The 63,554-nt window shown below is 31.0% G+C and overlaps 3 protein-coding genes across 4 annotated transcripts; 2 read left to right on the plus strand and 1 right to left on the minus strand.

Moving 5' to 3' along the window:
* The first annotated feature begins 752 nt into the window (after positions 1–752).
* On the plus strand, positions 753–3,292 carry LOC122536575. Its single transcript, XM_043669075.1, has 4 exons — positions 753–1,157; positions 1,424–1,684; positions 2,362–2,577; positions 2,682–3,292. The coding sequence occupies exons 1-4, from the start codon at positions 894–896 to the stop codon at positions 3,120–3,122; spliced, it is 1,182 nt and encodes a 393-aa protein (XP_043525010.1). The 5' UTR covers positions 753–893; the 3' UTR covers positions 3,123–3,292.
* Positions 3,293–3,623: 331 nt separating this feature from the next.
* Positions 3,624–5,584, minus strand: LOC122536807 (ADP-ribose pyrophosphatase, mitochondrial). Of its 2 annotated transcripts, none has more exons than XM_043669533.1 (3): positions 5,540–5,584; positions 4,682–4,887; positions 3,624–4,520 (listed from the first exon to the last, which is right to left on the minus strand). In XM_043669533.1, exons 1-3 carry the CDS (start codon positions 5,578–5,580, stop codon positions 3,886–3,888), a joined length of 882 nt encoding a protein of 293 aa, XP_043525468.1. In that variant the 5' UTR covers positions 5,581–5,584; the 3' UTR covers positions 3,624–3,885. The 2 variants fall into 2 exon arrangements, with proteins under 2 accessions (XP_043525468.1, XP_043525553.1); XM_043669618.1 differs by having other exon boundaries at positions 5,276–5,546.
* A 17,893-nt stretch (positions 5,585–23,477) lies between these two features.
* LOC122536188 (muscle M-line assembly protein unc-89-like) lies at positions 23,478–60,628 on the plus strand. The gene is made up of 41 exons (XM_043668384.1): positions 23,478–23,922; positions 32,862–33,397; positions 34,512–34,533; positions 37,743–37,905; positions 38,018–38,159; positions 41,315–41,450; positions 42,187–42,390; positions 42,922–43,223; positions 44,455–44,672; positions 45,215–45,620; positions 46,044–46,216; positions 46,281–46,451; positions 46,723–46,802; positions 47,046–47,211; positions 47,445–47,663; positions 47,844–48,026; positions 48,764–48,808; positions 49,148–49,165; positions 49,913–49,957; positions 50,028–50,063; positions 50,140–50,187; positions 50,378–50,434; positions 50,561–50,608; positions 50,950–51,018; positions 55,396–55,446; positions 55,566–55,604; positions 55,688–55,741; positions 55,921–55,977; positions 56,072–56,128; positions 56,223–56,279; positions 56,374–56,430; positions 56,523–56,579; positions 56,674–56,730; positions 56,836–56,892; positions 56,981–57,037; positions 57,158–57,214; positions 58,203–58,247; positions 58,637–58,678; positions 58,827–58,985; positions 60,262–60,447; positions 60,581–60,628. The coding sequence occupies exons 2-41, from the start codon at positions 33,085–33,087 to the stop codon at positions 60,626–60,628; spliced, it is 4,401 nt and encodes a 1,466-aa protein (XP_043524319.1). The 5' UTR covers positions 23,478–23,922; positions 32,862–33,084.
* The last annotated feature ends 2,926 nt before the right edge of the window (positions 60,629–63,554 follow it).

Genomic DNA, 63,554 nt, shown 5'->3' on the forward strand with positions numbered 1-63,554 from the left:
CTAAAATATTCATACTATATATAAATTATATGAGTTATGAAATTATTGTATGATAAATAAAATATACAGTAATATAAATAATAATATAAATATTTTTACTTCAAATACATTTTTGTTTCGAACAAAAATATATAATCTTTTATAAACATAACAAACATTATTATATAAAGGATTCAGCAACTGGTGGTACAAGTGATTGAAGTTTATTCTACGTAAGTTGAAATGAAAGAATAAAATGTTCGTTTCTGAGAAAATCAACCTTGAAAATCTGCAAACATTAATTATTCATCAAGTTTCAACTAAACAAATTTCACTATGGATTGTCTTATCTTTTGAAAACCAGTTATATTGCTTAACTTATAATATTCGCAAACATCAACATTATTATTTTGCCTATTGTTTTCATTTCGCTTTTATATATTCATCCAACAGAGCTCTTATTGTTTTATCGTATAGCGAATATAATTACATACAGAATTACTATCTAATACTCTCAGAATTACTTTTTTTTCTTGTTTCATTTTTCTTTTTGTCATTTTCATTTTGTCATTAATTATTTTTTTAAATACACGAAAATGAACATTTACATGTAATTTGACTTTTCTACTTATACTTTATTAATATTTAATTCTAGCAAGAACAAAAGAAAACAGTTATTCGTTTATATTTAAACAAATACTATAATATTGCATGTAAAATTATATATGCATGTATATATAAATTTACGTCTAAAATGCATTTAGAGTAGTGCGCGCGCCCAATCGATTCAGCTGTCAATTTTTTAATAGTGCACTGCTTTCCTTCATGCGGTGCAGGTATATGTAATTGGAAGTGGTTAAAATAAAAAATTTTTTTTAATTTTAATATTTGCTGTATCATAATCAATTAGAAAGATGTGGAAATTAGTAGCTCGCGGTATTCGTGAAACTTTGGAACGCCGTGCATGTCGTACAAACGTTTATTATCAAACGTCTCAAGAACCTAATACAAAAAATGAGGTTAAAACTAGTTTAACATGTAATCATAAGTTCTTACCACCAACTTTCTCTGTTTTTAATAAAGAATTTTTTGGTTCGACAAAAACAAGTGGTACCAAGGACAAAGATCATGATTCCAAATGGAATACAAAATATACTTGGTCAGAAGCCATAGGAGTGGTAAATTGCGCCGTTATGTTTATCTTTCTTATCTGTTATCTTTTCTTATTCATAATATTCAACGCAAATGTTTTTCAAATTACGTATTTAAAATTTTACTTGTTTTCTTTCTTTTCTTCCTTTACTGTGTATTTGTCTTTCACAAAATTGGCTTTCACAGAAATTACATTCAAAATTTTAATTTTATATCAGTTCATATTTATGTTAATAGAAAATAAAATTAATTCCATTTTATTTAATATATAATGTGATAATTTTTTTTATAGACAAGTGCATTGGCTCTTGGATGGGTGGTATGCCAAACATTATGCCTTCGCAGATTTTTTGAGAAAAAGAAAACTGATTCCTTAAAAAATAAACTATTACAAGTTCCACATACTTCTTACTTAATTGATCAAGTACGAAATTTAAGGCCAAAACTTTTACCTATTATTAATTGTATTGGTAATAATAAAATATATGCCCAAGAAAATGATGAAGCAGAATGGAAATCAGAAAAACCATTTGGACCTATTACCATTGAAGAGGTGACAATGTTATTTTGTAGACATTATAATTTATAAAAAAAAGTTTATAATATAAAAATTTATAATATAGTTAATATTTTTTAATTACATCAATAATTAAAAAGATATTATATCATATCTTGTAATCTATCTATAACTATATCTAATTCATTTTATAATTAAACTTTAATTGATTATTTAGTATTAAATATGTTTCATTACATTTCATTGTAGTAATTTTACTACTGATTTCATTATAATTATTTTGAACATTAATAATAAGTGATTTAATAAATAATTTTTTATTTTAAGTATTTAGTTGTAAACCATTGTTTAATAATATGTTATGTAAAGTTATAAAAAAACATAAATGATATAAGAATTTAAAAACTTTTTATTGCATCTCCTCTCCAAAATAAATCTCTTGGTATTGAAGTTTATTGTAAAGATAAATAAATTGTTATAAAATTTATTGGCCATAATTATAATTTTATTTTAATTTTAGTTTTATGCAGATAAATATATTATTAAACATCCAAAAATGAAACATTATATGATCAGTTAAGAACTATTACTCAATTATTATTAATCTGATTGTAAGAATGTCTAAAATTAAAGAAAAATATTTTTTCTATAGAAAGTTTCAAAATAAAGTTAATATATATTAATATTAATACATGATTCTTGTATATTCTCAGGCGTTGAAAGAAGCTACCGAGAAATTTGCCAATACCCATAAATTAGCTGTAGCTGAATTTGAACTTCACTATGGCTTGAAAGCTTTAGAAGAGAAACGTTATAAAGATGCTATAAAACATTTTACTATCGGTGCAAGTCTATCATCTGCTGCTAGTATGTTCAATTTAGGTCTGTGTCATGAATTAGGACTTGGAACATTAGTTGATCACAGACAGGTATGATATGTGATAATAACACACATATTTTATTATGAAAATTTAGGTCCGTATTAGAAATAAAACATTCTACTTTTTCTTAAAGTTTATAATTTTTTTTCTAGGCTGCAAAATATTATAACGATGCAGCAAAACAAGGTCATGCAGATGCTACATATAATTTGGGAGTTTTTTATGCTCAAGGCAGAGGTGACTTTACAGTAGACATTGATAAAGCTCGTAATTATTTTATTAAAGCAGCAAAGTTAGGACAAAGCCAAGCTCAGCATGCATTAGAATTAGAGAAACATTATCAAGTTAAACAAAAAGAAATTGATACAATTCTTCCGGATGAACATAAAGGTATTTTACAGTATATGCGAAATCAGAATATGAATCATATTCTGAAAAAGCTGATTAATTACAATAATGTATCACAATCGGAAACAGAATGCATGGTAAAATGTAAAAATACTGTAGAATTAGTTTTAAATATGTTTGGATTAAGTAAATCAAATCTATTACCTGTCTCTGTGGAATCAAATAATTGTAGTATGTCATGTTAAAGTATAGTAGAATTATTGAAAATGAAAACGTAAAACTGTTGAAGTGAGATATTATGTTTCTTGTATATGAGATATACAATAGAATTTTTTATAATGTTTACGTCAATTATATTATAAATTATTAAGATAAAAAATAAAAATTGAAATTACAAATATGACAGGATCTATTTAGAATATAAAGTATTTTTACAAAAATATTTATTTCATATATTTTCTTCAAAGTTATTTTAAAACATTCATAAAATAAAATTTTATGATTTTACAGTATCATAATACATATAAATTATTTTAATTATATAAACATGTTTTATGTGTACAATCAAAAAAGAGCATTTTTTCATTTGTGTTATATCAATTGTAATTCACATTATTTATATATTTATGAGCAAATATCTTTTTTTAATTTTAAATTAGTATGAAGATATGGATTTTTAAATTGTAATTCAAATTCATCAGAATTTAAAAAATATGTTGTTATCTGTAATGAACATACACATTATATATCATTATACATGCATTGTATTTAGAATACATTATCAATTAATTCAACCTTATGGGATACACAGACATAATTGACATAACAAATATAAGCTTGTGATAATTACCATTATTTTCATTTTGTAATATATAATTTCATTCTTATTGTATAAAGTGATGTGTACAAATTCATGTTTTTCTATATGTATACAAATGTGTTTAATTTTTGAAATGTTCAATAAAAAAATGAAAACACATGTTTTATTCATTTAGATTTTTAGAATCCTCACCAATGTGCATCAAGTTTTACTGTTGTTTTTTTAATAAACTCACTATGATTAGCATATAAATTTAGATTTCTATCAATATCCATCCATTTTACATTGCGTGCATCATCACCAGCTACTAACTTTATATTTCCAACAACACTGTTATTCTGATCATGAAAATTTAAAGCTACAGTTTCCATCCAAGCATTGTCTGTGTTTCGAGGATCGTCTACATATCCTTTGTAAATTTCTTCTCCTCGTTCAAAAAATTTCCTCATAGATTTTTCCAATTTTTCTCTTTCAGTTTTATTTTTTTTCAGAGAATTCATAGCTTCTTCCATGAATTCTCTTTTTAAAGTTGCTGAAATTGTTTCACCTGGATCAACCATTCCACCAGGAATAGCCCATTCTCCAGAATCTTGCCTTTGTATAGCAACAAATTGTAAAATTGGCTTTTTTGTATCTTTATTTACTTCTGCAACACTTGTAATATCTTGTTTCCAACGAGTTACAATTGGATCTGCTGCATGATTTGGTCCCCATCGTCCTAAAAGTCCACGTCCAATGATACCAGTTCGACCAATGGGGTTTAAAGGATAACCATTCTTATTTATAACATAGTCACTTGTGAAACTCTTACGATTCACGTTTCCTGTTGGCAACAAATTAACATATGCTTAAAAATATTATAATGCAATATATGTTAGTTAAACTACGTTATATAATGCCAATGTAATAGTTTCAATGAATCTTAAGTATTCTGAATTTACAAAATTTCATGGAAAATAATATTCTACACACAGTGTTGTTTACCATCAATAGTGTTCCAATTTGGTTTAAATGAAATTTCACCGATCTCTGGATCGGCCCATGGTTTTCTTTTAATATTCGGGGCGGTATATTCAATTGGTTTATATTCTGAATATTCAATGTACCATGCTACTTTATTTTCAGGTACTTCGAAACGTTTTACATTGCTTGATGGATAAAAACCTTGTCTGCATTTGTAATGAATCATTCTAATAAATACCATTTGCATAAGTTAAAGGAATTTTTAAGTCTAATTACAGATAAAGTTAAATATTTAATGAGTTAAATATTTAACTTTACAATACATTCACGGTTACTATGCTTGCTATAACTGCAAAATAAAAAGCTTGTTTTTGTTCAGTATGTCCAGTTTAAAAAAGCACATATATTATTATTGTTTTATGTACTGTAAATGTTTATAAAATTATAATTATAAACTTGAATTTCATGTATTCTGTTATATCCAATGATAAACTACAAATGAATTTGGTATATATTAATAGTGCATAAGTTCATTGCATGATGGAATGTGTAAACAATTAATCGATTACATAAAGACGCATATTCAAAATTATATATCAAATTTATTGTACGCACTTCTAACTATATTTAAAAACAATTTTGATTCACATTTTTAATGTAAATTAATGAGAAATTAAGTATTATTAGAGCGAGTGCTTCGATGTATTGAATAGAATTTATAAATTTTTGTAAGCATTTGACGCTTTAAATGGAACATAAAAAAAGAGTTAAAGATCTAATTAGAAGAGTTGAATCATAAAAATTCACGAATTAATCTTTTTAAATAGTTTTTCTCGCAAATGAAAATTTGATTGCTTTACGGCAATCAGAAACACTAACGCCGCATTGTAGCAAAATAATTGAACTAATAGTGTCTCCATTTTGAATCTGGTGGCGCCATCTGTCGGTAAGGTAGTAGCATTAATTATTTTAAAAAAATTATATTTGTGCATTTTACGCTTCAAATGGGGTATAGAAAAAAAGGATATCACAGAGGAATGGAACTATCATGGAATGTATTTTTTCGTCTCATATTCATAGAATTCTAGGATCTCATTGCTCTTCTCATGGCACATTTTATCGTATCGATTTAAGCAAGTTTTATAAGTTTTAACAACACTACTAATGAAAATCAGAAAATATGGACAGTTGTTACACGTTCTGCTGTGAGAATTATTTATTGAATTTAATATAGCAATACTTTATCAATAAAACTGTATAACGATTTGGAACAGAAATTGACGAAAATTGGTATGAATAACTTATTATATGTTTAATTATTTACATCTGTCTAAAAGTATTAAAAAAAATTGATTGAAATGTATTTTTAATATTGTTATTTTTTATTCTGAGTTAACGTTTCGTGTAAAATGCCCGTGTATTGGATTTAAATTAATTAAAGGTTATAGCGCTAACGGTAAAGTACGGAACACACTTCCTACGATTTTCGAACGTAATCGATATTTTTCACGTAAGCGATTTCTCGTAATCGATTTTTAAGAGATAGAGAGAATGGCGGAAGGAAATTCCACCTCGTCTATAAAGAAGAAAGTCTTGTCGAGAAAAATTATCTAAAACCAAATGTTATCCGGAAATTCTCAGGTAAAAATTTAAATCAATAGTTGTTAGATTTCTGTTTGTGTTGTGAATTTTTAAGATAAAACGTGCATTTTTGGTTTCAACTCAAGGTAAGATTTAATCAAATAATTGTTACATATAATTTTCAACAATTAAAAAAGTAATAGCATATAAATATTTAAATAAAACATACTGTGCTAAAAGTTATTTATAATTTTGTACCAAAATTTAATTTTAATTCTAACCATTACAAATATTGTGACTTTGTAATATGACTATCTTTTTATTATATATATACATAATATGCTTTTACTTCTACTGTAACAGTTTCTATTCATTTGTTGATTCTTTAACTTCATACTGAGTGATTCTTAACAAATCTAATACTAAATTAAAAAATAATTTATTAAAGATGTATGTATATAATGGCTAAAATAATAATTCTACTACGTAATATAATAAAATTTCTCATGTCACAGTTTAAAGTATTGACATTTTTTTTTTCATAAAGCGTATGAATATTTTCGTTCTTTTTAAAGAATATCTCATGAATTTTGTTTACTTAATTTAGGACAGAATTTTTTTTTATTTTTTTTCCTAGTTAATGAACGTGCGATTGCAGCGCTTCAACGGTGAAATATTGAATATACTCCCGACGACAATCGAAATGATCGATATTTCTCACGATCGATTTTTAAGCGGTAAACATGGCGGAAGAAGGAAGTGTTATTCAGAAAAATCATCCAGAAAGAAGTATGTTCCAGGAGTTTTCAGGTAGAAATATAAATCAACAGCTATTAGATTTGTGTTTGTATTATGAATTTTTGAATGAAAACATACATTTTAAATAATAATTTTACTGCGTAATATAATGAAATTGTTCAGTTTCCAAGTAAAGTAAAACGTAAAAGGCCTTGAATCTCGAAATTCCAAGTAAAAACAACAACACCAACACAATGTTTACGTTCATCTTACTTATGGTGCTTGTTCGGACAGGATCACCCCATCTCCTATTTTCTCAATTGAAGGATGAGACGTGTGGCGGAGAGTCATTTGGCTGTCGAATTTCGTGACAACAACATGCATTACATCACATTAGGTTCGTAACATTTTCTAATCTATCAATGGCGTCTCTTTGGCACTCTTTTACTTCCATTTATACTTTATTAATAGTATTATTTAATTAATACACGTGGGTTTGACGATTCATTGAGCATCAAGACAACGAAATCGAATAAGATTTTGAACCTTTTCGTGCTGATTTTTCTTCGATCACCGATTTCACTCTTTCGATTATCAGTACCTTGGTAATTGTATTCTCGTACGCTTTTGTAATAGAATTTGAAGTTGATTATCGTTTCACTTTTATATATTTGCCTTCATTTGATATATTTGTTCTAACTTTTGGTTTCTTTTTGCGCAGGTTATTCCTTGGTTGCAAAGATAGCACAAACGCCACGATCATTAATCAATAATCTGATGAACTTTCACGGAATGTTGGTAACATTTTATTCATTCTAGGTATAATTTTATTCATTCATTTGCTATATAATTATATATATATATATATATATATATATATATATATACAATACAATTATACATTGAAATACAATTCAGAATACGTAATTTTGTAATTATATATTGTGTACAAGGAAAAGACTAAATCAATGGTATATACCTTCAAATGGATATACATATTATTATATTAGATTATTAAATTGAAAGTTTTCTTTACTTTACTATACTTTGCTACAATATATTTTCTTTGAACATGCAATTAAACGATTGAGAGCAAGATTTTACACATGTATGATTTTTTAAATATATTTAGCTGTGAAATTTTGATTTGTGCAAGCATTTTCAAATATTTATAATACACAACGTGATATGTTACCAATGTGCATACTTCACATTAATAATGAACATTCAGAATACAACTTCTATAAATATTTCTGCAAATATTGAAATATATTTTATAATTTCCAACTAATATCTTTAATAAATATTCAAGTTTGTAATTATTTTCTAGAAAAATAGCAGTTTTCTGAATGAACATACTCTTTGCCCTTCCTTTTTTAATCAGCTTTATTATTTATTTCAAAAAATTTTTGTGATCGCGCGCAATCGGTACAATCAGTGTTTATTGCGTAATATTTTGATATTTTTTGAGCAAAATGGCTCTCATTAAATTCGTTTAAATTACAATTCGCAAAGTTAGAGTCAGTGTGTCTGTGGATTGTTATTTGATATACTTGTGGATTGTTTTTTCTTTTTCTTTTTTTATATTCTTTTTTATTCAACATTCTTATTCAACGTTTTCGATATATTAGTGCTCAAGAGGATAAGGCCTCTTCAGGAAATCAAGATCGTAAGTAACTTTATATAATGTACTTTAATTTACTCAATTTTTCAAATTTGACAACAAAGTACAATGTTTGACATTTCGTTACAGACGCTCCTCAGCATCAACTTTTTGATATATTTTAAGATTCTGCTTCGCTTTTAAATAAAAAAAAATTCTAATGTTTTATGTTTTGTTACAGATTCTCTACAATCTCTAATTCCCCTTATCCTCCAAGAATCTTACGATACTTCAAAAGCTAAAAATGTAAGTACTTTAGCACATTGTACTTGAATTAATTCTATTTTCTATAGTTCTCTTTTCATTGAAGTCTAATGTAAAATTACAACTATAAAATAAAAACGTTTTAAATTATTAGAATCCCAATTTTTTATCATTATTAAAATTTGAATTTTCACAAATAACACTGTGTCTTTATGTTTTTTAAGAAATTTTTCACGGCGTTCACTTTCACTATGGGATTCTCAGTAGTCTACTTGATGAGGGTCTTCATGATAATTTTCCCTGCTCCAGTGCAGCATCTATAATAACGTTCTTCGCATCTATCCTGTGAGTCGCATGCATTTATGTTCCTCCGGTCACTCAACCATGTCGTAGGATGAAAGGTCCGAATCGGCACGGGTGATTGGTTGTATACGTAGAATTTTTAATGAGCATAGTGATTTTTTATATCCATGAGTAGTAACATCTTTTTCAGGTTTTTTATGTATTAGATCAGGATAGGGCTTCTTGCACATCGCGATTTTAACAATTAGTTTGAATATATATATACAGTAAATATTTGTAAAATCAAAATATATTCAATATAAATATTTGCAAAAGCAAAATATTCTATAAATATCCATATGAATAGATAAATTATAAATAATTATTATTAAAATGATTTCGTTTGAGCATTTTGTAGTAGAGAAGACGGATATCCTCCGACTTCATTGCTATAAAAGATGCTATGAAAGTTATTATTTATTGATACTGAAGATAGTTTTGTTATAATAATTGATAATTTCCAACTTCTCCCTTTTATAGTAGTATTGAATGATGTAATTTACTAAATTTTATAATTTTCGATACAATATAATTGAAATATATAATATATATAACAAAAAAATATAATATATATAATAAAAAATATATATAATATACAATATATTCAAAACAATTTGAAATATATAATAGATTGAAATTCATTCCGTAGAAAAATATATGAAATTTTATGTGCAAGAAGATACTTCGCGACAGGTAGATTTTTGAATCAAGGCAACAAATTTGAAAATTGCTTTCACATTTTCGAAAATGTGCTTTGATAAAGAAATCGCCTGAAATTGTTTTTACTAATATTTAATTTAGAGTTAATTGTTTAATTTTGATTGTTTTAGTCATTTGTTATGATTGATTTCATATCTTTTTTAATAAATACAATTCTTTGTCTTTATTCTATTGCAATTGCAATAATCTCTAAAAGAGTAGTGTCATTACAATTTGAAATAAAATAATGCAACAGTCCGTTAGATACAAATTATATAAACTAATCATTCTTTTAGTTCAGGATTTTCAGATTTAATCCCTTCCGTGTTCATTGTCAGGATCTCACTCACGTGCCCAGGTGCTACTTGAGTGGGTGAAAGACATTGAGTGCGATGACCATAGTTTGTAATTTTATAAAAAATTTCTCAGCGATTGACAATGTATTAGCGTATCGTGCACGACGTATTTTCCCCATATGTGTGTATAGTTAGGATGTGGAATTGCGTCGTTTGTTATATTATTCATTATAAATATTTACGCACTTATAATAATACCTATTAAATACACTATAATTATATTATTAATTATACTATCAGTTATAATAATGAATCCAAGGTCAATTTGCAGAGTTTCTATATAAATTATATGTATCTTTCCTTAGTTACTAATATCTCACATATAAATATAAACGTATTTTAGTCACATCGTTTTACGCAATGGTTGCTAGTTATTGTCAGTCGATTTCAGGAAATTGGTACGTAAATTAGAGTGTGAAAGTTGAATATTAAACTCGGGTGTCGGAGGCGTCCCGGGACGTCCTCTCTAGTTTAGGTCTGCGCCCGAGTGGTATGTGTGAGAACCGTGGAGTGAGTGTGTTGGTGTGCCTGTTTTGTCATTTTTTAAATATAGGGCGTCTGATTAGGATAGGTAGCTTATTTTCTGGTATGTCTGTGTTTAATTGTAAGTAGGTAGGGCCGGGCAGGTTGGCACAGTCTCTGATCGCGTGTCCCCTTTCGCGTGTCTAATCTGTTTCAGGAAATCTAGTTTGAAAAATCGACAGTAAAATTGGTACAAATGGAGCATGCCACTTGTTTCTGGTTTTACTCTTCAATTTTTCGAATTTAGTATCGCGGTCGCGGTCGCGGATAGGTCGCGAATAGGTGCCGAAACGAACGTTTATGTAGGTATTGCTCGAGCACGCACATGCGAACGGACAACGATCACTATAATCGATGATCGTCCATGTGTATTGGGATCAGCTTCCGCGGTTTATCTTTTCATTTCACCTTTATAAGTTATTTTTTGATTTGCGATTAGAAAGACTCGAGCTAGATGTAAGTTTCAGCGAGCATTGCGCTCGAAGAAAGAAGAGGCTCGACAAACTGTCATGAAGAGGGTCACAACAAATGGCGTCTTATCCTCTGGATCATATAAATGATTCCAAAGCATGGGAGGTCATTCTCGTTACTACTTTGTCACTGTGCTCTTTTAGTATTTGTAGTTGTATTTTTTTTTTCTACTCCATCATCGTTCATCATACTTTTGGGCAAATCGTGTTTTTTTTTTGTTAGTGTTGCGAAATATTGATTACGGGTTGAATTAGAGTTGCGAAATAACTTCGCGCCTGTTTATTAGTGTTGCGAGAAATTGATTACGGTTTAAATTAGAGTTGCGAGTAGAAATGATAACCATGTTTGCTATAGATTTGCAAATTATGATACCGCGATTGTCTTTTGCAATTTAGATTTAAATTTTTATAGTTGTTTAATGCAAGATTTATCTTGCTTTCTATTGTTTTAAATTAAATTGTTGCTTTTGATTAATTTTAGAGTGTCAGAATATTTGAACTAGCTTTCTTTTCGTTCAGCTTTGTACTGTTCATCGTAATTTTCATTGAATTTAATTTTAGAATTAGTGTTGCGATATTATTTCATCGCGATTTCCAGTTACTTTTACTCTTAGTATTACGATGTTCCAATTACTTTTTCTCTTAATGTTGCGATAATGAATGATCGTGTTTCTTGAAGTAGCATTGCGTTTACAAAATTCTTTCCACTGGATTCGTGGAAGTTTGCTTCTGCTCCCGGATCACCTGATGCAGCTACAAGAGCTGTACAGTAATCATTCATCAGCAACCTCCAGCATGGTTGCACTGGACGCGTCGCAATTAGTGTTACGCATTTTTAAACATGAGTGCATAATTTAGCGTTTCGTACATATTTTCGGGAATTTTAAACATGACGAAGCACTCTTCGCGTTTGATTTTGAAAATTTCCTATTTTACAATTAATGCTAGTGAATTAGTGTTGCGAAACAAGATACGGTTTGTTGCTTGGATTGGTAATGTAGATAATTATACAGTAGCTTTTCTGGTTATTGTACTGTTGAACAGAAAATGCTTGTTTTTTAATAGCCCTTTTGGCTATTATATCGCGGTTTTCTTTTCAGTAGTCTAGCCCTTCTGGCTATTCATTTACTTTCTTTTTCTAAATGTCGGGACTGTTTTAGTGGTGTGGAATTTTTGTGTTAAGTTTTTTAAACTACTAATCCAACAAATATGTGTGTTACAGATTTATCAATGGATCTATGTGGACGGATAAAAGATGAAATAACAAGGATTGTGGAATTCATAGGGCATGATGTCTGGATCCTGCCTAATGGTAATTAAACATCTTATTAAATTTATTTCACAAATTACTTTGACATCAACAGAAGAAGTACGTAGAATGCACTAAATACAGAAAATTCTATGAAATATGTAAAACAGAATGCTCGTTACAAGATGACTGAAATAAATTCTGCTTAAATTCTATTTCTCTAATTCTCTAATTTTAGAAAAATATGAATTTGTAGAAGACATTCGCACTCTAACAAATCTTTGATAAAAAGATCGTGGCCGAAAAAATATATTGTGTGCTAGGTCTATTCATATAACTTGTTTGTTAAAGTCTCGTAAGATACAATGTGTACTTATGCATCTCGTCTGTGGATTCTCTATATATGATGGTTTTGACTCTCGAAACTTCAAATTCGATAATATAAAAATATATAATTTTGCATTGAGTAAATTTTTATTTACAACTTTTACAGTGTGCATAAATCGGAGAAATTTTTATTTGTAGATTTTTTTCAGATTTGCAGGTGAATTTTTGCACATTTTGTAATATGGGAAATAGGGAAATTGGAAACTAAAAACGAAAATTTTTGTAAAGAAAAAGGGAGAAAAGGGAGTACGAATTTTTAAATATTTTTTCGACATTTGAAGCCTTGAAAAAACTCGAATAAGATAAAAATTACGCGCTCTAATAATATCTCTATGAATAATATCTCTTGAAAATTCACAGTATATAAAACATACGCATCGAATATCTCGATCTCAATTATTCACTAAATAACCAACTTCTGCACAAGAAGATATTATAAGTATCATCAATTAGTGAGCTAGTTGTTATAAAGTTTAGAATCGCTTTTATTATAAATATAAAAAAACATTACGTGCCATATTATGATTTCCATTTCATGGATATATTACTAAATATATCGATACAAATATATAAGTATACGAGGTATCGACCAAGAGCTGATTAAAGAATCTATATTTTTCTTGATGCGTAATTGTGCTTATTGTATCGAGCATTATTCGACCATACATTGCATTGTATTTAGTATACTTCGCGTATGCTTTACACGTTTTCTAATTATATTTCGATTTGCATACACTTTTCATATATTGAAGAAGTCATTGTGAAAATTTATATTACACACGCGAGACGAATGATTCATAATTACGGAGTGGAGAAGCTCGCGTACATATTTTCATAAGGATGCAGTGACAGTTAACGCCTGGCAATCGAGCAAAAAGGAAAAGAGGTTGATTATGTTAACTGGAGCAAAACAAAGAAAGTAAATTACCGGTAGATTAACAGCATCTGTTTCACGTTGGTTCGATGGTACGATGAAAAACTGGCATTAAAAGGGTGCAAAGGTAGATTCTTTGAGTGATAAGTGGAAGTGAGAAAGCACGACGGGATTGAGCGTGGCGCGAGTGAGAGAGAGTGCGCGAGGCGGACATATATGGTTGCGGGGTCTGAAAAGCTCTCAGGTTACGCCGACGGCGTTAACCGTTTTCACGATGATGTTTGCTCTTCTTGTTCCTCTACCTTCTCTCTCCCTCTTTCTCTTTCTCTCCCACTCCTTTTGTTTGTATTTCTCTTTTCTCCTTCTCTGTTTCTCTTCTCTCCTCTTGCTCTTCATTCTTTTCTTTCTCAAATCGCGCCTTTCGATCCCACTTCTCTGCAGTCTTTCTCTTTCTGACGCGTTCGCTCGCGATCTCGGTCATTCGTATGCACAGAGAAATCGCATTTTCTTCGTCGCGCCACGACCAAAAATACCGATGGTCGTGCAGCCATGGGTGAAAAAGAGAGGGAGCTATACAGAGACGTTACTTACGCGACGAAGACAGGAGGACGAAGCGCGGCGTGTCGTCGCCGCAATGCCGCGCGAGAGAGAAGGGGTGAGGTTTTCGTTATTTCGAGATTATCGGGGATTGCCTGCTTTTTGGAATCGTGCCGATCGCCTCGTCCATTCGCGATATCGAGAAGGCTTCTTGATCTTGCTATACATTACCGATAAGTTAAATCATTGGCGCAAATTATTCGTTTCGACACTCAGAATGTAATCAATAATGAGGATACTCAATATACGACGAATATTACATCATATTACGTCAAATAAGAGTACAATTATTTCTGTTGCTGTAATCTATTGATACATGTTAATTCCGCTATTAGGTTAGAAATTGAAATATAATAACCAGATTACGAATCTCTATGCAATTTTGTATTTCTGCAAGCACGATTAAAATGGAATCTAAGTAGACATGTGTCAAATATATAACAAACACTCCACAATTATTCTTTAAGTACTATTATGAAGTTTGTTACCTTTAAATTTCTTATAAATGCATAAAAATCCGTAGTCTAATAATAATTAATTAATAACATATCAAAGGTAAGAACTCTTGAAGATAAGTTAAATTTCAGTTTAGGAAAAACAATTTTTAATAATATACGGAAATAACTGAAAGTTGATAAATATATTAGAAATTATATTAAAAAGTAGTTTCCAATATATTGTCTTCTTAGCTACACGATAGATTCGTCAAGTTGTGTAGAGGATCGGTAAATAGTACGTGTCTGGGATATTAAATAACCGCGTGGGAGTTTAGTAGTCTAAGAATAGAGGGGCAAGAAATGCAGAATCGTAGAGTTTTGGTCCCTGGGTTTATCATTTTTACATATGTACGTAAGAATAAATTTCGGGAACTTGATTCTTTCGGCTGATATCGATCACGTCGAAAGAGCAAGAGTTTATTAATCAAAATTCGCAGCCGAAACGAATGTGACAAAATCGACAAAAATTTCAAATTTTCTTCGATCATGATTTTTCACTTTCTCCAACTTTCCTTTTTGTATGCCGATTCTTTTTTTTTTATTTTATTCTGTGAATACTCAATAACGTTCTTACGTCAGCGAAAGCTGTTTGCGAGTGATGTTTTCTCCGCAAAATATCTTTCGAACTTTTTCCTTCCGAAATTCCAAAACGCGAACTAACTGCAAAATTTTTTTGAGTATAATTAAGGAAATAGAATTTAACCAGAGATTCCTTTCACATAGTAAATGTTATGAGTATTGCACTTTCGATATATAAAATAAAATATGTAATATAAAGTAAAATAATATATAATAATATAATATAAAATAAAATAATTCATTATAACAATGCATGAAAGTATAAACATTCAGGGTATGATATTTCAGGATGTTCTCTACAAATGTTGACATTTATTTATTTTAATTCGGTATTTTAATTCGGCCCCTTATTCGTCGCGTTATTCGAAGATGCAATTTTCCTCGAAATAGATATCAGCTCATTAAGTAGATGTTTCCCTAGCTATTTTGTATCTAAATATATCATGAAAATTTGTAAATAGTAAGTAGATTCATGTGTCGTAAATTTAAGCGCCATGCCATGATTCATAAGAAGCAGAATGAAAGGAGAATAAAACGAATATAATTTCTTCTCAAAAATGTACAAAGTAGAATTAAATAATATTAAAGTATATGCATGTAATTTTCTTCGTTTGTATCATAAAACGGTTGTATGATCAAGGTTGTTTTGCATATAATTGAGCTAATATTTTTAGTATAGTTTTACAAATTACAAATCAGTAGATATTAATAAATATATAATTATAATAAATTTGGTAATAAACAAATTGTGGATTTTTATGTGTTTAGTATAAATTTAAGTGAATGCAATGAATGCAATGAAAACACTGAATACAATGCATATAATTCATCAAGAATCAATATAATACAAAATTTCATTTACTGCTCTTTTCAATCAATTTACATTATCAATCTTTATTTTTAATATTGAGACTATGGAAGAAAATCCCAAGGATTCTCATTATTTTTTCTTCAAACGCTGTAATTTCATAAAATTTAAAGAAATCGATCTACCTGTAATATTTATTGCTTGGTCCTTAACAGTATTATTTTTGATGGATTAAAACAAATCTCTATTTATTAAAATATAAATTTGCACAAAAATTCTACATTAATTGACAGAATCTAACTTGAAACTATGCTTCTTAACAGAAGAAAATTATCACTCCAAAAGGAATTCGCGATTAAGGGAAGTATCGAAAGGGGATAGTTTGTGATACGTAGTGGTACGCATAATAGGGGCCGGTATCTTGTCCTGTCCTCGCACTCATAACATCTATTTCCAGAACAGACCAACGACTAAGTTTAGATCGGCTGTTCCATATACTCGAGCCATTCGCCCACTCGTGCTCTTAAGAAAATCTGATAAACGAACAAATAAGTGATTCGTGGCTATTCCAGTTTTTATCACATCTTTCTGTCTCTCTTTTCCTTTTCTAGTTAAATCTATTTCTCTTTCTGGTAGGCCAATTGTTGTTTTCAAGACATGTGTATGAGTGGTATCTTACTACACACCATTTCGTCCATTTCCATCGTTGAGCAATACAATGATAACAAACGCATCGTGCCGGCACTGTAAAAACACGCAGAGGAAATAAACGTGGTTCTGCACGCGAATCGTTCGTGATACTGTATTTAGGTCGGTCAAGAGGCCACAGTCTGTATGCTCGAGATAAATAGTCCTCCGGTTCTCTCCTTCCTATATTCTGAAAATTGAGCAAATTTTATTCGATTTAAGAAGATTTTTTTAGAGAATTTCTAGGGAATTTATCTTGAAGTGCAGATTCCGGTTTTTCGTGTTTGTCGTGTTTTTAAAAGGACAAATTTTTATAATGTCTTTAAACATTTTAACTCTAGAACGATGAATGGTTGTACAGGACATATTTATTTATTTGTCCTGTACTTACTTACTATTTGTGCACGTCATTTTATATTTCCTATTACATTCACAAGTCTTAATATTTTATTTGCCTTTTAACATATAATGTTAATATTATTTAAAATGTATAAAATTTGATTGTTATTTAGTTTATCGTTTGTCACGCAGAAAGCGATGTGCATTAAGTAAATAAAATTGTACGCGTAAAAAATTATATACTAACTACAACAAATGTATTAATATAATAAAAAAAATTAATTTAATAGTACTACTGTAAATGGAAATAATAGTCACTGTATTTATTTCCTATTATAAAATTAAATATACATACAATTGCATCTGATATCTTCGAATCTTCACCACAGAGAAATAATTCATTTTGAATTTACTCTGATTTCACGTTATTACATTGTTAAAGAGGATGAAGGAGACGTAAAACTATATTATCTCAAAGAAACAAGACTTTTCAAAAGTAGAGAGTTGCAATTTAATAAAACGAGAGAATCACGGATTACTTTTGTTTTTTTCGTATTCCGAACTAAAAGTAAAGCATCCTAAAAATATTTCGAGCATAAAGCGCGAGAAATTTTAGCGACGTGGTGGATTCGTTTGTAACGAACGCGTGACGTTAAGTGTCTCTTTCTCGCTCGTATGCAAAATCTTTTGGAATGTTGTGTGACTTGTTCACACGGGACAGAAGCGTCATGGGTGTTTTATCTCTTGCGTAACATTAAATAATTTGAAGATGTCAAGTCACGAAAATATATACATGTATTTCTATGTAACATATTTCACGATTAGTTAATAGTTTCCAATTGAACTGTATCTATATTCATTTTGAATATATCATAGATCATCCACCATTCACTATCCCTTAAAATGACAAAAGATCAATTAAACATAGTACAAATATCATAATTTTGTGATTTTTACTTTGCAAAAATTTACCAACTCATAGAACAAGTCTAACTGTTAAAACTACCAAATCATAATTGCATTCTTATTTACTTGTCTATCTACTACACTTATAATTTATACATAATATATAATTTATTGTTCTTATTCTTCTCATTCTTAGGTATCAAAACAAATTGACAATTTTTTAAATTTTCACTTTGATGCGCCATTTAATGTCAGAAAGTTTCGGGCATAGAATATTCACTCTACTTTATTAACTCTCATCCGTCTCTCATATATCATTCTGACATAATTTTCTTATAAAATGAGTAAATGAAAGTATGTAAAAACGATATAAAATTGGATATCTATATTTGAGAGTAAATTATGATATATAATTAACTATATAATTCGTATTTAAATTATAGTCTATTTATTAAAAAAAATTTATTATTTATTTTAATATAACTATTTAACTATTTATCCGCATCAATTTTTTTGCCATCGTGCCAATTTGACTTCGAGGCACAAATTAATTTGGAAAAAATGGCGGACGAATGAGGATTAAAAAAGAAGTGTAGAATTCCGTTAGAAATTTAAAGCGACTGCTCCTGTAAGATCTGCCGGTTATTTTGAGCAACGAATTGCAAAGGGCAGCTCCAAAAATGTAACGATGCTTCAGTAACTTCACGAGGAAAGTACGTCACGGATGCAAAAGCGTACGTATGTCGTCACACGGGCGTTTTCCGCGTGATACGTGACTCCGTGCATACGTCTTAGCAAGAGAACGCGAATGCAATTTCGAAATCCGAGTACCATTACTGTAGAATAAACCACGCGTGGCTTTGGCTCATCCAGTTAAAACGTTCGCTGGCATTTTTCTCCTTTGACTCTCGTGTTCTCGTTTCCGCGAAAACGCGAAATTTACGTAGCGGCGTGGATTTGCTTATTTGCCTGCGAAGAAGCCCGTGTACCTTTTCCCTGTAAATCACCTGGAAACATCCAATTCGGCCGCGTCGACAGCTTCTCGCGAATCGTTTCAGGTCAAATTTTCACGGTCGCTTCGATCAATCTATGCGAAATATTAAACCTTTCTATTGGTTTTAATTTTACAGCAGTTTACGAGCTTCTATATATTCATTCCAACAAATAAAAGAGAATTGTAACGTTTTAGGAAAATGAGTTACGTTAAAAAGAAATGAGGATTATAGTGTTCCCGTATTTTGTTTAAACTTAAAGTATTTTAAAATATAATATTTTAAAGTATTTTAGAATTATTATTTAATATAGTCTCCGAATTTCTATTAAAATTTTGATAAGACAGAAATTTTAATTTTTAATTGATTTTTTTAATTTTTAGACAATTTCTAACTTTAGAATTTGAAATAATTTTTATTCTTCCACAGTCTAGAATAATTTTTTTCTATTTCTTTATATAATTTAGAATAATTTTAACTAAACTTGATTGAAAAATTACAATTAGGCAGAAAATGACTCAGACAGAGAATGAAATAAATTAAATTGAGAAAGTTGACATACCTAACTGTTTTTGATCTATTATTCATGATGGGGACGCAATGAGTTCAATCAAGAATAAAACAAATTCTTCTTGTGACAATAAATCCGAACATGACAGAGGCATAACGCGCATGAACATACATAAATCAAATCAGTAAAATGCTTACTTTGATGTACCAACTTTTGCAACAGCCTAACATAACTGCAACAATTTAAAATCTCAGTGACATGATGCATGACAGAGTATTTACCGAGTACATACATTTAAGAATCGTTTTCATTTGTTCAGTTTACATGGTATCTACATCCACGATCGTGATCGATTTTGAAGGAAGGAAGAGTTTAGCTTGATCATATAATGGTTTGCTGTTTGTCGATCTTAAAGGTGGATTGATCAGTTTTCGAATAAGATCGTGCTCGTGGATATCCGCGACGTGGAACAGTGGAAGCGCGAGTGTTCAGGTCGTTAGGTATAGATTCTAATACGCAAAGATAGATTTAGTGGTGAGGGGCGATCGTGTATATTTAGAAAAGTGCTTGGCTTGCCAGAACCGAGAGAGAGAGAGAGAGAGAGACTCGTATCTCTCGACGCTGCGTGCGAGATTTCTCCTTTGAGCTCTTCCTCTTTGTCTTTCTTGCGATATCTCGTTTGTTACCCGCCGGACAGAACGTATTGTAACGTTTTCCCCGTACGAATAAAAAATCTTTTGTTTCCACTACGCGTGTTCTCGTTTTGTCTTTCTGACGATTCTTTGTCGATTCGACTGTCGAGCCACTTCGTTTTGTAACTCACGAACTTTCTCCAAGACGACGTCAGGTTTCTTTAAATGTATTTTTTGAATGTACTTTTAAATACATGTTTAATCATATCTTTGTGTAATCTTCTCTAGATAATTTGAGTTATTTATGTTTTCACAATGAGTAAAATTTCATTCGTAAATTTCTTTGAAGTAAATTTTTATTTTTATTTTTTTTTTCTAAAATCCTTTAAAGATTTGACTTAAAACTGATTGTGTATAATGTAGCAAAAACTTCGTTAATTCATCAATTTTTCATATTTTTTGAGAATTTAAAATATAGTAAAAAAATTAAGCGTAGACACGAACAATTTTCTTTTCCTACAAACAGTACAATACAGCGAAGAGTTCACGAAGAGTTAATATAATTAATATTAATATTAATATTACTAACAATTGACCTATGAAACTCGTATTAGAGAAATTCAAGGGCAAGAAATAGAAAAAATTTTTTATACTATAGAGAATACAAGCTTGATATATTTTACGAAAAATATATTCAAATATCTGCAGATACATCATTATAAATCTAGAAAATTACGAATTGGTAATTTTTTTGTTAAAGGAGTTAGGTATTGACAAGTTTCAATTCACCATGGTGAGAAAAGAGTAAGAAGAAACATAAATCGTATTAGTCAGACGATAATCAGACGGAAATTCGAGGATATATCGACACTGTGTACTCGATTGAAATTTTGAAAGCTGGCCAAAAATGTCTCATAGAAATTCGAACATTTCGCGAAACGAATTGCTCGATAATTTGCGTGTTAGACATTGTCATCGGTGAAATGATATCAGCGGTATAAAGAAAGAAATGAGAAGAGAAAAAAATAATCGATTAGTCCTCGAGATTACCAATGTGACTCGAAAATTTATTTTCGTCGAGAACAGTGGCCAAGACCCACTTCTTTTTCTCCGAGCGATGTTCTATTTCCTACCGCTGCTAATATCTTTCTACTTTTTGTTCGGGAATCAGATTTAAAGGTCAAATTTTCCTGAAGCGATTTCCAGGGTCGTACGATACGTTTAAATATCTGTCAGCTTTTAATTCGTAGAACTTTACTTAATTTGGTTCTATCTGTAAGTGTACGTACAATGAGTCACAGAAATCAACATACATCTGTTATATTTTAAACATTTAAAACATAGAGAGAGAGAGAGAGAGAGAGAGAGAAGGGTTTTGGATATTTATAGATCTTAATTAATTTGATTAAGTTGAAATTAGTTTTCATAATCTTTTTCTACTTATTTAAATTCCCTGAAAAAAAGTAAGAAATATTATTCTTTCAAAATCTAAGAAATAAATCAGAATCTATAAAATATTCCTTTTTCTTTAAATATTTGAAGTTTGCCAACATACGTAGTTTTTCGTGACTGGTTGTACGTTAAGTATCTGTTTCTAATATCTTTCTACTTTTGTTTGGAAATTAAATCTAACGGACAAATTTTTGTATGACGTGCTTCTTTAATTAGAATTAAAAATTTAGACAAAATCTGAAAAAATTCTTTTTAGTATGTACAAATTTTCCAATTAAGTTATACGTCTCACAAATCTTTCTTGAGCCTAAGATTGAGAAATAAAAATTTAAGGATCGTAGCAGGCGAACATCAATGGGCTTTTAATTGTTAGAACCTTGCCGCTTAATTTAGTCCTGTTTACAAGCGTAGATGTATGCATACGTTAAATATCTCTTTCTTGATTCATCAGTTTCAATGAGATACTTCGATTATATTTAAGGATAAGAATAATCATTAAACTGACACGTGGTCTAATTTCGATTCGAGGACGTGAACGCAAAATTCTTGCGGGCTGATTTCTCAGATGTTCCGTCATGCGACTAATTTGGTTGCAGCAGCAATTAACCTGCTGTAAGGTCGTTTATCTTCTTTTTTTTTTTAATCTCACTCGTGCTCTGTGTATACATTTCTCGCGATCTTTGGCGGTTTGTAAGCCTCGTTTAGATCAGTCGAGTAACCACTTCGCTACATGCTACGAACTTATTATTTATTTAATCCATTAACACATCGATTGCCACGTGAAATTTATACGTTTCCCCTGTGTAACATAGAATATTTAATTTATAATATATAATATGTATAATATTATGTTATAACGTAGCAAAAGTGTAAGGAAATTATTTAAAACTTCTTTGTCAATGATATTCATCTTTTAAATTAATTTAATTTATGTAACTCTATTGTAAAAACGAAAGGAAAGAAAAATACTACATACAGATAGTATAAAATGTGCAATATAACAATAATTGTAAAATAATAAATGACTTCAAAGTAAATCATTATAAAATATTCATAAGAGTAGAAACGCTGATCATCAACATGGCTGTCAACGTGTTAGGGATCAAACGTTAAAAATATCTCAATTGCTTTCAATTTTTGTAGAATTGTAAACTCTAGAAATAGCGACGGGGAAAGATATTAAGCGATTACTTGCGGAAATTGCCACGTTAAAAAAATCTTCTCTCGCGAATAATCAAAATTCTATGAAACTTTGTGTCGGTTTCTTCAGAACAAACATGAAAAACAACAGCCCTTGGGACTATGAAAGTAAGACGAAAAAGCATCGTTCGATGCTGCGAACGGTCCGCTTGTTATTTTCTGACGGTTAGTGTCAACTTTATCGGTTGAATACCTCAATCGCCCACTAATTACAAAGCTTCAAGTTCAATAGCAATCGAAAGTGCCAAGAATAAGGGTGGATGGTGCGTACTTACGAAGGATGAATATCTGGAAGGGGTAACTGGGCGGGAGGACAGTGAATAGGGGGTATGCACCAGTGTCTGATTCGGATGTCTACGGGGTAGCTGGTGGAAGATCGCGCAGGACTCCGCGCTGGTTTTGCGATCAGTGTCAGGAGTCAGCCTCGAAATTCGCCGGCGTAGGCGTGTAAGGGTGGGAGAGATCGGGGCAGATGTGGTTTATCGTGGAAGTCGCGCCGACGCAGAGACGCTGGACCCGAACGTCGAGAGGTGTCACGACGATATTTCGTGCGGTTAGTTGGCGCGCGGGGCCCCGGTGACTAGGACGGGTAAGACAGACGCTCCGTATAAAAGGAGAGACAGGAGACAGGGCCAAAACGAACAGGATAATATTATAAACGGAGCGACGACCACACAGTGACGACGACTGACGACAAAAGACGATCGAATATTAAAGAAAAATTTCTCTCTATATATTTTTGTTCCCTTTCTGATATTTCTCTCTCTCTCTCTCTCTCTCTCTCTCGTTTTTCTACTGTCGTTTTCACACCGACTTCCGAGAATCAAAGTGCGCGATTGACGAGCCGTGAGCTCGACCCACTCGAACAGTTGAACCGTTCATAAGGTGTCTGGAATCGAGGATTTCTATCAGAGAATCATCACAGCGGATCGTTTTTACTTGTCGTACCAATTTGGATATTCCAACGCTCGCTTCAAGTAAGTTTTCCCGTTTGACAGACTGGCTGGATCCTTGATCGAGAGGGTATACGAATGTGCGAAAATGTTGACGAAGTACACAGTGCGCCCTATTGTATCCTTTATTTTATGTCAATTATCTTCTTCGTTCATCCTTCTCTCGGTTCCCTTCTTTCGTTTCCCTTACGAACGGTTTCCCATCTTTATTTATGGTGAATCGCGGGTGCTTTTGGTGCTTCAGTGCTTCAAAGTGGTTACGTTTCGTTCGCGAGCACACGTGCTATACTCGTTCGTATCCCCTTGGAGATCGTTGGATCAGGACGTCGGTGCGTAAATATTCTTTCAGTTGGATATACCTCGTCGATCTTTGTGCGCGTTACGTAGTTATTATTTCGATCGAGATCCGAAGATTTCCGTGCAGATCCAGTGCGACGAAACGTAACGCGCGAGTGATATTAGTCAATGATAATCGTTTCATCAATTTTGGACAATAACGATCTGTTACTTAATCGTGATCTTAAACTGCGATAAATTACGAAAAAATTCGGACGATGAAAGATAGGATCTTCGAAGGGGGTGGCGACTGATACGATGACCTTGACACGCGTTTCGTTTTAAGAAGCACAATGTCATAAGGTGACTAGGCACGGTTGGTTCATGAGGGGATTAATTGGAAATAACGACTCATCGAAAGCAATTTCTACCGTTCGTCGTCGAAACGATGATCTAGCGGCTTAGTGACTAATTGCCACGAGTCTGCTCGCGTCCAACCACCAAGAACTATTCGTAGACTACTATCTAGGTATCTAGGCTCGAAGTCTACTTATTTTTAGAAGGGCGTAACGTGAGGAGGAACAGTTCGTCGTCTCGTTCGATGTTCCAACCATCTAATCACCTATAGTTTTACCGTTTTGTCGGTATTTCATACCTCGCACGTTCGCATACTCATTTATCCGTTTGTCCTGAATCTATCACCTAAGTTTTTATTATCTTTTTCTGTTTTCTTAATCTTAATAGAGTGCTATTATTATCAATAATACATATATACATTTTATTGTACCTATATATATATATGTTGTTTATCATTATCATTATTAATAATAATAATAATAAGCAATATAGAAGTAATAAATGATACGTATAAGTATATATATAAACGTATAAATAGTAGGTGAGAAATCTGGTAAAGTATCTAAAGAGTCCAAGAATTCATTTTACATAAATGTTTAAAGGAGTACGAAAGGAGGTTCGACTTGTCAAAGATTTGTCGTCGATCTTTCCCTCGATGTTCTTGATAATTTCGCGGTATTTATATGGTCGGCCTACCTGAAAATTACACCTGTTGATTGTTAGGCCTCGTTGGAATCAGCTCGGATGACTAATTCATTGTTTTGGTCTTTGCTTGTCATCGCCGAATCCTGTTGATGTATCGTTTGCCTTTTTTTAAATCTTATCGACGCCAGTTGTTAGTTATATTTTTTGACAGTGTATCTCGAATCTGTACCACGGCGCTTGGCGACATTACTTGTTGTACGTTCGTTGTAGGTTGGCACTATAAATACTCTTTATATATACATATATACATAGGTATTATTTTCGTGGCTAGTTTGTGTGGTGATTCTTAAAAGTACACTTATCATAGAAAATTTTTTACCTATAACACTATAATGACGACTATTACGTTCGTAAAATTTGATTGCAATCTGAAAATGAATGTAAAAGCTACAAGTTATTTATTGAAAACGTATATTTAGTATACAGCATGAATGGTGTTTTAAGCTTCTAATAAATATGTTGAATATTGAGATTGATTAATATAAATATAATTGAATATTGTGATTTGCACAAAATATATAATATTTTTAATTTCTACGTATCTATAGTTTTCAGATTTATTTTAAACTTTACCAATATAATCGTGTTTCGTAAAATTGATAATTTTAAAATATATGTATACTTTTGCAAGTCACACGTGTTCGAAAGAAGGAAGGAATCTCGCGACAATTTCAACAATATATGACTTTGTTACTATAGATTTGAGTCAGTCTACGGAAATAGACGTTGCGACAAGAGTGATGCAGGGAAAACAGTAGTATAGACAGAGGAAGAGAGCGACGGAACGCATGCCTCGACTAATAATTTTAACTTCTAGGTCGAATTTAGTGCACTTGGAGCTTACCGTGGTATTAGCCCTCCGATGATCTAATATTCTTTTCGTGCTTGTAATTCGAAACGTGAATCATTTTCTCGTGATGGATTTGTATGACTGAAATTTTCCTACACCCTCGCTTTCAGATTCCATCAGATTTTAAACATCGATCGAGAATATCCAGTGATCTTTTTCAAAACATCGTGTCGAAAACATTTTGAAATATGAATACAAATTGCGTCCGATAGATATTTTTATCATTCAAATAATACAGTGTCTCAGAGATTTAGAACGAGGAATAAAAATTACATGGATAATCTTTCAAAGAAGTTGAACAACAAAGTGTGTTAAATATTTCGAATGACGAATAAAAATGTGTCGCATTTTATTTTAAATGACAAATAAAAGTTACATATTCGAATAATAATAATGAAAAATACAGTGTCAGATATTTAAAAAATGCGAATCAAAATTATACAGAATAAATGTTTCTTTCCTTTCTTTAAAAATAGATATTTTTTTTGTGTCTCGAATGATATATAGTATTTCAAATATTTCACTGAATAAAAATTAGGTAACTCGGAGTCTCTCAGACATTTTGAAACGCGAATAAAAATTTTATTACATCGAAGAGGTATTTTTTTTCTCTTAAGTAACATTATGAATAACACACTCAGACACTTTAAAATCATGATAAAAATTTTTTCTCTCAAATAGCATTGTGAATAACATCGTACCTTAAATAATTTAAAACGCGAATAAGAATTACATCAGAGAAGTATTTCTCCTCTCAAATAAGATCGTGAGTAGTATCATATTTCAGATATTTTGAAACGAGAACAAGAATTACATCAAACGAATATTTTCTTTTCTCTTGAACAGTATTGCAGACATTTTGAATGCTTACCAAATATCACACCGAATAACTTTTTCTTCTCTGACTAACGTATCGCGACATCGTTCGCGAACGATATTTTTGTCGCTGGTTATTGCTAAACGATGTTTCATTCATTCCACGCTTTTTATAACCGGGTTTACACTGTGCCACTTGTTATTAGGTCAGTCTGTCATCGAATATATTACATTGCGAGGAGACAATAAAATTATGCCAAGTGGGCGAAAATATTGAGACATCGCGTGCCACGTTGCTCGGTAAACACCTGTTCCTCCATTAATCGTCGCGGCGATGCTCGACACTGTAATTTTGGAGCGTGTCTCGTAAAAACTCGGCTCCCAGTATTTTTACGGATCGATCGAAAGCAATTACCTTGAAAATAACATCGAACATCGATCAAGGTTGCTCCATTCTGTTTCATTCATAAAAATCCGTCTAACTATTTTTGAAATGGTCAAACCACGACCTTCGATCTAGGTGATTGCCAAACATCCTGTCGAATTGATGAACGACCGTTAACCCCTTAACCCTTTTCGTTTGCCGACGGAAAAAATAGTCCCTAGCGAGAAAGTGTCGAGTTTGCAAAAAAAAAATGGTAAAAATTTAAAAAATTTTGAATTATTAAGAAGTTGAGACAGTAACGTGTTAAAAAATAAAGAGTCACTGTATTTCAAAAAAAAAAAAAGGATAAATGAATACTGTATGAATTATATGTCATTTTTAAGAATAGTAACATATTGTCCTTTGTATTTTTTGTGAGATGATATCGTTATTAATTTAGCATTGTAAGGATTATGATTCACTTCCTGAGGGTTATGTTTGTACAAAGTATAATATTCCTTACACAAGATATTTCAACTAAATGGGATTATCTAAATTTTTTGTTGTCTGAAAAAATTTATCAGGGCAATGTTATATACTTGGATATGTATTTCACAAATCCTTCTTTAAGAAGGAATAAATTTTTCCATAGGAACATTTCTTTTTAAGATTGTACGGCTATTAGTATAATTCTAAATGAAATCCTCAATTTTTTTTTCTACCACGGTTTCTGATTCTCTAAAATGATATGTATAGTTTAAAATATATATAGTTAAAATTGTCAAGGTACGTACCTTTAGTTTCATAAAATTTGGCATGTGAAATACAAGCAGAGATACATAACAATTACTATATTGTCTTATCTTTCATACATTAAATTAGATGAAATTGAAATTGAATTATTTTTGAAGCTAAATATTTTTAGGCACAAATACCTCAATATTTCTATATAGGAAATAAAGAATCGCATTGATTGCTGTATAACAAAATATATAAGGTTATGTTAAGATCTCATTTAGTTGAAATATCCTGTACATTCAAGAATATATATACGTATCTTTTATTTTCTGAAAAATAACGTTTCAATACAAATACATAATTTTGCAGAGTAATAAAATAAAAAGAAGCTGTTCCTTAAAATTCACTGAGCCCTTAAGGAGTTAATTTCGTTGGTTAATTATTACGATTTGATTGAAAAACACAAAGTTTCATATTCTTACGTAGACTCATCAAGTATTTGAGTGGAGACGTTTCGTATTTGTTCAATGAAATCATAGAAATCGGAGTTACGCTTGGATCGTTGTACGACGTCGTGTTCAAACGTCCCTTTCGATCTTCGGTCATTCCCTTCTTCACTTGGCACGCGTAGAACTCTTCTGTCAAAAGTGTATCTCGAACAAAGAGCAAGGAACTTGCCGTTTGGAAAGGTCGACTTGCATCTTAACTTCGCAGAACTGAAATGGGTTGTTAACCTACATCGGTCTTCTTTTTAATCCGAACCTTGATCGTTGAGCAAAATTTTGTTCGAATTACATTCATTCTCCGATTTATACTATGCCTTTTGTACGCGATAGACAGTTCCACCGTTTGTGTGAATTTTTATACGTGGTATCAATTAGAAAATGTATTTTATTGAATTAATATACATATGAATCAGTGACGTACAGTTTCTTATTTAACTACGTAATTACTTACTTAACGCATTAATTACGTATTCTTATCTTTTTTTGGTTTAGATTGATTGTTTTGAATTTCGTACACACCGACAACATAAAATTTAACTTAATTTTTCTGAATCTTCACTATTATTATTATTATTGAAAATATATGAACTACTATTATTATTATTATTTGAAAATATATGAACTAATATTAATCATTGATTATTTGTAATCATTTATTAATTACAGGTCTCATGAATAATCCGCGTAAATCGAGAGACGAGTTTCTATTTTACATTCCTCTATTTGTTTTTTCTTTAATATTGTATTAATAGATAAACTTGCAAGAAGCTATATAAGTATTTTCTTATTTACTTATTCACATCAATCTTTTGTTAATTTATTTATTTGATTAACTTGTGCAAGTTGTATAAGTAGGAGTATTTTACATTTTTGCTTTCTTCAGTTGAATTTTCTTACTAGGATAATCTTAAAAAAATTGATGAGCCGATGGAATTAAACAATGGAATGGGTTGGTACGGTATTAACGAAAGTGAAAATAAAGCACAGGAAAGAGGCAGAATGAGAACGGGAGTTACGAAGTCGAGCAATCTCAGGAATGTTTCGGAGCTCGTTGCCAAGTCTTACTGTGACGTAGTAACATTCGGTGTATTCGTTCTGATTTGTATTTCTTTGCTTGGATTTTATGCGTTGCTCTGTCGTATCTCTTCTCTGACATTTGAATCATACTTAGCTCTTAAGTACTATACTGACCATTTGCAAGACCTTGTTTCGTTTGTCCTTGTTTCTCATTTTGCGTTATTTTAATAAACTTGACGTTATTCAATTACATTTGGACTTCTTTGTTACTAAATACATGAAGCAGGAACAACTTGACAATACACATAATAACGCAATTGATATTATTGGCGGTCAATGAGATCTTTTAAATAATTGTGAAAGTCTTAATGTCAGTCTGTGATACAGATCATCTGCGAGACGACTTCCAATTTTCATTTATTAGTACTGTTTTATTTAAATACTTTTGTTTCCCTTCTTTTGTACTTTTATTTTATGTTTTTAAACACATTATTAATATATAAAGTAATATTTAAGTAATTATTAACTTAATAATTAAAATTGAAATATATAAGTAATTATTAATTCCTAACTGTTAAGAGTATACACATAAATTAACAATAGTTTAAAAATTTTTAATTGAATTTTACTATTAATATTAATCTCTAACATGTAAAATGTGAAATATAAAATAACAGAAAATATCTAAATTAATATTATTAATATTTAATTAATATTATTAATATTTTAATAATTCTACATAAGCTATAATTGTCATCTGTGATCCAGTGATTCCATTTGAGGATTTATTAATATTAGAAGCAAAAACAATTGAATTTGATCTTCATTCGAGATCTTTTATTGTAGTTGTATAAATTTCAATGTCTACTTAAGAGTTAAATGAAAATTTACAGTAGCTGCAATTTCATCCGAGTCTAAATGTCAATCTAGTATATTTTCAAAATTACATATTATTAGTAATCATTTTCCAAGCTTTACCACTATGCAGAAATTCATAAAACAATCAGAATTATATGTTTATATGTTTTGTTACAATACGTATAATATTGTATATGTGACTATTTCAACTGTAATGTTTTTGTTACATTGAAACGTCACATTAACGTCAATTAAATATAAATCAATTAATCAGTATTAATTATTAAATACCTTTTACTAATTAATTATGTAAATATTAAATATTAATTAATTAATTAATATTTTTATCATTAATATTATTAATTAACAAAAATAAAGAATCAATTAAATAAATTTAAATTTAAATTCGATAATTTTCTAAATCATGAATTCTTTTCTTACCGCTCTTGTCGCAATTGAAGTTGAGCAATTTTTCATCGCCACGAAAATCGTGGTTTCTTGGGAGGCGCTTGGATAAGTTGTTCTTTAATACCGGTTGTGCATCGTGAATCAAACGTGTACGTTTTCGCTATTAGATGCCAAACATAATAACCGATTACCAAGATAACTGGTTCACCTATTTTCGAGCCAAGAGTCGCATTAATAATAGAGGTGTTGCGTCATTATTCGGCCTTGGAAAATCCTGAAAACCCGCGTTTGGAGTCCACGGATTCCACGAAACTACCAATTGCCCCGAACCATTTCTTTTCAGTTAGTGTCTCGATTTATCGATTCATAAATTACCGTGATCCGAATCATCGGCATTCGAGTCTCTTTAAAAATTTCGAAAGTCAAAGATGAAAATTTTGGGAAGTAATTTCGAATGTAAAAGTTTTGAGAGAACTTCTAATGGGAGTTAAAGACGGGCAAAGATTATCATCAGATATAACATTCTTCGAATTGCATAAAGATGCTATTTTGAATTTCTTTGCAGCGATATGTCTTTTCTTGAATTTGGATGTAACGCGTGAAATATAATAATTTGGCCCGCATTACCGGTACCTATGAAACTAGAAACTCTTCTAGTTACTCAAGCCGTCCAAGTTGATCTGTTGCTCGATTAATCTTGTACTCGCTAATCTTGTGTACTCGATAATGACCCTTCCAGGAATGAGTTAGTTATTTCTTTTTTCTGTTCTGCAAGAATTCTCTATTTTATTAATCGAAATAGAAGCGTATTTCTTATTATTAAGGATAAAAATACACATTTCGAAATGTTTTATGTAAAAAATGGCAATAGATTAAAAAAATGGAGACCAGTTAGAATTAGGAACAGTTATGTTTATCATTGATTAATAATTTGCTAAAGTACAATGTATCTTTATATATGTATATAAATGTCTCTAGCTCCCGTTGAAATATATTATACTTTTTCAAAATTTACAAATGCACATGATATGGAAAAATACATGAACTATTTAAAGTAGAAATTTTATTACGATAGTCAATATTCTGTGTAAATTTTGTAAATAATTCTGTGTAAACTGTGTAAATTTTATTGAAGGCAAAGTTATTTGTAAATGAATTTCAAAATCTTATTTGAGAAATATATTCTAACGGCTCTTATTTGAGAAATATATATTCTAAATTTTATATACAAGAAATATATATCTTGGCGTAAAAGATCTATCTTGGAAACAACTTGACATCGAAATATTTCACTGCATTAGTAAGAATGTTAAGTTAAGAATTATGTAAAGCAAAGTAATTTACGCTTACAAATCTTGCACTAGAAACTCAGCGTATTAATATAAATATCTTTATATTTTAAATTCAAATAATGGACTGTTTAAAGTAAACAAATATATAATAAGTAAGATGAATAAACTATATACGATAAAAATTATTTAAAATTTTATATTAAGTGCAATACAGTTTTAAATTAATTGCAATATTTACAAAACACATTATTTATCTTATTTACATTTGAGTTACTCAAAAGCCAAATTGATCAATTTCATTTCATATAAAGTTCTAAATTTTATTAATCAAGCATGCGAATAACATTTATCAGACTTATTTCTGTCATTTTAATTGTTAAATAGAGATTATTTAGTATAGATAATTGCGAATTTGAAGGTAAATTTTCAAAAATGATGTTTATAATTGTTATTTTCTTTTACATTTTAATTTATGGAGTTGATTAACGTGGCTTCGGTGTATCTCATTTAAAAAATATTCACAATTCTGATTTAAACCACTCCAAAAATAGTACAGTAGAGCCTGTTTCATCAGAACTTCTATTCGAACATTCTAATATTTCAATGTTATATTATCGGAATAGAATGTCTGAAAGTAATTAAAAAAGCCATCTGTTATTAACGGATATTCTTTTCTTTTAGTTTTGACTAAAGGAGGCTTTATATTATAATTTACTATGTATTAATATTATATTAATTTCGGAAATTCTAACGAAAACAATTTTTGTAAACGACAGATTTGACGAGTATCGTCATCAGCGAAGGAAGGAGAGCGTCGGTTGGATGGTGCCGCGGGTCGGCGCCGTTTAAACCAATTTCAAGAGCATAGACAAGATTTCCAAGAAAGGAAGGGAAGCAAGAGAAACAAGCGAGCAAGTCCTCGATTCCGAAGGCGAGAGGGTGGCGCGCCACCCGAGAAATTCGCGGTAAAGGGAGGAGGGGCGAAGGCGACCCAACACCATGGGGGTCGCCGACGATTTCGCGCCGAGCTTCACCCAGAAGCCGCAACTCCGGCAAGAGGATGACGGCAATCGGCTGATCTTCGAGTGTCAGTTGATCAGCGCGCCTAAACCGGAAATATCATGGTTTCGTGGCGAGACAGAGCTGAGCCCAGACGCCAGGACCAACTTCAAGATGCAGAGCATCGGGACGAACAAGTTCCTGGTGGTCCTGGAGCTCGACGACGTTATCGAGACCGACGCTGGCCTGTACAAAGTCAAGGCGAGGAACAAAATGGGCGAGGTCGCGGCTTCGATTAACCTGAATTTCAGCCGTGAGTAGCCAGAAAAGCTTTGATGCCACTTATTTTTTCCCCCCATCGTCGGATTGCGTCATATTGCGCAATGGTGTTACGCGTTACTCTAACGTGCACCACCCCGAAAGATTGTTCTTTTAATAGAGACGTTCTTGACCCTTTCGTTTTCGGTCTCGGGCTGTTCGTGTCCTTATAACCGAGATACCGTTCTCCTTTTATTACGTTTCACCTGGATACATTTTGAGTAAAAGGCATTGGAAATGTCTGGTGATTGAAATACTTTGTCGGAGTGAAACAGTATTTGAAAATTTCTTTTATCGGTGATGCGTACAAGTATGTTGAAGATATTTCATTTGATTAATGCCATACGATTATTCATACGATATCTATTAATCTCTTCATATGAGGAATTATTTTTATTCTCTCGTTTCAAATACTTTTGAATAAACTTTTATAGGTTATATCGTGTGAATAATCATATGGCATTAATGAGGTGAAACTCTGAATTACATCAATTGCAGAAAAATAATTTATCTCAATGAACGTATGACCGTTGTCTCGATAGTCTCGAAAGAGTTAAGGAATATTACAAATAATTATTTAAAATAATATTTCGTCCTACCAAACTTGCATTGATCGTTTTAAATATTATTTTTCACGAATTACTCTTTACTAGGGAAGAAACAAATATTTATGTGTTTCAACTATTTGCATTTAATAATATGCAAATAAAATATTAGATAGATAACTTCGGCATTGTTAAAGACGTAATTTTTCAAGTATCATAATACTTACATCAAATGATAATTATCATTATTTCAAATAATTATTTCAAGTCCATCTTGAAAAATATATAGTTGAAATTAATAACTGAGAAATATATGATTGAAATCAACAATTAAAATATATAATTGAATATATTTCAAATAATATTTCAATCAGTATGAAGATAAATAATTTCAATAACATTATTTCAAATAACTAATGCAACGCTTGCGGAAAACATTGGTCCGCAAATACTCTTATTTTTTATTTCAAATACTGTTTTACTCAGCATTACGTGTCTAATTAGCTTTCCTTCATCGTTCCGATTGAACAAACCAAATCGAAATAAAATTTCGTTATTTTCCAGCTGTCGACGAGCCTAGAGAGAAGTAAGTTCGACAATCGATTGCGATTTTGAAAGATAAACTGTCGCTTTTTGTCGCTTCTCCAGGCTCTGTCTCTTTATTTTTTTCTTTCTTTTAATTTCTATTTATTTTGTCTCATGCTTCTTACTTTTTTTTTTTTGTTTTCTCTGTGTTTTATATATTATTTGCTTCGCTTATTACGCTTTTTGTCTTTTTATGGTTTTAGTGGCGGAAGAGTTAGACAAAGAGGGGTGAGTGATTCGCTTGCTTTCTTTTTTGTTTAATGAATACCAGCGAATGCCTAAGAGTGATTATAATTGAATTACAGTCAATCACAGAAGTTTACATGTTCGTTATCAAACTATCAAATTATAATTACCGTTCGTAATACTTGTTTACCTCGAAAATATTCGAATCTTTCAGATTTGTATGTAGACTTTCTTGACTGACATGATTATACATACGTGATTTGGAACTTGAGCTTGCATCAAACAAAAAACTAACCAAGGTTAAGCGGTATAGAGGAAAATAGGGAGCAACCGTAACGAAACGAGCAGTTTACGTCGATAATGTTTAGATCCGCACATCAAATGCGGCTAACTAATAATAATCGTCGCGGAATGCTCGCTATTTTCGGACACGTTCACGTGCGCTCACGCGCGCGTCCGATAAGAGAAACCGACAGTCACCGAGCTGTTCTAGCTAGCCGATCGCTCAGTTTTCTTCTTCTGCCCACGCATATGGGTCTGACTGGCCGACGTGGAAATAGAATCGAGAACCTCACCTTCTCTATTTTCATTCTCTCGGTCTTTTAACCGACGACATTTGTTCACCGGACGTTCGTCTATCTTCGACGCGCGTTCCCTCGAAATCTTTTCATTAAAAAGTATTTATGTATGCACGCGTGGCAGCATCAGATTATTTACGATCCTTGCTACATTGAATTCTTTCATTCACTTGCTTTTTATTGGCTTTGCTAATTACTAGATTGTTTGGATTGTTTGTAGCTGAAGTTGTAAGAAATTTGATTATGATATAATAAATCATAACTATTTATATAATTGTATTATAAATTAATTTATAAATATATATCCATAATATATGAATTTATAATATTAATATATATATATAATATAATAATTTAATGAATAAATTAACTTTTCTTGTTGAAAAATAATAATTACAATGCTAGATCCTTTTCTTTAGTTAGTGCATTTCGTGTTTCATTGAAATGTATTTTGCAAAATTTCATCATAAATAACTCTCTTATAAATTCCATAAACTATAAAATATACTACATAGATATAAATAATATAATGAAAAATATAAATATAGAATACAAAATATTAATTATAAAAATAAATATAAACGGAATATACAATAGAATATAAATGCAAGACACACAATATGAGACATGTTTAATGTCAAAAATGCTACGAACTTTTTGAACAACCTAATATAAATTCAGTTTGTCAATCAAGGAACAAAGAGACAAGATTATGTTCAGATATTTTTCCTTATTACAAACTGCATCATATATTAAACATGCATCAATATTTTACGTTCATTATGATGACTTGTGTCTTAAATGTACATCACCGGTGCTTCATTACAATGAGATTATTCAGCGAAATATATATTTCTATATGATCGTTTTTTTTTTTCGTTGCTCGCGAAATTCCGACGAATTTCGAATTTCGAAAGGGAGGTAGAAATTGGGTCGAAAGTTGCTTCTTTGGAGGCATGACGAGAGGCGCTCGGCGAGATGTTATATTTTCGGATCTGTTCGACAGACATGATTCCCGTGAATTTCTAAAAGTAACGCGAGCCATCGACGCCCATACCTTTCTAAATTCCTCTTCGATTCACGAAACCAATGTTTTCTTTTCTCTCTTTCTTTCTCTTTTCTGATCCACCTCATCACGAAATTTTTCCGTTCCGAATTTCGCAACGGGAACGAATCGTGATCCGCGAAACGAATCAGCTAATTGACTGTAGCGTGGAAGCCGGAGGAAACAGCTGCAGCCTACTTCTTTGCTAAAGTTAGTTTCGACGTTCCTCCCTTCTGCCGCCGTTCTTTCCTATCGCGCGATCTTATTGGTTTTACACTTTGGAACGATCGCTTCGCTATCTCTCTTCTTTTTCTCGTTTTTGTTAAATGCCACGGCAGTAATGGCAAATTCTGCTCGACGGAGCGACGTCGCACCAATGGTGGCCAATTTGAACTAGAGTTGGGCATTGATCGACGAAAATTTTTAATTTGTAACACGTGTAATTAAATTTTTCAAAGGGAATAAAGCCTAAAGCTATGAAGAAGTTTCATTCGATATTTTTTAATTACTTTCAAACGTATAGAACACCTTTGTGTAAATTATTTCTTTTCGTCTAATCTGAATTAACTCAAGTCAACTCAGAGATCAAGAGATTAACTCAACATATTACTTGATAAATTCTAAAACTCGATTTTCTCGAAAGCAAAATCTTAAACGTAAAACTGTTACTTACTTTTCTCAATTTATGTGGAATCACCATTTAGTCGTTTATTTTCTGCATTTTTCTGGTATATCTTGTATATTTAAAGGCAGATGTGAGAGTGTTGAGTATTTCTGATCGTTTTAGAATACGTATGACGCAGTATTTTAGGAGAAAATTTCTCAGTAAATGAAAATGTAGCTTGAATGAAAAGAGGTCGTTGAACTTGCGATTTAGGGAGACTTTTAGTAGTTGAAGCATTTCTAAAACGAGCCATTAGAGGTTTCTCTTCCTGCTGTGTAACAACGAGGCTATAGTATGATACCGCTCATTCGTAGATCTACTGCCTAAACAAAACGAGAGATATTGCTGGCATCGGTTCGACAACATTGCGTTTAGATCCTACGGCACATTTAACGAGCATACATGTGTTCTCTCTGTTTTGTCTGGGTGAATAATTTTCTTACGTGCAACGTTATGCATAACATAACATAACGGCAATAAAGATGTATTTTTGCTTGCAAAAGTATCGTGTTGCAAAGTCTTGTGAATTTTGGCCCGTCTGACCAAATATCGGCCTGTTCTACTGACAACCAACCGGCATTTACCAACATTGTAATATGCTCTTTTTCCGTATAACAAGAATGATGGTTAATAACAAGAAGTGGATAATTTATTTTAAAAGTTTGAAGTGTGATATTTCACAAATGAGAATATAACACTTTTCCGTACGCTTTAAATTTTTCTATCCGCACTTGCAGACAAATCGATGGAATCGCGCCAACTTTTGCGAAGAAGCCCGCTATCAGACAAGAAGACGACGGTAAACGATTACTTTTCGAATGTCGCATCACGGCTGATCCCACGCCAAAAGTAACATGGTTTCACGATGGAAGTATGGTTAAAGATTCACCGAGGCACAAGGTTCGTCCCGATTATCATAATTTTAAAAAATTTTAAATTAATAATCTTTAAGCTAATTGTATTTATACTAATTCTCATTGTATATTTGTAAATTTCGCGAATGAAATTTCAGCTAACCGTCGATAAAGATGGCCACTCGTACTTCGCGACTCTGGAAATCAAAAATGTGACCGTCGAGGATGCTGGTAAATATAAGGTCACCGCGAAGAACGAGCTCGGGGAATCCAACGCCACTATTTCCTTAAATTTCGATAGTAAGTATAATACAAAATTAGCCAAATCGCTATCCACGTGCTCAAACATGAATGGTATGGTTTACATTTGTTTGCGTTTGCTCGATCGTGATAATATTAATTCAACCAATTTTTCACGATCAATATATCAATACTGTTCAACTATGGAGGAAAACACTATTAATTGAAGAATTAAATTGTGAGAAATTGAGATAGTGTTCGTGCCAACAACTAACATGTTAATAATAATAATTGTTAATAATATATCTTCATAGTGCGATTCTTCTTTGAATAATTATTATGTCCGAGGTTGTTAAAACTTTCATTGTGGTAAATTAAAATATATAAGATATAAATTTTATCAGAAAAATATGAAAATTGCTCGTAGGATAAATTGAATCATAGGATGAAATCAAGATGCACGAAAAAGTCTCACTTTATTTTGCTCTTTGTACTTTATATTCTTTATTATTTTTAATCATAGTTGAACAATATTATTGTTACATGATTATTATTTCTACTTTATAAGTAGATTTGTCTGTTGTTTCTCCATCAAATTCATGATTAGCAAAAACTTCAAATTTTACGATACTTAAAAATAAATGTAAACCAGTTTACCATCATTTACCTTTTCACTTTTCTCTGTCTCTACTAATTCGGGGTGTATATCGATGATCCTGAATCTTCGATTCAACGTTTCAGATGTTCTCTCAATATTCTATCCTACGTCTTGTCTATTTCCCCCTTTCGACCTGTTCTCTGTTTTATTCTTTATTTTTTCTTCTCATCCACCTTACTCGTCTTTTTTTTTGTCTTCTCATATTCTGTCTCCATCCGTACGTGTGGCATTTATTTTTTAATGATTTATCTCGGTCGAGCAATGAGCACGTATCGATTATCAGCTCGACGGAGCGACGATATACAGCCCAACTTAATCCAGAAGAGGACGAAAAGAAAAGGGATTGTCGGGAGTTTCGCATAGATCGACAGCATAGATCGCAAATCAAATTCTAATTAATCCGTAACGAAAAGCTGCTTAAATCACGTATTAATTTCGATTGGCATTCCACGTATCCGATAAATAAAGCTCATCGATATAAAAATCCGTTAATTTTGCTGCAGTTCTTTCAATTTTTATTATTCGATTCAATTTCATATCTTAATTTTAATCTTCAATCTTTCTCTTCAAATATCAATTTTAATCTTCAAATATCTCAATCTTGTTTCCGGTTTATATAAAATTATTTAATATTTAATATAAATATCAATGAACAGACTGTGGATTTTTATGCATTTATAAAAAATTTAAGGAAAGCAAATATTTACAATATAATAAAAATATATTATACAATAATTTAATTAAATGTCACGATATGTAAAAATGGAATATTTGTTATAATATCTAGTAGCAAAAATGAATTTCTGCATGAAATTCTATTTTGATTGTATTCATAGAAATATAAAACCGCATAAAGTATATCCACAGTTTAACATAGAAAATAATATATAAATAATAATTTTTTATATGGAGATGACAGAGGAGAGATGTGATAAATCATTCAACTTAAATTTGACTATAAAATTTCCTTGAAAATTATTTATATACTTTTCAAGAAAATTTATTATATTAGTCTAAGTGACAATCAGTATATGTACATATAATTGGGAATATCTCAGTGCATCTTATGTAAGCCAATTTCATACATGATTATGCATTGTACTGTATACCAAGAACTGTGTCAACCTTCACAGAGTAATTATCTTATTTTCAAATGACTTCAGGATATAAAGCATAGCACATCATTCCAATTAATATTGATTTTTTCTCAAAAAATCGGAAATTATTAAATACAAGTACTAAACTCTATCATAATAAACAATTGAAGAATAAATTTTCGATGATTGAAGTACATGTACACACTGTATAGATAAATATTTAAATATTTAGTTTGTCATTTATGTATGTTTAGTCAATTACTATGTAACATAAATATGAAAAAATTGCACTTATTACATTCTCCCCATGTAATCTCCATATTTCTTCAAATTTGACACATCGGAAATACATCCGTAGAAATACTAGCGAATCGAAAACGAATAGAAGATCGCAGCAAGATTAAAAAATAAAATCGATGCATGGGATGCGGATCGCCTCATTCTGACGCTTCGTTAGGTTGCTACAGTCACGTACACATTTTTTCTCTTCATCGGCCGTTTGACGTGTAATACTTGTTGCGCGATAGAAACAATAGTATTTCGATTGTTAGACGTATGCGCATATACTCACGCGTACGCTCAGATGTGTTTTAAGAGATTATCGACTAATTTGACTTTACTAAGACTTGATCATAACCAACGAACAAATGTAGATATACTTTGATCACACGTTACATTAATCTTTACGCTGCTGTTATTACAACGATTTTGAATCTATTCTCTTTCGACAATGACGGAGATCTACACGCCCTCGTGTCTAGAAGAAACGGATATCTGAAAGGGATATCTGAAAAATCGAGAAATCGTGTCTTTTTCGAGAAAATCGCGAACTGGGGAAGAACAAGTCACGCAGCGTAAGGGTTAACTCGCTTAAACAATTATACTACTACCTACTAAAGAGTTTCTGGAGCTTTTCTACGTTGTAACAATGAAACTGTAAATAACCGAGAAAGCGTGATACACCCGTGAGAGAGAAAAAAAAAAAAGAAAAAACGCTAGAACCGTGTTCAAGTCAAACTTTCCAACGGCGTCAAGACAGGCGTCGTTCCATCCATCGTACAGACAAGACAGGACAGGACAAATGAACAACGCAAGAGAAAGGGTAATGTAACACACGCCTTACGAACAAATAAACACGACGACAGTGAGAAAGCAACCTAAGTTAGGAGATGTCGGTTTGCTAGGCGAGTTGAGTCGGTTTTCAACTGTATGTAAGTTTTTCGACGATAGAAAGTCAGTGTAGAAGGATGTAGCGCAACTTCGAATCGATACGTAGCTCTGACCTTGGATCGAAGGGCTTAAACCTTCCGCAACCAGATTAAGCAGTACGGTTGAGTATATATGGTACCGTGCGCTGGTTGCCTGGTCCCTGAACCAGATAAAAGGATGCGAAGGGATTAAGCGACAGCAATGATATTGTAAAAGGAATCCCGACACGTAGATCGTTTGTATGAACATAGGCGACGAGGCACCCGTACCTGACGACGGTATTAAACCGACATTCACCGAACGACCGGTGATAAGGCAATCCGACGACGGTAACACCATCACCTTCGAATGCCGATTAGTCGGCGACCCGAAACCGAGTGTCAAGTGGTAAGATTGCGTGCACGTCCACATTGCGGAAGTACGTAGGGACTATGAGCGTTTCACGTGTAAGAAATGTTGGTAATTATGTAGTATAGCGTAGGACGTTCAAAATAAATGGATGGTATTCGCAATTGCGTATGAAAGTATTTGAACATTTATGAACATGTGTTATACAAAATATTTTGGAATTTTGTTAATAATGTAGTGAGACGTGACTGTTCTAATTATGTTGATATGGTTTGAAACAAATTAGAGACACATATGGAAATTACAGAATGTTTGATACAAGTTGATTGATATCAGAGCACGTTGATACAAGTGTACAAGTCAAAGTGTTTAAACATCGTCGAGTAATTATTAATCGTATTAGTAGGTTTTAATATTTAGTGGGACTATCTTTAACGCGTTTAAAATGATTGTTTATGTTTATTCTATCAATTATTTACTGAATGTGTGTATGTACGTAAAAATTTGTAAATTAACAATAACATATTTCAAGTCATAGCAAACTCGACATACTTTATATTACATATTTATATTACATAATTACCAACATATTAGCTCATTGTCCTCTCTCCACAGCATGCTGTTCACCCTCTCCTTTTCTCTCTCTATCTCTTCCTCTTTTTTTTTGAGAGAGAGAGATATTCGAATGCTACTAGCGATCAAATTTTCGTACTTCCAATCGCGTCACCTTCTGAATGCACTGAGCATACATCATGGTTTGATGGGCACGAATTAGGTATCATGGTAGCGAAGAAGTGAAAGAAGGCGGAAGATACAAAATGTCGCTGGAACTCGATCAGAAGCTCTACCATCTCGCGAGGTTAAAGATCGACAACGTGGCGAAAGGCGATGCCGGTGAATACCGGGCCATCGCGAAGAACAAACACGGCCAGGGAGTGGCGACGATTAACTTAAACTTCGAGGGGGGTGACAAGCTGAAGTACGCATCGATGGTATTTCGAGCCGGATGATCGTCGCGTTGCTAGATTTAGATATTTGTAGGAAGCTCAATCTTTTTTCCTCATTTTTTTTTCTGTGTTATCGCATGTATATAGTTCCTGGCTATGAATACAGTTTCCGAAATTAGAATCGTGTACATGATACAGAAAAGTATAGAAAATATTTAGCAAATAAAACAATTTGAGTTCTACACGTTTCTTCAGTTGAGATCATAAAAATATAAAATTGCACAAAAATCTGCAATTTTATTACATTGAATATTTTTGATAACCAGGAACTACAAGCAAGAAAGCTACAAGTTTTCCATCTGTTCCTTATCTGGACTAATGTAAAGTAGTCACAGATCTGATAGAACGTATACAAAATATTATTATAATAATATCACGTCCTAGCGACGCGACGAGCCATGGAACTCGAGCAAAGAAATCCGCAAAAAACCTAAAGATCTCCGGCGCAGATTCAACTTTCGCGTAACGGTCGAGCCGCGTATCTGACGTGTCGATTTACACAGAATACCGGACGGTAAACCACCACGTTTCCCAAAGAAGCCAACTATTCGACAAGAAGGAGACGTGTTGATAATGGAGTGTGTCTTGGAAGCGCATCCGGTACCGGATATAATGTGGTACCAAGGCCAGAAAGCGATCACCGACAGCAAACGCGTGAAGATGTCACGCAAGGCGACTGGAAAGGACACGTATTTGCTCACGCTCGAGATCTCGAATCCGACGAAGGCCGACGGTGGAAATTATCGATGCAACGCGTTTAACAACTTTGGCGAGAGTAACGCCAACATCTCCCTCAACTTCCAAGGCAAGTCCCTCTCGATGCAGCAAACGTCGCGCCGTGTCCTCGTTCGCTCCTGCTCCTCGCGTATTATTTTGAATTTTTGAGAAATAATTTTGGAAACTCGGATCTTAACCCTTTGCGGTCTTGTGCGATAGGACAATTATTTTATTTCAACGATTCGTTCATTTAGATTGCACATTTTAATTGTATAATTGGATTGTATAATAGTATTATCAAGTTACATTTTATACTGATATATTTTGTATTGTATTACATGTTATGTTTCATACATTTTATACCAATACGTGTTCAACAGTTCGTCAATTTTATATTGAAAAAATAGACATAGATATATTAGTTTGGCTTTGAACAAAAACTTTTGGATGGTATTAGAGCAACAAAATATTCGATATCCCTCTGCATAAATATATTCAACAAAACAGTTGCTATGTTTATTTTTTTTTGAAATTGATCATGATCGTAAAGGATCAGTCTGTTAACCGGGAAGAACGATTTAACTCGCCATTCGGAGTCTAATTAAATAATATTATAATTACATTTACAAAGATTGGAATCTATTTGTCTTTATTAATCATCAATTCTTTGTCTTTATTGATTGTGGAAGTCTTTGGTTAAGAAATAACCCGGTTAATAGATTCAAGAGAAGAGTTCAAATCTTTGGGTTGTATAATTTTTGTCATGGATGAAGTTTCAACTTTGTATTTTGTATATTTTTGCAAAATGTTATCATTTTTGGAATTTGGAGCCAAACGAGGACGTTCCCTCTGAAACTTCGACCTCCCATCTTTCCTAGCACGTTTTTCTCATGAATCAAAATCGTGTTAGAAAATAATTACCCGGAGAATGTATGTCAGTATTGTTCGCGTGTAAATACAAACATGAATAGGTTCCCTCGTTGTTTCCAAGGGAAGGTAAGTGCATGTTGCGCTATTGCTAACTAATCACAGAGTCCTTTTCTTGTCGCTTTTCAACTGGCAAATCCTGAATCAAATTCTCAGGCGAAAGCTCGAGAATTCACAGGACGAACACAAAGTAGAAAATTAACTTAACATCATCGAGTTTCATTAACATGAAATAAATTAAACCTTGCCTGATTGGCTCGATTGCGATTTTCGTTGAATAAATTTTGATGAAACTCGCGATCCGGCTATGTGAGTCGCTTCTGCCAATTAACGGTTGGAAGTCGACTCTTTGTTTGTGATTGTGCTTAACCGTGGATTTTTCCAAGATGCAGAAGAAGGACCTGGTTTTGCGCCGACGTTCGTCGAGAAACCGCGTATCATTCCGAACGAAACCGGTACCTTGATCACGATGAAATGCAAATGCAAGGCGAATCCGAAACCGGAAGTCACGTGGTTCCGTGGGACCAATGTCGTCAAGGAATCTTCCAAGATTTCCATTAAGACGACAACTGTGGAGGAGGACGTTTACGAGTTAGTTATGGAGATCAAGGTAGTGTCTTTGAAATTTTTTATCATGTAATATGTATAAATTTAAATGTAAAATAAGATTCTTTTTATCACGTAAGAGTATTTTTAGTGAATATGTATCACTAAAATCTTAAAAATTTTTTTTATTTCTGTTGTATTCATGCTGATAAAGAAATACATTAAATACATTAATTTGGTACAATTTGTTATTATTTAAGATTATTACATCTCCTGTTGTATCTTAATTATTATTCTGTGATATCTTAGATTTACATCGGCTAGGGAAAATATATTGATATCTATAAATTTATAATATCACTTATGATTTTCTTATTGTACAAGTTAACTCAGATTAATAAGAGGCGTGAAATCGAATAATTTGTAAATTAACCAAAAGAGAGTTTGAGAAAAATTTCTCCAGGATGTGAAGTCGATTGAAATTTTCGTTGAATAAGAATAAAGAAATGAATGCAAAAGGAATATAAAAGAAATAAAAATTAAAGAAAGAATGAAATAAAACTCGAAATTGAGGAATTCAAATAAATCTAAATATTAAAATTGCAGGATCCTTCGGCACCGGACGGTGGCACGTATAGGTGTCACGTGAAAAACGAATACGGCGAAAGCAACGCCAACTTGAACCTAAATATCGAGGCAGAACCAGAACCAGAAGGTGATGGTCCTACCTTCGTTGAGAAACCACGTATTCAGTCTCAAGATCAGGGTAAACTCGTAATCATGGATTGTAAAGTGAAAGCAAATCCGAAACCTGAAATTGTATGGACTCACGCCGGTAAGGTGGTGAAGGAGTCTTCGAAGATCTCGATTAGTATCGTTAAAGAAAAGGAAGATATTTATTACATTAAACTGACTTTGAACGATCCTGGCCCCGACGACTCAGGCTTGTACAAATGTAATATTAAAAACGCTCTTGGTGAATTGAATGCCAATTTGACGCTCAACGTTGAAAGTAAGTTTCAGATTTTAATTTGTTATTCTTTAATAATCATCGGCATAGTTTTATGAATTTATGCGAAATTTAAAAAATAATACGTATAACATACTAGAAGACATTAAATATTAGAAAACTAGTTGCAACAAATCCTTGTTTAGATTGTATCTTTTTAGCTGTTTTTATGAAAATATGAATTTGTTTATATTACGTCCATGATATTTTGGAAGCATGTAAAAGTTTAAAGGAGGAGACACTTGTGCATTTGTTTTTAAGTTTAATTCTTTCGTAATGTACCGTGAAAGATAGTTGAGCATGTTCAAAAATCCAATTCTCAAATAGTTGGAAAATTTAGGATATTTAATTTTATTTGTGACAGAGATAGAGATTATAAAATGTGAGTGTAAGAGGCTAATAACATGTATCCATTCTCCACTTTAGTTATACCCGTGATTAAGGAAAAACCGAAGGTCATAAAGATTGTGAAAAAGAAGACAGTTATAGTAGAATGTCACGTCCTTTCCAAGTTCACACCAGAATGTACTTGGTTTAAAGAAACGAAAGCCGTTAAAGAAGACAATAGGCATAAAGTTCACGTCGAGCAAGTGAAAGATGTAAGACGTAACAAGATCTTTTTTCACATTAATGAAAAGGAGCTAATTCAATTTGTATTTGTAGGGAGAATTTACTGTGAAGTTAGAAATCGAACAAGTATCAACTGCCGACAAGGGTGTGTATAAATTAGTGGCTCGTAACGAAAAGGGAGAGGCAACGTCTCAAGTTGTAGAAGTGACGGAGATTATGGAAGAAGGAGAGAAACCCAAGATTGTATCAGGCTTGAAGTCAGCGGTAAGTTTTTTTTTCATATCTCTGCATTTTTTTCAGACAATTAATTCAGCGAAATAATCATTGCTATTAATAAATTTTTCATTAAAAAATTAAAAACTTTGAGTAGTCTATATTTATTTACAGTATAAGTTCCTTTTTTATAGTAATAAATAATGCTGTTTTCTCAACTATTTAAAAATAATAATTATGTTTTAAAATAATTATTTATATAATAGCAATAATGGCGCAATGCATTTTCCATTTTATGATTGATTATTATTTGCTGTTTTAGACAATTGAGGAAGGTAAATCGATCGAACTTATCGCTAGCCTTTCGAAACAGGATCGCAAAGTTACTATTACGTGGTATAGGTAAATAATTTATTTTAAGTCACTATAAAATTTAATGTCATTTCAAATAATCATCGTATAATGTAAATGTTAAATTCTAGAAAAATCTTTCTATAGATTTGTGATAAACATTTGCAGATAAATATTTTTTTCTTATTCGTCAATATTCTTTGAACCTACATTGTATAAGTGCTGCATTATACGAGGATTATCTATAAGTGGGATCATAAATTTAAACTTATTGGATTATTTTCTTTTTTCCAGAGATTCCACGGTTGTTAAAGCTTCCAAGGACATCATGATATCTTTCAATGGTATAGATATGAAACTGACAATCACGTCGGCCTCCACTTCGTACTCAGGAATTTATAAAGTAGTTGTTAGTAATGAATTCGGTCAAGATGAATCGTCAGCGCGACTGGTCGTCGAGGTAAGAAATACAAAAATGTTTGGACATTGTTCTTTTCCTTGTTATAAGTTATGTCTATTACAATATCCCCAGTTAAATTATGCCCAATGTTACAAACTCGTCAATGTTACAAAGTCTGTATAAATTGCCCCCTTAAATAAATTGTGTTCTTTCCAATATTAAGTTCATTATGTGATTGAAAACACATGTATGTAACCTTGGATGTTGCATGCAATTCCTTATTCGTATTGTAGAAAAAAGAAGAAAAGAAAGAGGAGGAAGAAGAAAAGAAAAAGAAAAAGGTCGAAAAGAAAGAAGAAGAGAAGAAGGAGGAAAAGAAGGAAGAGAAAAAAGAGGAGAAGAAGGTAGAAAAGAAAGAAGAGAAAAAGGAAGAAAAAAAAGAAGAGAAGGTAGCAAATGTTGTTGTTTATATTGTTTTTCAATTTAACTTGTTTCTCCCCTTTGTTATGTGTTCATTCCTTTATTAATTTGTTCATTCCTTTTCTTACAATTTTCTTTATTTTATAATCAATCTTCCTATACATTGACAACACAGAACTAAGCTTGTTTTTGATAAAAAAACAAAAGTTTCACGAAGATCGAAAACAAAATTATTTTTTTTTTTACGATAATTTGGTTCGTTTGAAATATATTTCGATATTACGACACAAAAGGTAAAAAGTTACGAGAAAAAAAGAGTTCCCAAAGAAGAAGAAGAAGAGGAAGAGGAGGAAGAGGAAGAAGAGGAGGAGGAAGAAGTGGTGAGTGTTATCGAGTCCAGCATTGCGGAGCCGATTATCGACGAACCAGATTCAGAAACAATTTCACAAGTAGAGGTACACACATACACACTACACATATTTACACAAATATACATGCATACATTTTAGATTATTTTTTAAATCACTTGATATTTCTTTTTTTGTATCAAGTGTTTTTTAATAAATTTGACAAACAGGGTATTCCAGGTTTTTCTTATTAAATTTTCTTTAAATTCTATAGACGTAAATGAGAGGATAATCTTATTTAAATATAGATTGGAACATTACTAAAAAGTTATAGTAAATATGCAATATATAATATTATTAATATTATTTAATATTTAATATTTAATATTATTAAATATATTATATATGAAGAAAATAATACTTAAAGAATTAATTTTTGGAAATGTTTCTTGATTTCACATCATAAGATATTTATATGCTTTCAAAAAAATGACAAATTAACTAAATATCAATACATATTGTGAACTGAAAAATTGACACATTTATTAAAATGAAATGAAATGAAGAAAAATTCTATGAGATAATAAATTAAATTTTTCTACTTCTTTATTTTTTGATTGAGAGTAATTATAGATCTTTTCGTATTTCTAAAGTTTTGTAATAAAACTTTAAACAATCCATATTTATATAACATTTATTTCTTATCTATATCTATAGAATATACAATGAAGAAAAGAAAATCTTAGATCACCCAATATAATTATCTTTTTTTATATTTTTTAAGGACAATTTTTGTTAAAAAGTTAAACAATTGATCAAGGTTTTTTTTTTAAATTATTTTCAAGGACATACCCGACCATAGACCGAACGGTATCGACGAACCTAAGAAGGTATGAATAATTTTTTTTTGTGATTTTGACATAAAAGTGTAAATCATATTTTTTATAAAGTGATCTTTTACACGGTACACATTTAGAAATACAAATCGCAAAATTTTATCTTCGATGTCATCCTTTATGGTTCCTTAACTTAGTGATCATATTTGTGAATGCTTCGTGTTTTAACATGTATCTATTATATATGTATTCTATTATAAAAGATTCGTGTAAAAATCAATTACAGAAGATAAAGAGGATTTGCTATTCAAAACTGATTGGGAAATCATTTTAGACTATTACAGAACTCAGTTGACAAAATATTAAATAAAATCTTTTATTTTTCTGTTTCAGAAATTGGAAGTTCTACAGGTAAGCAATCAAATATTTAATCTAGATAAAGTATACGCTCGAGTTATCGAATCAGTTTTTTTATTGCATTGCAAGAACAATATTGCGAACAATTATTACATGCAGCTTTAATGCGTACGCTTATAAATTCAATAAATTCAAGAGATAAAAGGCATGTTTTTGAACAATTAAAATTATTTTCAGCTTTCATCGAATTAACTGCTCTCTTTTTCAGCTTTCATCGAATTAACTGCTTTCTTTTTCAGCTTCTATCGAATTAACTACTCTTTTCCAATTTTACTTTTTCAGCTTTTATTATTCCTAATTATGATTTGCGTTGAAATATTTATTGTTACTTTAAGATTTTATTTCTATTATAGCTGAATTATTTATAATCATTTATCAATTATGTAATATGTATTTTATCCTTCCTCTTGCATTTAATTTAATGCTTAAGTTTTAAGTAAACTTTCTTTATCCTTACCTTAGAAGCTGGGCTATAAGAAAACACGCTATAATTTGTAATTTCTCTTATAATTTGTAATTTCTATTCCTTGTTCCTTTCCTTCGCTCTATTTCTATTCTTCTGCATGCTTCTATTTTGTGTTATTTGATTTTCAAGTGTCTATTTAAATAGCATATAGCCAAATTTACTTATGAGAACGTATAGTATATGTTAAATGTACTTACGAGAAAAGGTAAGAATATTACTTATTTCATTGCATAGCTATTGACAAACGAATTAAAAATCGTTCTATTTTTATATAGAAGAAGCCAGAAGAAAAAGTCGAAGAAAAGAAGGAAGTTGAAAAGGTAATAATTTAAAAATAGAAGCACTTGATTAAAACATAGAGATTTAAATTAAACGAATTTGTTCTTACAGAAAAAGCTTGTGAAAAAAGCAGAAGAAAAGAAAGAGGTAAAGATAGTTCTTTTCAATTTATTCTATTTTGTCAATTAGATTTTTAGTCAATTTTTTATTTTTCTTATTTCAGGAACTTAAAGCAGAGAAAGTGGTATCTCGCAAGCAGTCTGTTAGCAGAGTAAGTAACGAACAATTAGAATTTTTATATATAATAATTTATAGAATTATATGGAAGTTTTCTAGAATTTTTTACCGAATGTTTCTATAGAATTTTTATTATACATTTTTACATCTAAAATATTGTTAAGAAAACTAGTATTATTTTAAACTAGTATTATTGTTATTACTCTCTTCTGATCCTTTAACAGGTGGAAGAATTGCGAACAGAAAGTCGAAGAAGCTCTTTGACAGCAACGGAAGAAAAGGTTAAACTCTATTTTGCATTTACCCTTTAATGAGTGTATTAGAACATTAGAGTAGATACCCGTTCGCTTAACTGTAGAAATCCAATATTTTATTTATTTTTTTTTTTAACTATTTTTAATATGTAGATTTCCGAAGATGGCCGCACAACACCGCGACGCATGTCTATTCAAAAGGTACATGAGCACCAAATAATTACAAATACGCTCAAAAGTCTCAGGACAAATATTGTGTTCATTTTAAAACTGAAAAAATTAAATAATATTTTATAGAGAAGTCTGCAAAGTTTTATATCAGTTTTATAACAGTTGTATTATAAAATATAATTTAAAAATTGTATTATCTACGATAAATACTATTAAAAATAAAAATTATTCTATGACTTTTGAGAGTGCAGATTCAAATAAAATCGCTTTTTAGATATCATTTATTTAACTAAATTGATAATCTTTTATGAATTAAAATCCTATCATTCTTATAATAATTGTTTTTTTTTTTCTTTTTCATATGTATACAGGTGGAAGCAGAAGTCAAGACAGAAAGTAGACGTTCTTCCATCATTGAGAAGACAGTGACGGCCGAGAAGGTAAAAAATCATTTTTGGTTCCTTTTTCTATAATTTTCAAGGTATTAAGATTTTAATCATTCCTTTGTCAGTTTTTGTTATTAACGTCGTGATTAATATCTGTAAGAAATTAGTTTATATACAATTTAAAAAATTAAAAAGAGACAGTAAGTATCGTGTGTATCGACACTGACCTTCTTGCAAATGACTCAAGGAGGCTAATAATACTTAATGTTAAATGTTTATGTGACGTATATGTATTTAAATAATCGTTCATTTTGACAGAAAACGACAATCTGTAGATTAGTAATTAATTTAAATTTCATGACGCAAACGTTCCCTAGGATGGTACACAAAGTAAGTAGTAATCCTAAATGATAACGCAGACGATGGAACGTGCCGTGTATGATATGACGTAGACCTATTTCACTGATTCGCTGTTGAGGAGATTATCTCCAGTCTTGACATAATAAGTGACAGGATTTTTGTTTTTAAATCATATTTTTAGAATCTGATACACAATTAAAACAATTAGAAGGAAATTTAATTTGTAATTTTGTAAAGATCTAGAATGTTTTAGATTTTAAAATTTTTATTTTTTATTATTTTGGATTTTTAGGTAGATAGTGAGACCCCAAAGTTTAGACCTACGTTTACATCAACACAACATGTAAAGGTACACAAAACATACAAAATATACACATTACAGATTCACAGAAAACATTTTGGAAATTCAAATGTATACACTGTCATTATAGATTTCGCCAAGACATAGTATTAAATATTACGAGCCCGAGTCTGACGATGAAATCGAGGTAAATGATTTAAAAAAAGAAAATTATTTGATATTATAATCAAAACATACATATTTATAAAAAATCGTGTTTGTAGGATATTTGGGCTTCAGTTCCAAAAGAACCCGAAATAAAATTCTTTAGAAAAAGAGAGGTACACATAAAAATTGAAACATGCAATTTTTGTGTTATAGGGCAATTTGTTAATCGTACTTTTATTTAATTATAGGATGTGTTAAGTGTAAAACATCCGTCAGTTATACACGAATTCCCTGAAAAACCAAATATTAAGGTAGATATTTTTTTTATCGATAATAATCATAATAATAAATTTTTTAATATTTTTTTTTTATTTTTTTATCGTCCAAAATTTTTTTAGGAGCAAACGTCACCGCCACATTATACTAGACATGAATCCCCTCAAAAAATTAATATTGAGGTACATATTTTTTATTATTTTTTTGTATCACTTTTTTATTTCTTATCATTCAAAATTTTTTATAGGAAAAGTCACACTCAGAGTATACTAAACTCGATAAATTACCAATTCATAAATACAAGGTAGAGAATGAATGAATTCATTTCGTTTTTAATTTCTTCTTTAATTATATTTATTAAGTTATTTATAAAAATGTAATTTTAGGATGTACCAATATCATTATCCGAATCTGTACCACGAACGTATAGATCTAGTACAGATTCAACACACGAGGTATACGATACTTTACAACTACACTTCATACACTTTATTCGATAAAATTGTGAAAAATTGTAATTATTAAACGAAAATAATTTTAGGTTTTTATCGAACCACAATCAAATATACCTAAAAAGAAATTAAGTAGAAGCGTGGAGGTAGATCATTATTATTTCTCTATTAATTCTCTCCTAATATATAATAGTCGTTCTGTTATTACAATCCTTGTTTCATTATAGGATGAGTCACAACCTAAATTTAATGTGCAATTTAAAGAACCGAATGAAGATACAGTAAAGGTAGTTAATTTTTTCTTTACAATACAATAACGTAGAGCCTCTACGTTAAAAATGAAGATGGAATATTATATTTATTGATTTAAATCCATTCCTTTATCTTCTAATTTATACAATTTTTTGATATAAAAAGTCTTTTCAAATGTTTCGTATATTTTGGCATAGAAAAACACATTCTTATTGTTATCTTTTTTATAAATTAAGACATTGTACACGTACTAATATATTGCATTAATGTATTGCAATATCATATTATGTACAATATATTAATTGAATATAGATTTATGCTGTATAATTATATACATACATATACTTGAAAGTATATAATAAATTAAACTGGAGGCTTTATTGTACGCCATGTCACAAGGAAAATATAGATATTAATAAATAAGTAAATTTTAGGATACTCGGGCAGATAGGCTTCTGGATTCTGATATTAAGTCCATTAAGAAAATCGAGGTATTCACGTAGATTAAATATTTTTATAATATTCAGTATCCTATTTTCAATTTATTTTTTTTTCTTATTTTATTTCATATGCATTTATAGGATGTGTCCAAGATTACACCTGAACCATCTATACAAGAGCCAAATAATGAAATAGAGGTAGTTTTCTTTTTTTTCCTATCTCGTTTCTTTCTATTTCTTTCTACTTTTCTTTCATTCTCTTTCTTTAAAGTATAATTTTCAAAAAATGTACATGAATACACGATTTGTAGGATATCTGGGCAGATAGACCAGAAGAACCACAAATTAAGTCAATTTGGAGAAAGGTATATGATTCGTTCGATTAAAGTTTTAATTATATAAGAAATTATAGTCATTTATTAACGAATAAATGTCTAATTATTTTAGACTCCACAAAAGAGTAGCTCAGATTTATCAGAATTACAACATATAGTACCTGAGGTACATACGTATATTTATTATAATATAAAGTAATATAAAATTTTTTAAATATTTTTTTTATATATTAATTGGACATGTTTTAGGACACTTGGAAACCAAATTTGAATAAAACAAATGACAAATCCCATACATTGAAACAAAAGTCGGAAACTCCTTCGGTTGATTCGATTGATAAAGCAGAGGTAGAATAGCATTGATACCTTTCTATCTCTCAGTATTCAAATATTAAAAGGGAACATATATTTTTTTTTCTTTTTTTTTCTTTTAGGAAAAAGTTAAACCGAAATTAAAAACTCGAAAAAAGATTAAAACGGACGAGGTACATAGTGTAATGTATAATACACATATGTATGTGTGTACACTATCGTTCATAAGTATTCGGATACTTGGTCAATATTTATTGACAATATGCAAATCTGATTAAAATATATAAATTAGTAATGAAATAATAATTAAAAGCAATAATTAATTAATGTAATATAATGTAATAATTAATTTAATTCATAATTAAAAATCGTAACAGTAATTTAATTTAAAAATGACAAAAAAATTATTGCTGTTTGATTTATCTGTAATTTTACAATTGCTCCGATATTTTTGAACAATACTGTGTATATGCATACGTACATACAAAGTACATGACGAAGTACAGTTTAGTATGAAAAGATACGATTAATTCTGATCGTTTTAGAAAGAGGAAGCGAAACCAAAATCTGCCTCTCGCAAACTTGACAAAGCGAGCAAGGTATCACCCTTTTTTCATTATTGCATTTAAAAATTTAAATTATAGTCAAATACGCGATATTTTTAATACTTTCTTTTTCCTTCGTTTGTAATTTTAGAAAAAAGAACCTCTTGTACGACGTAGATCATCAACAAAATCAACAGAGGGGTCTCAGGTACAGGGAATAGAGAACACAATAGTTTACAGTATCTCACGAATTTGTTACATTTCTTCCATTCATTTATTTTTTATTCTTTATCGTTTGTGTATGTTATTCATTTGTATGAATATTATTTAGGAAGAAGAGTCTACGTTAGGTTCTAAGGACAATATTACGAATGGAACTAAGGTATATAATACATACACATGTGAAACTATGTACATGCAACTAGTACATTATTAACTAAAAAATATTAAGAATATTGAATACTAATTTGTGATTGTGTTAATGTGAATTGTATTAACGTAACTATATTAACCCTTTGCATTGGGAATACTAGCATGTTGCATTCGTTACAACACATTTTCTTTGACAATATTAATTGTCAACCGTGTTGACATAAATGTTATTGTATTCTATAATTATATACGATTATTTGAAGCTAATATGTATTATCACAGATTTTGATTATAATCATTAGACTGTGGATCTTCGTGGAATTTCATATTTTTATGAATAAAATTAAAAAATTAGAAATTATTTTACTTTAGATATTTAATGTATTTTTGCGTATTTAAAAGTGCAAAGAAGCATTCTGTGTTTTTTCATGAAACTCCACAGTTCAATAATCAATTATCTTTAAAAAGAGATATTATAAAATATAAATGTACATCCAGAAAATCTTAGCTATGATAAATAAATAATTCTTAACTAATAAATTATCTCTATAATTATAGAATCGTTGTAAGAAAATAATTCCCGAGCGCAAAGGGTTGACAATCAGCGAATAAATTTGAAAAATTCTATGATTTTTTTAGAAAGCGGAAGTCGTCACAAAAGCTAAAACCGTTGGAAAGGAAGAGAAGAAGGTACAAAATGAACGCGTACTTTTATTGTACAATATAATTTACTTCGTATCGTATATACATTAAATACACATTAAATGACTCATATTCAGATACTTTAAATTCACGTACATTAATTTTAGGAGGAACTCAAACCCACACCCAAAGTAGAAGAACCTAAGGTACATAAAACGTATACAACATACATATATACACTATCGATGTTCACCTTACAAATACATCACACGATATGATTGATTTTTAGAAAACAGAGCCACCAAAACCAAAGATCACTCTCGGTAAACCCGAGGAGGCTAAGGTACACAGATACACTTTTTGATATTAATTTTCAATAATATCAAGAGATATATATTTAACATTTGACGTTTCAAAAATTCTGATATTCTTAATTAATTTAGTATTATTAATGCTTAATTGAAAACTTATTGATTTCCCTAATGGAATTGGTTATCAGTACATAAGACTATTAACTTTTAGAAGGAGGAACCTATCACGAAACTCAAAACACCTACCACTAAACCTGAAGAAGCAAAGGTACACAACACCACATAAAAAATCATTTATTTCGTGTACACAATCGTTTTTAAAGTACTCCTAACACTATCCTTGACATATCTACTCTTTTTAGAAGGAGGAACCTACCACGAAACCCAAAACACTTACCGCTAAGCCTGAAGAGGCAAAGGTACACAACACTACATAAAAAATCATTTATTTCGTGTACACAATCGTTTTTTAAGTACTCCTAACACTATCCTTGACATATCTACTCTTTTTAGAAGGAGGAACCTACCACGAAACCCAAAACACTTACCGCTAAGCCTGAAGAGGCAAAGGTACACAACACTACATAAAAAATCATTTATTTCGTGTACACAATCGTTTTTTAAGTACTCCTAACACTATCCTTGACATATCTACTCTTTTTAGAAGGAGGAACCTACCACGAAACCCAAAACACTTACCGCTAAGCCTGAAGAGGCAAAGGTACACAGCACTGCATAAAAAATCATTTATTTCGTGTACACAATCGTTTTTTAAGTACTCCACACTATCCTTGACATATATACTCTTTTTAGAAGGAAGAGCCTGTCACGAAACCTAAAACACTTACCGCTAAGCCTGAAGAGGCAAAGGTACACAACACTACATAAAAAATCATTTATTTCGTGTATACAATCGTTTTTTAAATACTCCTAACACTATCCTTGACATATATACTCTTTTTAGAAGGAGGAGCCTGTCGCGAAACCTAAAACATCTATCGCCAAGCCTGAGGAGGCAAAGGTACACAACACTACCTCAAAAATCATTTATTTCGCATACACAGTCTTTTTTTAGTATTCCTAACAGAGTTAGTATTCCTATCCTTCACATATTTACTCTTTTTAGAAAGAAGAACCTATCACGAAACCCAAAACACCTGCTGCTAAACCTGAAGAAACGAAGGTACACAACATCATGTCCATTATTTTCCGTACACAGTTTCTTTTTTTAGTACTCCTAACACTATCCTTGACATATTTACTCTTTTTAGAAGGAGGAACCTGCTACAAAACCTAAGGCCACACTTGGTAAACCCGAGGAGGCTAAGGTACATGAGATCCTTTTTTGCTTAGATATAAATTTTTTTCCTAAATGCAAGATTTTTTTGTGTGTTACGTACTAATTTTTGTACGAACACGAATAGTCACATGATGGCCTTTTTTTTTAGAAAGAAGAACCCGTTCCGAAACCTAAAACCACTCTTGGTAAACCCGAGCCACAAAAGGTACACGAAATGAAGCTTTTGTGTTTATGAATGAGCGTACTCACTGGTAACACTGTTCGTGAATAGTTTTTCAAAAATTTAGAATTTTCTTGAAAATATTGCTTCTGGCATATCAGGAACAATAAAAAGTATTCAAAATATATAAAAGTACATAAAAGTTTCGATAAATCAAATGTCTCTATTAAAACTTTCGGAAATAATTTTTTATTTTTTATAAAGAATATGTTTGATTTAATTGTATAAATGCTATTATTTTTAACTATTTAAAATACGAATAAATTTTTATATCAAATTTTCATTAGGTGAGGTAAAATAGAATTCTTTTCTGTATTGTACGATATTAACATATCTTTTTCTGTGATTACATAATTTTATTAATTATATTTGTATTTATTAAACATTTCAATGAAGTACATAACACATTTGGTGTAAATTATGCCTCACAAATATATTTGCGAACAATATGCAAATGAATAACAAACAAATGCTAGTGAGAACGTAATTATAACATAAAACAGACATGACATTTCTAATTATTTTTTACACAAATCCCATTTTTTGATGTGACGTAACCTTTCTACTTCAATTTTTCATCTCACGAAAAAACATGATACACTAATTACGCTATGAATCATATCCTTCAACACAAGTGTTTATAGGTGTATACCACTTCTTTACCTTAATTTTTCATTTTAAACATGATACTTCTAATTACACCATAAATTTCATCTATTCACACAAGTGTGTATATCACGCAACTTCTTTACTTCAACTTTGCATCTCTACTAAATGATTTTTTTTCAGCAAATACTATATTGAATCATCATAATAAGTAACATAATCATACTTTTTTCCAGCAATCTCTAAGAATATCATCGTAACAAGAAATATAACAATTCATCGAATCATCATTTTTATGTAAATCATTATGGGGGAAATCTTTCGAAATTATATCGTTAAATGATCTTTTGCTTTATCTTTTTCGCAGGCAGAGGAACAGCCCAGAAAAGTCAGTCTCAAACCTGGAACGAAGGTAACAAAATTAATTATAATATTTCAACGTAATAAATCCATAATAATATCATGATACAGTATTTTATTTATAATCTTTTTAACTGTTTTATTTTCGATTTATATTGTTAAATTCCGTTTTTCGACACTGTAGTTATAAAAGAAGATTCCAACAGCTTAATCCTTTGAGTTTATACATAAATGTTTAAATGGAGAGATTATAGAATTTCTAGCAATAGAGAATGAATTATTTTTTTCACATCATAGTCATTATTAACTTTTTAGCATTGTCATGATTATAGAAATTTCTGGTTAGAAAACAAGACAGTTAACGGATTAATACATTAAATGAAAGCTCAATTTTAATCAATTTTATCCTGTTTATTGACCTCAAATTTTTTTAAATTACAGATCGTAGAGGAAGCAAAGACGTTGAACAAAGTGGAACTCAAGGTGAGTGTGCTCTCCTTTTTCTCGGATATTATTCATAATTAAAAGAAGAACTTTTACCTTGCGGGTGTAATTTCATTTTGGTACTCGAACTGGTATACAATAAATACTTGTTGAAAATTCTTTTCAATATACGATACGTTAAATGCAGCCAGTGGAACCGAAGGCGAACGTGGAGAAATTTGGACTGCGTAAACCACCGAAATACGAAATTAAAGCCGAGAGCTTTCAGTCGATCCGACTTAAACCGGTTCCGAAGGAGCCGAAAGTACCTCAAAAAGCTGAAAATGGCATTATAATTGATTTGAAGGTATTCCCGCGGATGGGAATCTAAATATACATACACTATACTCTTCTTCTTTCTCTTTCTTTTTTCTTCTCTACTCTCTCTTCTCTGTACGTTTATACGCTCGACATTTCTATATGTACATATTACATTGGCTGTCTATCGATTTTCGATCGTTCTATTTTTGCTATGATTATGAAAAAGGTCTTTTTCTATACACTGTACAATTCTTTCCATAATACTGGTGCTTCTAAAGTCTAAAATGATCGTGCTACCTTCACACTGCGACTATGAAAAATTCTCTTTCATACGCTAAACAATTCTTTCTATAATACTGGTGCTTCTAAAATCTAAAATGATCATTCTTTTATTATGACTATGAAAATATTCTTTTTCACACACTAGACGATTCTTTCCACTTGTGCTTATAAAATTACAAAATTTCGATCATTCAATTAATACCAAATTTAATATTCGATCTTGGTATAATCTGTTGCCGATTTTGGTATAATTCTACGCTTAGTTTCCTTTCTTCATGTCGATAACAATGATATAAGGTTGCAAGGTGTTGTTTATAATGCGAAGACTCTTTCATTCTGTTCTCATTCTTCCGATTCTTAAAATCTCAGCGAATCGTTAACAAAACCGATTAATTCGAACTATAAATATTATTAATAATATTATGATTAATATAATAACAATTTCTAAGATATCTCAGATATCTGCCTCTTCGACTGGAATTCTCTATGCTGAAATCAATGTTGTATCTGTCGTTCTTTGTTCTACTGGAATTTTTATATTGTATATGAAGTCCACAAGAAAAAATATTAACCCATATTTCTCCTTTATTTTATAAAGTTATTTTATTAGTTTTAGAAAATCACACATGTGCTGTTACGATTTTCTTTTATTGGATTTTGAAATTAAATATAATATACACATTGATTGTCATTTACCTCATATATTTATTATGATGTCTATGTATTTATATGAAATTTAAAAACGATATATAGAATGAACATAATAAATTGCAAAGTTATACATATAAAATATTGAAATTGAAATATTTAGCAGATGGAATAAATCTCTATTTAAGTTCGATTTTAGTTTCGAGTGTATTATTTTCAAAAAATACAAATTTGCACTATAATGGTACTCTCTAACATAAAAATTTCTGACACATCAACAAAAGTGCGCACATCGTTTTTTTTCATGTGGGCTTCATTTCGATTCGATTCTCACAGTTCTCGCTTAAAATTAACCAAAAAAAAAAAAAAAAATCAATCAATCATTAACGCAGAAAATCGAGAAGGTGGAAAAGACTGAAGCTAAAAAGGCAAAAATCACGAAAGTCGCCAAGGACAAGGATTACGAGCTTCCAGAGATTCCAGATTACGAGAGACCGGTGTTGGAGAAGCCACGAGAATTCGACTTCGGTGAACACGTGCCCCGTGAGAAAACCAAGTTGGATAGACCAGTCACACAAGTAAGAGAATCGTTGCTCTCATTCTTCGTTCCGTTGCAATTTATACAAACTTTATCTCTATAATGAATTTAGTACTGTTATAAGTGTCATTTATTTGAGTTATTAATGATTCTTGTTTTCACGCGGCGGGCAGAAGTTCGATTCCAAGGTGAGTAATGGCTCGTTATTAATACGAAAATGAGAAAACGATTTTGCCAAGCTGCTTCGCTTTTACGTCAGAAACAGTAAGAATTTTGCAATTGCTCGGCTAAGTGTGGTCGACGGAGATTCGTCAAATTTCGTAAGCTCGAGCGTGATCAAACAGAGATACGGTCGTCCCGATTACGCGATTTTCACTTGTTTATCCCAGAGTTGGGTGAAATATTACTTTATTCAAATAGTAAATAGTTAATTTTACTTTTTAACATCACACGTTTAATTAAGTATTTTATTGTATTAAGAGAAGTTTTTAAATTAATATTTAAAGATAGTTTAGTCTTTCTTAAATTATTGAAATCAAGCGTATTATTATAAAGATATTGTTTAAATGCTTTTAAATATTGTTTAAATATTTTTTTATTTGAATTATTATATATTATCATTAGATTATTATCATAACAATTTGCAATTTTAAATCAGTTAATTTTCATTTAATTACTAATCAGGAAATTTTTATTTAATTACTAATCTTTATCAACAGAAGTGAAATACAAAACATTAAATGTCTTAAATTTCACTAATCTAGTATAACCCTACAGGCTTTGAAATATTCCATTTCATATTTTAATATATATCAAAATAAAAATATATCATATTTTTATTATTAAAATTTAACTTACTACTTAGAACATTATTTTATTCGAAGTTCATCCAATTCTGGGTTTTGTCGTAATAAGATGTACACTCTCACTCAAAAAAAGGATAAGTAAATGTTATATTCGATAAATAATTTATATAAAATTATAATAAATAATATTAAAACGCATTATACATCGTATAAGTAAATACTATCACAATATACAATAATCATATAATAAATGATACTATAATTTAAAGGATCTACCGATCGTATTATAAATTACACGTGCATTGAACGACACATACTGGTTATTAAAAATAAAACTACTGTCCTAAAACTTGCAAGTGAGAGCGTACTTTTAAAGACAGAAGCAAAGTTATTTATTCACAGTCACGAACGATCGTGACACAGTCAGAGATTTTTCCCGCCATTTCGGTCTAATATTAATCAAAATTCGCGATCGTCGGGGCCGCGGTCTCATGGTCGTAGACGGTGCGGTGACACAAGAAATCCTCGCTGGCGGATTGGCAAGTGGTTCACGCTCGTGGTTTTCCACTGATAAAAGATCGCCGACACAAATACCACCGGTAATCCTGGATCGATCCTCTCCCGATCGTAATTAACGCGACACGCTCGTACACGAGGGGCTAATAATCGAACGAATAAAATGACCGTTTGGCAACCGATGGATCCCATGTCCACCACCAGCCTGCATCCGGATACCGAAAGTCGAAAGAGGGGGAACTATTTTGGCAAATAAACGCTCGTATATCACCCCCCTCGGTTCCTTGATTTTTCGACTTGAAAATTAGGATGGAGAAAATGTCGATCGCTATTTTCGGTGTTATTGCGTCCCGCTCGCGCCCGACCATATCTCTTCGCTTCGATTCGTCGAGGGAGAGATCAGTCTCGATTCAGTTTTAATCTCAGCACGATCGGTGATCGCGATCGCGTTCTAGGAGTCGTCGACGATAAACAGTTTCAACGGTTTTCGATCGATTTGGTAAATCGGATCGACGTGATAAATTTAATTCGAATTGTTCCATTTCCCCGGGATCTTTGTTATTACGTAGAGTTTCTTCTTACTTGAACGGGTATATCGTCCGATCGTGATCGCGTTCGAGCGGTTCGAAGGCAAATGTGATTTCGCAAAAATTGTTTTACTTCGTTGTTGTTAAGCAACCAAGAAAGTTCTGACGTTTCTCTCTTGGCTAAAATATAACTGAAGAGGAACTATTTTAAAGAAATAAAAGAACTATTTTAAAGACCATTTTCAATAAATAAAATGCTCCCCTTTTCTTATGAGTTGTTACTCTTTGGACAGATCGTAGATATTTACTGCGTTCAGTTATAAAAGGACCAAGAAACACTCGTGAAAAAAACATTACAAACAAAATAAGTGAATTAATTGAAAGAAAATTCTTGCAAGAGAATGTAAGATCATAGGTGTGATTTTTGAAAAAATTAAATTATTAGTGTGGAGACTTTTCGTTTATTCAATTTACTTACTTAGTATTAATTTTTCGGATTGTTATTTGTTTTCTAACCTGGATAATTATTCAAAGAATATATATATCAGCAATTGAGAAACAAAAGGATTGAGAAACGACGTTAGAAGAATTTTTTATTTCTATAATTGTTGCAATTGTTGAATGAAAATAAATTATTCGATAAAATTCACTGATGAATTTCAGTGATGAATTTTCGTTTTCTTTTTTGTTAACTTTTTATCTCTTACCTTAAGTTTTCTACTTCAATTTTCCAAAACTACCATTAGTAAACAATAGCCATTATTTTCAACATAATCCTTAGAGAAAGTGTACTACTCGAAGTAAAATGACCCAATATATATTAAGTAATTTCTCCATTGAAAACATGATTAAATATAAAAATATTTTGATGTATTGAATATTTAAACGAAGTATTTAATATTAGTATAACATTTATCAAACAAAAGGCATTGTCAAATGTTTTAAGATATTCATATAAAATTTTATATAAAATATTTTAAGATTTTCATAAAATCTAGCCGAGAAACGATGCGTACTAGTCGATGAAAAATTTCTCATGTTTTGTTTAAACTTGAAATGTTTTCTTAATTTTATAGGAATATAAAAGTGAGTCGAAAATGACCGAAAGAACATAGCAGGACCTACGTACCATTAGATTTTTTTAAAGAATAACATTAATAATTTCACAAAATTCTCGATACTGTTACATTCGATTATTTGATTATTCGCGTGACACATTATATTAATATAAATACAAGAATTTGCATATATCTTCTTCTTCAAAAAAAAAAAAAAAAAAAGAAAAAAGGGCGAAAACT

This window comes from Frieseomelitta varia, unplaced genomic scaffold (assembly GCF_011392965.1).
Source record: "Frieseomelitta varia isolate USP_RPSP 00005682 unplaced genomic scaffold, Fvar_1.2 scaffold_1015, whole genome shotgun sequence".
Classification (NCBI taxonomy): Eukaryota; Metazoa; Arthropoda; class Insecta; order Hymenoptera; family Apidae; genus Frieseomelitta; species Frieseomelitta varia.

Bases quoted from the DNA above. Each gene is read 5' to 3' on its own strand.
- LOC122536575 (XM_043669075.1), top strand. From the start codon at position 894: ATGTGGAAATTAGTAGCTCGCGGTATTCGTGAAACTTTGGAACGCCGT. The intron at 1,685-2,361 runs GTGACAATGTTA...GTATATTCTCAG, and splicing joins GACCTATTACCATTGAAGAG to GCGTTGAAAGAAGCTACCGA. The intron at 2,578-2,681 runs GTATGATATGTG...TTTTTTTTCTAG, and splicing joins CATTAGTTGATCACAGACAG to GCTGCAAAATATTATAACGA.
- LOC122536807 (XM_043669533.1), bottom strand. From the start codon at position 5,580: ATGGAGACACTATTAGTTCAATTATTTTGCTACAATGCGGC. The intron at 4,888-5,539 runs GTTAGTGTTTCT...GGTATTTATTAG, and splicing joins TTATTTTGCTACAATGCGGC to AATGATTCATTACAAATGCA. The intron at 4,521-4,681 runs GTAAACAACACT...TGTTGCCAACAG, and splicing joins AAATTGGAACACTATTGATG to GAAACGTGAATCGTAAGAGT.
- LOC122536188 (XM_043668384.1), top strand. From the start codon at position 33,085: ATGGGGGTCGCCGACGATTTCGCGCCGAGCTTCACCCAGAAGCCGCAA. The intron at 50,064-50,139 runs GTAAAGATAGTT...TTCTTATTTCAG, and splicing joins AAGCAGAAGAAAAGAAAGAG to GAACTTAAAGCAGAGAAAGT. The intron at 56,893-56,980 runs GTACACAACATC...TACTCTTTTTAG, and splicing joins CTAAACCTGAAGAAACGAAG to AAGGAGGAACCTGCTACAAA.